Genomic DNA, 72,089 nt, shown 5'->3' on the forward strand with positions numbered 1-72,089 from the left:
ACTTTTCTAAGGAATGGCTTAACATATTATTACAAAAGAGTGCCTTAGAACAGAAAAATGTCCTCTCCTTGTTCTTAAAGCCAGAAAACTAAAATACAGATGCTGAAATGGCTGCACCTTCTCCAGAAGCTCTCTGGAGGCCCTGTGTCTGTTCTCTCTGCTTCTGGTGACTGTAGGCATTCCTTGGGGTGTGGTCACACCACTCTAATCTCTGCCCTCATGGTCCCATCGCCTTCTCCTCTTTCCTGCCTTGGCTCTATATTGGTCTCAATACTTTCTCTATCTCTCTCCTGTAAGAATACATTTGATTAAATATAGGACCCATGAGGATAATCCAGGATAAACTTCTCCTCTAAATGCCCTTAAGAAAAAGTACATCTTTTGCTACATAAAATAATATTCAAAGTTTCTGAAGATTAGGACATAAAATGTATTTTGGGGACCATTTTTTTTTACATACCATAGTCCACCCTTTTACTCCTCAAGATTCACATCTATTCTATGTGCAAAGATATATATGTATTCTCTAAGATGACAGAAGGTTTTTCTACCACATTCTTCACTTCCTTCTGAGCCCCAAATAATATACCATTAAATTAAAAATATATATATATTATATAATATATACATATATATGTATGTGTTGTATTATAATATATATACATATATATTATAATACAACACATACACATTATATTTAATATAAAACACACACACACACACACACACATTATTATAACATATAGTAACCTGGCCACTCAGTGTACTTCTCTTGAGTGCCTCATTTATTTGATATCAATGATACTATAAATAGTGCACCTGATCAGTTTTCCCCTTTGCACTGGCTGATAGAAAGCTCAGGTTAAATAGGTGGTTGATCTCCAGCAAAAGTCTAGAATACTTTTGGTACCATTCAGAGATCATAATAATTTGGCCATTCAGTGTACATATCCCATTTTAACATACCCCAAATTTTCAATCATTATAGCATCAATTCAAACCTAAAATATTACGTTAATTCTACAATTTAGAAGTTCCAAATCTTTTCATCTAAACCAGTGGTTGGCAAACTGTGGCTCAGGAACCATGGTTTGCTGCTCTGTTGACTAATGAGTTTACCGACCACTGGTAGACTAAACATTGCCGTGTAGTTGGAAGCTGTGAGAATTAGGCAATTGTGGCATATTGTGTGCAAAGAGGTAAAGGGTAATATATGACAGCAGTCGGCAAACTCATTAGTCAATAGAGCTGTGAGCCACAGTTTGCTGACCATTGATCTAAACCATATTAATTAGGTATTCATGAGATGCTAAATATTCTCCATCTTGAGGTAAAATTCCTCTCTTTTACTGGACCTGTAAAATTAGAAAACAAATTAAGTGTCCCCAAAATACAATGGGGTACAGGCCTACTGAGACAGTTTTAGACTTTCTTATTACAGAAGAGACAAAAGAAAGGCAGAAATAAGGGTACCAGGCCCAGCCAATTGTAAAATCCAGCAGGGCACATTCCACTAGGTTCAAAGCCTGGCTTGAGACTCTGCCCTCTGGTCCTATGACTTGTCTCTCTTGGCCTGTAGCCCACTCCTTTGTGCCTAATGCTTTCCCCTCAGAGTCATTTTTACTTTTTTCTTGAATAGTATTTCATGTTGCATGTAAGTAGCTTTATTAGCTTTTGCTTTGCCTGGAGGATGTGAGGAGACTAACAGACTTTTTGCTCCACAGTTCCTTCCTCAATTAATATATTTCTTCTTACATTTTGCTAAAAACAGGACAATAAACTAGGCTGCATCTTAAACCCTGTGGAATCTTCTCAGTTAGATATTCAATTTCATCACGTATAAGTTCTGCTCTTCACACAACTGACAGGACACCATTCAGCCAAGGTTTTTGTCTCTCTACCACAAGGATCACCTGTCTCCCAGTTTCCAAAAACATGTTTTACATTTCCTTCGGATCTCCCACCAAAACAGCATTTCTGTTCATATTACTAACATACTGTTTATGACCACATATGTATTCTCTAAGATGACAGAAGGTTTTTCTATCATATGCTTCCCTTTCATCTGAGTCCCAACTTATCCAATTTCAAAGCATCTTCCACTTGTTTAGATACTTGTTATTTAGCAGCAACCCATTGCTGGTGCCAAAATGCATCTTCGTTTCTCAGGGCCATCGTGAAACGTTACCACAATTATGCAGCTTGACATAAGATGCATTTTATCTCTCATAGTTATGAAGGCTGGAAGTACAAAATCAAGGTACTAGCAGGGCTGTACTCTCTCTAGAGGCAGTAAGAGGGATTCCATTCCTAATTTTCCCCCAGCTTCTGGTGACTATAGATGTTTCTTGGCTTATAGCTGCATCACTCCAATTTCTGTTCCCATGGTCACTTTAGCTCCTCCTTTTCTTTATGTCCTCACTTCTGTATGTCTGGCTCAATCTCCCTTTGCCACTCACTTATAAGGATACATGTAAATACACTGAGGACCCACCCAGAATGACCTCCCCTAAAGATGCTTAACTTAATCACATCTCTTATAAATGGTACTATTCATTTCAAAATATGGGGTTTCAATTAAATTGATCAATTTATCAGAAAGAAATATATTTTTTAAAATATATTTTATTGATATTTTACAGAGAGGAAGAGAGAGAGCTAGAGAGCTAGAAATGTCAATGAGAGAGAAACATCGACCAGCTGCCTCTTGCACACCCCCTACCGGGGATGTGCCCGCAACTAAGGTACATGCCCTTGACCGGAATCGAACCTGGGACCTTTTAGTCTGCAGAACAACGCTCTATCCACTGAGCCAAACTGGTTTTGGCAGAAAGAAATATTTTGTGATTAATTGTTCTCTTTTGAAATGAACATATCTTGTTTTTACCAATTCTCTTGGGCCAACATTTTAACCATGGAAACAACTAATTAATCACAAAAAAAAAAAATGAAAGAAAACAAAACATCTTGGCAATAGCTTTCTAAATTTCCATGTCTCAGATCCTATTTCCATTTGGAAGAGACAGAAAAATGAAGAAAGATTTCCAAGGCATTATTTGTTCATTTCTTCTTTCCCCAAATTGTCCCTTACCCCACAGCTCACTCATGTATGGCTTCTGGCTTACTTACTGCTTCTGTTTAACCAGGCATATGCAATCTAGACTGTAATATTATTTAAAACTTTTTTGTGTGTGTGTGGGGCGGTGAGGCAAATATGATTCCTCACAATAATAGATGAGCATATATGTACTGCTTTTTTATTGAGAGAATATTTGTCACTTTTCTTCCAGAGAATACTTTGAAACACAGTTGAATATCACATCATTTTTAGCAGAATAATACAATATAATCTCTATAGAGTATTGCAAGATAATATAATGAAATGTTGAAAGTAAAGAAGATAAGAATTGAAATGCCATGCCAATTATATGTCCAAAAATAATTCTACATTGTTTATTTTCAAGTCACACATCTCCACAAATCTGTACTGAAATTATTAAGTGCTATACTGAATGAAAATATCACTTTTCTTAGGCAATTGCTCATATATAAGGAAATAAATATTAAATAACAAATGATAACTAATTTTTGTTATATTGAGCCTTACTAAGTAATCTGAGAGATTGTTTTATTACCTGGGTGATTACAGTCATTTAGTTAACACGATCTTTCTGCTAGACCCATCATTTTCTTAGGCATTGTTTAAAATGACTCCAGGCATACAAAATATCTAAGAGAAAAATACTATTTTTTAAATTTCAAATGGAAAGCATGCTGTATAAAAATCCAAATTACCTTTATAATTTTTTAGTAATCTTCAAAGTATGATTTGAATCAAGACCTTACATTTGTATGCTTAATAATAACCTAGACTCATAATCATTTCTGACACAGCAGGTTTCTGATAGCTCTGTAAAAAACAGAACATCATTACTTCAGGCAAGGTGACAAGGATAATCATTGTCTATAATTCATGTTTAATACCTGAAGGCCAGGCAGGAATCATTATGTCCTTGGTCCAAAATTTTTAACCACACTACATCATCTGCCCTCCAGAAAATATTTGTGAGAATTACTAGAACGAATGGTTCAATGAGACAGTATTAGATTTTGTCAGCCTTTGAAAGTGTTGTAATTCAAAGTAATACTTGAACTACTAACGTGCAATACATTTTATAGCTTCCTACCAGGGCTAACTCTCTCTGGAGGTCTAAAAATCTGATGAAGGCCTTTTATCTGTACATTTTGCCAATGAAGTGGCATCTTATAAGAAAGAATTTTAAAGCATTCAGAATATAAAATGCTTAAAAACTTGATTTGAGAATATGTTGGTTTTTGTATGTTTGTTTTCCTTAAGTCTAATTGTTCCCTTTATAACTGGTGATACTTTGCCTCAAATGAAATAATTTAAATCAATGAACTTTATAAATAAAGTTAAAAATAAGGAAATCTCCATATATAATATGATCTTGGGATTGATTCTTTAACATGTAAATATGATGTATGTTGTTTATGTGTAGTTAATTATCTTTTGAATCTTATTAAAATATGATTCATTTTCTTGCCAAGTGATTTTGTCTCATTCCCTATTTAAAGAGGATAATTACTGAAAATACCACAAAGACCTGATTCTGAACCTGAGTCACACATAAACAACATTCTTAAAAAATGGTTCCCATAGACAGTATTGAACTGAGATGCAAATTGTTTCTCTAGGTAAGAATATATGCACCCCTATGTCCATAGCAGCACAATTCAGCATAGCTAAAATCTGGAAACAGCCTAATTGCCCATCAGCAGATGAGTAGATTAAAAAATTATGGTACATCTAGATAATTCTTATAAAAATCAATTCAGAAGAGAAATTTTCAAAATACCTCTATAGCCATGCTGTGTTATTACATTCATTTCAGCTAAGAATACAATGTATAACTACATATTTTTTTATGATTTAAAAACCCTTGATATATGTATTAATGTTGCTAAGATGATAAATATGGAAATAGTCCAAAATTTTCAGCATGAATGAAATGCTCTTTGTATTTTTTTAAATCAAAATAAACCAAAGAGTATCCTTATCCCCTCAAGATTAAAAATATTTTTCTATATTGTTGTACACAGTCTGAGTTAATATCTCTGAGAGTTTCTTAAAGTCCTAGCAGGAAAACATTATAATTTTAAAAACATGCTTAGTAATAAGGAAACATTTGTTGTAGATTGAAAAGTACCACAGCTTGCACATAGTAAGGAAGGCATAAGTCAATTGATATATGTAATAGAAAATAAACAAGGGGCCTCACTGCTTAAAAGTAGCACAGGTTATGGCAAATGTACATTACATTATAAAATTGCAGATAACTTATGAGACTTTATATTTTTACTGTGTACTTTTTAAGACAAATGCAATATGAGATTATTTAAGACTCTTAAACTTACAGGTGCAATGTATATTACCGTATTTGATGTAAAATGCAAATTTATTTGACTGAAATTTTAATTATGATAAGATGATTCTTTCTTCATATGCATTTAGAAAAAAATAAAATAAGTAAGCTAATATGGAATTGCTCAGCAGTAATCATATATGCCTTTTTAAAAATTAAAATAACTATTTTCTGATTACCAGTAACAGACTAAAAAATTATCTCAATAAAGAAAGAGGAAAGGATAAAATAAAAACAAGAAAAAAGCCCTTTCCCAGATTATACCACTGCCATAAGATCATATATATATCCAGATTTTATATTTACATATGCATGTTTTTATTTGCTAAAAAATAAAATATTTGCTTTCTTAAATGTATTCTATATTCAATATCAATATGGACATCTTTGTAGGTTACTACATATCTGAATCACTCTTTTGATTTCATAAATAATTTATAAATTATGTACCATAATTTATTAGTGTAGAACAAGTGAAAATTATAAACTACATTAAAAATATGCCAGGTTTTGGAGAAAAAAATACTTTTTTAATCATATAGCAAATGTGGTAATAATAACTATTGTTTAGTGAGTACATACCTTGCACAAAATTTCTTCTTAGATAACTTCTATGGATTATGGTTATGTGTTTATTATTGATCCTATTTTGAATATGAAGAAACTGAGGTACAAAATGTTAACTTTTTGTCTATTTTATTTATTTATTTATTTATTTATTTATTTATTTATTTATTGAGTTAATCTTCACCCAAGGATACTTTTCCGTTGATTTTCAGAGAGATTAGAAGGTAGAGTGAGAGACAGAGGAAGATGGATATGACAGAGACTCATTGATTGGTTGCCTCCTGTACATGTCCTGACCCTTAGGGGACTAATCCTGAAACTGAGGTAGATGCTCTTGACCGGAATTGAACCTGTAACCTTTCAGTCTGAGGGCCAATGCTCTATCCCCTGAGTCAGACCAGTTAGGGCAGATTACCTATATTGCATTGAGTTTCTACTGTAATGGCAAACTAATTTTCAATATTGAAGCTCTTACATTCTTTCCCACCAATAGCAATAGTAGAAATAATGCTTAGCTTCAGTCATAGCCCTGTTTGTGGCTACCCATGTTTAGTACTTTGATGGGAAGTCCTTAGAATAAGTCAACTTTCATAATGCTTTTGTGTCAAATAGTTCAATACTGATCTGCTTTAAAAAGGAGTGAATGAAGAGCACTGGAGTTTGTCTATAAGTTGGATCTCTGACCCATCATAGACTCTTGTGTTCAAGCCCTTGTGAGAGAGAAATGGTTTTAAGGATTAACTGAACACAGTACATGGACTAAAATAATGTATCTTCGGATGTACGAAAAGCAACAACCTTGCTTTGAGGCCCAAGAGACAAAGTAGAACCCACATTAAGGCACAGAAGCTGGTTGATCATCTTTATACCAACACTGCACTGTTGTCATTCAGGACCTCAACACCATAAAGCTGTTTTGATCAGGACATCAACATACCAGTATAGCTGAAAGTGTTGGGTACAGGGAAAGGGATAACTCAGCTGATACCCATCAGTAGAAGAAGTGGTCTTGTTCAAAACCTATTACCTGGATCCCCAAGGACCATATAAAATAGTTGGGAGAAGAAAAATAGTTAGATCACCTGAATTGGTCAACAAAACTTTATTAATAGGAATAGGAGTCAACATAAAATATTAGCCAATGGGGATTTTCAATATTTTCAGTACAATGAAATAATTAGCAGATTGTTCCTAGACAACCATAAAAGGAATTGACTTGCCGAAACTGGTTTGGCTCAGTGGATAGAGCATCGGTCTGGGGACTGAAGGGTCCCAGGTTCGATTCTGGTCAAGGGCATGTACATTGGTTGCGGGCACATTCCCAGTGGGGGTGTGCAGGAGGCAGCTGGTCGATAATTCTCTCTCATTGATGTTTCTAACTATCTGTCCCTCTCCCTTTCTCTCTGTGAAAAATCAATAAAATATATATTTTTTTAAAAAGGAATTGACTTTTGGTGGAAGAAATTATGCCACAGAGGACAAGTCAATTACATAAAATTACATTTTCTTTTAAAAATCTCAGCACACTCTTTTCTCAGTAAAAAATGCCCTGCTTATTGGCATATATATTTGATCTAGCTTATGTCAGAAGAATAAGTTTCCATCTAGGCCTCTATCATTTATTGTATGATCTTGTACTGAAATACATCATTCATTAACTGAAAAATGCTGAAAGAAGTTAAATATTGCTAATTTGGAGGACAGGTTATCCTCAAGAAAATAGTAATTCATGAGCCTAGTAAAAAGTTCTCGTAGACAAGCCAGTGAAAGTTAAAAACTGACTTTGGCATTATATTAATAATTACCACTTGCCTTAAATATAATGTACATTGTAATGATAACAATAATAATAATACCCTCCTAGCCGAAACCAGTTTACCATAAAATTGCATTTGGATAAATAAAAGTATTTCAAAGAAAAAAGTATATAACTTTCTCCTTTGAGGGGAAAACACATAATTTCCCACAGCATTCATGTAATCTATTATCATTTTACCTAAATTTCCAACTACTTTTCCTTGTCAAAATGCAATGTCTGTCCAACTTTTACCTAGACCTTCACATTTAGCTCTAATTTCTATTCTTAAGGTTAAAATTTGCCTAGATTAAAATAGCAGGACTGCTAACTAATTCTGTTAATAACCCTGCCCTTTTGAGATCATTGCATCAATTTATAATTACTATGGTAAGTGCTTTTCATAAAGCCATTTAGTAGTTAGAAGACAGCTGAGTTGGTAGATAGATAGGTAGAAAGATATAAGTTAACTCACATACATCTGAGTTTAGAAATCCATAATATAATATCGTCTGTAAAGACATGATAATAACATTACAGTAACACTAATTGATTGCTCCTTCATACCAAGAATGACTCCGAATGTTTAACTCTGAAAAATATATACACACTTACAAATTTTAATAAAACCAACTGGAACTATGCCTATTTGAAATATTCTTTTTTTATTATTAGCCATTGTATCACTTAAAATATTTATTTCTCAGAGAGCTTTTCCTATTGAAAACAATTGATGAATATTCAAGGACATATTTTGGTAAATCAACTCAAAGGAAAGCACTGGATATGGCTTTATCAAGTAAAGCAACATTTCTATTTGCAAAACTTAGGTGGTAGCTTGAAATTTTTCTACTCATCTTCAATGCATGGCCAACTCTAAGGTCTTTATTAAATTCAAAAGACTGAGCCTCTTCACAGAGAATTCCATAAGGCTGTTTGAATTGATAATTAGCTCCTTAAACACAGTCAGCTGTTACAATAATGAGAGGAAATTTTTTTCTTGGTATATGAGAAAAAAGCCTTTCCTAGGCTTGTATAATATGTAGTTAATACAGGTTTTATGTTTGTTTACTTTTCTTAAGCTTCTTTCTACTTTGCCTAAAGCCCTTCAGGGTCAATATATCAACTTCCATTAATATGATAATCCAATTACATAAAATTATATACCTTTAATCAAATGCTATCAGCCTACCTCTTCTAAAAGATCTCAGCATAAGTATTACTGGGTGTATGTGTTACAATTACAAGACTCCCTGAATATGATTTATGTAAATGAATTCAATAGTGAAGTCTCAGGTGCTTCTATGTTTGGATCATTTCTCAGAATTCTCTGAATAACTTACAATCTAACATTCTGAGTCAGAGTTGGCACTGTTTCATTAGCTAGAGTTAGAATCCCTGGCAAACTGCTCACTACCTTTCCTATAACCCATCTATTAAATTAAAAAGCTCTATCCTTCAAAGACCTTTTTATAACTGTATGTTTACATTCATTATGCACAGCATCTCTCTAAAACCCTTGGTATCAATAAGAAGCTTTCAGAACTACTAGATAAAGGCTATTGAAATATTTACCAGCTCAGTTCTGTCTGTGTGTTCTTCTGGAGACTCACATTTGAAGAAGCAGTATGAATGTAAGTTCTTTATTGGTACTGTCCTTGTTAAATCAACGATAGTTCAAAAGTCTCACTCTTTGAGTCATTTGGCCTCAGCATCCCATGTGAAGAATAATGACAATAATCCTTGTTGGTGATAGAATCATTGTTTTTTGATGTGATATAATTAACAGCTCTAGGCTGTATCTTCATACCTCTCAAAATACAATGTACTATTTATATAACTACAATTTCCCTACTTAGAAAATATTTATTTTTTAAAATAACTATCATTGTTTTTATGTGTCAAGGTAATATTGGTATTATTTAGCACAGGAGCAGACAGTGAAATAAATTATCTGGAAAAAGAGTGTTAAGTTGTACTTTAGCATAATCTGCTTCTTAATAACTAAAAGTCCTTAGAGTATAGTTCACAATCCTATGTAAGTTATTACCTTTTTTTCAGAATCAGAAGTATATGATTGTGTTTATTTAAAATGGGAATATATTGCCAAAGATGAGTATCCCTTTCAAATTTGCTTATATGTTATTGGAGATTAGAGACTTATCGTAATGTTAGTGTTTTTTACTGCCATATATAATATTTCCAATTAATGCTAATCTATTCTGATTTATATAATTTCTATAACTATAAACAAGGCTTAAATAGCTACAGATTTCTTCCTATTAAAGAAAAATTGAGTCAAAAACAAAGGGATGCTTATCATCACATATACTGTAAGTGTGAAAGAGCATAAACATTATGCTGTCAATAGTACATGTTTAACCTTCCTTACACATTCTTTCCCTCTCCTCTTACTCCATATAATACAATAAAAACAAAGAAATAAAGGATTTAAAAAAGCAAACTGGTTTTCAGAGGACATTGCAGATTTTAGTATCTTTCATGAAAAAATATTTTAATTTTGGTATGCCTTGATATTACATACTTGCAAGAAAAAGCATATTAAAACAAGTAAGCACATCATAAGAGGTTAAAATCTATTTTTATCACCAAATATGATAAATTTCTTTTATCCATATTCAAGGCTTATGGAGAAATTGGCCATGTTAACTTAAGAAACATTCAAACCTGTGAAAAATTTTTGTGAGTTTATTTGAGCCGTTTGAGCCAAATGCTGGGCTGGAAGCAGAATCTCAACAGATTGAGATAGTGCTCCAGAGAATGGCATTTTGCATCTTGTTTTACAAGTTAAGGTCAAAAGAAGAGACTTAAGTGGGTTACATGAAATCCACTGTTGATAGATTAGGGAGGTGGGAGAGAACAAAGAGGGGAGCAAGAGGACTTCTGAAACTGGATATAAAGTAAAATGATTTACACTTACTTATTTTACTTAGGTGGGCGCTGGATAGTTACCAGTCAACAATTAACTCAACAACATGAGGGAATTTGTGGTCTCCACAGAGTAGTGCCTGTGCTTTTAGGGGTCCAGAAAAAAAGAAAATCACTTTGATACTATTTAGCAATGATATGTTATCTTAAATGCAAAAAAAAAACAACCCACAAAAACAAAAACAAACAAAACAAAAACAAAACCAACAACAAGAAAATAGGATCAGTTAAGGTGAAGATTGACCTTTGTCAGGAAAGATACTGGCCTAGGTCATGACTACCCACCATAAACTGCTTCTTATTCTTAAACTAGAGGCCTAGTGCACAAAATTTGTGCATGGGGTGGAGGGTGTCCTCAGCCCAGCCTGCACCCTCTCCAATCTGGGACCTCTCAAGAGATGTTAAACTGCCCGTTTAGAACTGATCCCACCAGGGTCGAGTCTAAACAGGCAGTCAGACATCCTTCTCACAATCCAGGACTGCTGGCTCCCAACTGCTCCCCTGCCTGCCTTCCTGATTCCCCCCTATCCACTTTTCCCTGTTAGCCTGATCACCCCCTAACCACTCCATGCCAGCCTGATTGATATCTAACTGCTTCCCTGCCAGCCTGTTTGCCCCCAACTTTCCTCCTCTGATGGCCTGGTCACCCCTAACTGCCCTCCCCTGCAGGGTTGATTGCCTCCAACTGCCCTCCCTTGCAAGCCTGGTGCCTCCCCTGCTGGCCATTTTGTAGTGGCCATCTTGTGTCCACATGGGAGCAGGATCTTTGACCACATGTGGACAGCCATCTTGTGTGTTGGAGTGATGCTCAATATGCATACTACTCTTTTATTAGATAGGAGGATAGAGGTCTGGTGCATGGGTGGGGGCCAACTGGTTTGCCCTGAAGGGTGTCTTGGATCAGGGTGGGTGTTCCTTTGGCATGTGGGTGGCCTGAGCTAGGGGCCTGTGGTGGTTTGCAGACTGGCCACGGCCCCTGGCGACCCAAATAGAGGCCCTGGTATCTGTAGTTTATTTATCTTCTACAATTGAAACTTTGTAGCCTGGAGTGGAGCCAAGCCCCCTGCTCACTCAGTGGCTGCTGCCATTCCTGTTTGGTTTTATGTTTCTTCTGTAATTGAAACTTTGTAGCCTTGAGTGTAGTCCTGGGCCAGCTCGAGTGTGTGGAAAGCTTGGCTTCCTCTATTGCCAGGGAAACCCAAGCCTCTCAACTGCTCTCTGTGGCTGCAGCCATCTTGGTTGGGCTTAATTTGCATATTTGCTCTAATTGCCTGGTGGGCGTGACTGACGGGTATGGCTTGAGTGGAGTGATGGTTAATTTGCATATTAATCTTTTATAAGGTAGGATGTTTTAATTTCAGACCATCCTTTGTCGGTATATTAGGTCTCTGAGTTTGCAAGGCCCCCACACATGCCTTCCCTGAGCTTTCAGGTTAGCATGTGGCTGTTTTTGTTCTTAGTCATTAAAAATAGTACCTCAATTTGGTGTTATTTCTTAGGCTGATTCCAAAACTATACAATAGAGCTTGAGAACATATATATATATATTCCTTTACAGATCTTTGTTTTAACTTACTACAAAAGCAAACCTTGCCAAAGCTTTCAGTTTGGCATCTCAAGTGGGTCCTTGACTCATTAAAATGGTTCCTACAATTTTTATTCTTGTCTTTCCACCAGAAAAAATTGCTTAACTTGTTATTTCTATAAGAAAAGTATCTGACAGTCAGCAAGCTATAAAGCAAGCTGTATTTTTTTTTTTTTTGTCTTCATTCTGCATAGACATCACTAAGGCATCCAGGTTCCCAATTCGATGAGGAGTCAGGCAGCATTCAAAGTCTTTCATGTTGAGTTATTATAATAACATGTAGTAGATATTTACTATTTCAGATGTTACTTTTACTGATTTAAAATGATCTTACTGATGAAAAGAAATAGAAACCTTGGCCTATTCAAGGATTTTAATTAAAGTGATCTAGGAGATATATATATACATATATATATATATATATATATATATATATATATAGTAACATTATATATATATATATATATATATATATATATATATATATATAGTAACTATATATATATATATATATATATAGTAACATTATTACTGTCCAGTCTAGCTTTCTTGATCAAATCCATTGTAAAATGATTCTATTTTTTAATGAGACAATCTCAAACATATTCTTCAAGTACATTTTACAGAAAATATATAGATATATTAAAATAAATGTTTACTCATTTGGTATTAATTATGGTAATTATTTAAAAATAAATGCAGTATATCTTAGTTGGTAATACATATTTATCCATTTTGATACATTTAGAGATAAACTAATATTTTGAAGTAATTCTATTGTTTATGTATTTCTGACTATAAAGATCTTGGCACCACAATGTTCAATATTATAAGTTCAAATCTTCTAAAGCATAAATCCAAATCCACTGTCTCTTAAACTATTCATGATTATTTCTTATTTACTGTTCATTATATGATTATATTAAGGCAATCAAATTATATACAACAAAGGTCCCAATGCATGAATTCATGCACCTTGAAAGGAACTGATGGTGCAGAATGATTGGGGCCAGCAATGCAGTTGGTGTGAGAGGGGCCATCACAGACAGCAGGTGCAAGAAGCCACTGCCAGCCCCAATTGCCCCTCAGAAGCAAGGGGATGTGGAAAATCCCTTCAGGGTGATTGGGGTCAGCAGCCATCACTTGCATCTGCTGACAGTGCCAAGTGATCAGAGCTGGTGACAGGCACTGGGGCAGGTGCAAGCGGGGTTGGAGCAGGCAACAGGTGCAAGAGCCTGGCAAAACTGCAGCATGCAGGTGCAAAGAATTTTCAGTAATCACCAGAGGCTTGCCCTGATGACAGCGACTGATGCCCCACCTTAGTCTGGTGTCCCTGCTCACCTGCTCCACCATCCCACCCCAGCCGATGCCTGCCACATGCCCTCTGGTGGTCAATGCATGTTGTAGTGACCAGCTGTTGGGTTATTCTGCTGAATGGTCTATTTGCATATCAGGGTTTTAGATAGATAGATAGATAGATAGATAGATAGATAGATAGAGAGATAGATAGATAGATAGATAGATAATGCACAGAAGTAAGAAATCAGTCTTGAGAAATACTACAAATACATCAAATTTGGAGCTTTCCAGTGGCTATTAATTACTGTATTTTTTATTAAATTGGATTTAACATTTTGGGGATACTTGATATTTGTTTGTTAGAAACTGAAGTTTCAAGGATGAAAATTTTAACAATCGAGATGTATCATGCTTAGCCATAAGTGGCTTACCAAATTCTTGACCAGAGTTGATAATATTTATTGGGCTTAAGTTCTTTTAACATTCAAAACCTGGGGCAAGTTCATATATTAATTGAATTGAATGATTTTATGAAATCTATGTGAGTCATATATATATAAATAAAATCATATATATATATTAAATATATATAATCATATACATATGTATCAACATGCAAATATATTCACACAAGATGCAGTATGCTGAGGGGATGTATTTTAATGAGAGGAAATGTCCAAGGAAGCATAACTTAAAATAGCAGCCTATGACTACCAAAGCTTTTGGTTTATCAAGGACAGAGGAACATGATAAATTAAATGTGAAAAACTGTTTACTCTTAGGCACTAGCTGAACCTTACCTGCATATAGATGACTTTTGGTAAAAGAACAAAGTTCAGTCCTTCATATCACTACTACCAATTAAGTGGTATAAAGATTAGAATGAATTTCTAAAATTAACATTTCTAATTGTACAATCTACTATTCAGTGAGGCATATATATCTTGATGCACTTTCTTAAAATTACAAGGTTAAGTCCTGATATTTTTTTAAATACGTTTTTATTGATTTTTTTAGAGAGAGAGATATAAAGAGATAGAAACGTTAATATTAAAGAAACATCAATTGGCTGCCTCCTACAACCTGGGCATGTGCCCTGACCTGGAATTGAACCAGTGACCTCTTGGTTCATGGGTTGGTACTCAACCACTGAGCCACACCAGCTGGGTGAGTCCTGATATTTTAACTTATTTTTTTTTTACTTTTTAATAAGTTGCTCTTTGATTAAAATTTAGAAAGACTTATTTTGAATTTAAGGATAAACAAACTATGAGCCTGTGTTTCTGTGTGCCCCCGCCCTGCGCCACCCACCCCGCCCCAATAAATTTGACATTAGATGCAGCCAGCCTTGCATGGCCTCTCCCAGATGACTCTAAGCCTAGCAGATGCAGCTACCAATTTCAGATAACTCTGTAGCTCCTACCTGGTGGCCCTGGGCCAGGTATAGGCAGTGGCTGAACTTGGCCTGCACTGAACCCCTCTCTAGAGACCCCAGAAACAACATGCCCAGTGGTCAGCTTCATACCACAACAGAGAGCCACCCAATTAGCTCCACAAAGGACATATCCAATCAATGGACTCTGCAGGTACCAGAGCCCAGCTAAAGTAAACCCTGTTCTGTGGGATCAGCCCCTGCATAGCAGCTCATCTGCAGCCATCACAGCCAGTCCTCGTGGAAGGGCCAATTCAACCTCTGACATGTCAATAGCCATCGAGGCTCAAGTACAGTGAGAAGGCACACAACTTACACAAGGGACACCCATGGAAAACCTGGCTCACGTGACCAGAGAGACTGTGCCACTGAGCCCCACAGGAAGCCTACTACACAGAAACAGACACAGGGAGGCAGCCAAAATGAGGAGACAAAGATACATGTCCCAAAATGAAAGCACAGGACAAAACTCCAGAAAAAGAAGCCAAAAAAAGACCTGGTCAGAGTGGCTCAGTGGTTAAGCATCAACCTATGATCCAGAGATCATGGCTTGCTTCTTGGTCAGGGCACATGCATAGGGGCATGCAGGAGGCAGCCAATAAATGATTCTCCCTCATCATTGATCTCTCTCTCTCTCTCTGTCTCTCTCTCTCTCTCTCTCTCTCTTATTCTCTCTCTTCCCCACCCCTTCCTTCTTCTCTCTGAAATTAAAAAAAAATACATATATATATATATATATATATATATATATATATATATATATAATTTTTTTTTTAACTTTTATTTTTTTTTTTAAGAAATGGTGCTGGAAACACTGGACAGATACATGTACATGTAATAAAGGGGGTAAGGATATGGTGCTGGGGAAATTGGAAAATATATGCAAATAAGTGAAACTATACCACTTTCTTACACCATATAAAATAATAAAGTAAAAATGGATTCAAGACTTAAGTGAGGGGGGGGAAAAACAAAAACAAAAACAGAAAAAAGATTTCCCCTTCCAGCTACTTGGCTTTGAGTAGATCATAAGTTTTAATGGTCTTGGACATAATTGTAATAAGTATTTAGGAAATGCTAGAAAATATTGAGGTGACATCAAATTTTATTCTAACATGAATTACATCAAAATTGTAGATGACTTTGTAAATATTTCCTTAAACTCCTCAGAATTCCTTAAAAGTAAATAAGAGACTCTCAAAAGCATATAGAACAAACAAAATTAAGAAAATAATTGAAAAGTTTAGTTTGGATTACCTTAGTTGTACTTTGTATAACAATTATAAAACTTGCAAATTAACTTGGTAGTGTAAGAAATAGCTATTCTAGAGTATGGGCAAGTATAATTTACATGTTATTAAGTAGTGTGGGATTTCATGTACTAGTTAAAATATATGTGAGTAGATGTTATTAAAAATCTTCTGGTGCTCAGGGAAATACTTATAATATACACTCAATAAATAACCATTGGAGAAATGAATGAATGAATGAATGAATGAACAAACCAATCAATCAATCAATGAGAAGACTGGAAAAGTTGTAGGCTGAACACATCAATTATTAACCCTTCTGCCTATTTTTTTAAATATATTTTTTATAGATTTTTTACAGAGAGGAAGAGAGAGAGAGAGCTATAATAGAAACATTGATGAGAGAGAAACATCGACCAGCTGCCTCTTGCACACCCCCTACCGTGGATGTGCCCGCAACCAATGTACATGCCTTTGACCAGAATCGAAAACCTGGGACCTTTCAGTCCGCAGACGGACACTCTACCACTGAGCCAAACCGGTTTCGGCTACCCTTCCGCCTATTTTAACAACTTCATTTCATGCTAACTTGTGATATGCATTATATATCCTAGCCAACCATTTCACTTACATAACTTATGTCTTACTCCTGAATGAGTTATGTCTTACTTCTTACCTAATACAGGTGTTGGCAATAGTAGGTTTACAGTTGTGAGTACATGAAAGTTTATTCTTATATTATCATTTATTATTGCATTGATTTCCATATGAACTTTCAAACCTACTTTTTCCTACCCTGTATAGTTGACAATCTGAGAAAATCATTTTAACAGCTTTCTCTTCTATATGATAAAATAAAATTTAATAAAATCCATGTAATAATGATTTTACTTACTTAATAAATTAATCAACGTACACCTACGTAAACAAATATTTTTGTAAATCAATTGTCCACTGAGAGTCATCAAAATTTTTTATAGGTAAAATGAAAACATTAATAAAAGTATAAATAATAAAATTTGCTAATTTTCCATTAATATATATATTGAAGTCATCGAAGTATCTGCAGTAATTGTTTATAATTACGTAGACCAAGGGAATTGTTTTTCAGTAGGAGCATTCTATAACTGACATAGTTTAGAGTTGCCCACACATGGTTTTAATTAAAATAAAGCTGACTTTTAATAGCTTTATCATTGTGGGTTTTTTTTTTCCGTTTCTATGGAAAATGAACCCCTATCCAGAGTAAATCAATATTATTTCCATCTTGTGCACCTGGTGATAAACTATCTGTAAGATTTACCTAAAAGCTAATTCCCTTATAAAGTCTTTGTTCACCATAAATGTTTTTAAAGTGAATTTTTCATTTGACTTTCATTCTTTTTTTCCCTTCTTTTTTTTTCTTTTTTCTTTCTACATCTGACCACCCCATTATACTGTTGTGTGCAACATGGTAGATACTATGTATGCATTTGAAGAAAGGATGACACAGCAGTTTGAAATATGTGATTTTTCAGCAAAATATATTCTAATGAAATAACCAGCTACCAATGTAAGGACACTTATCATAAAATAATAATATCTCAAAAATTTTTAAACTGCATGCACAGTATGATTTAATCATTTTATGACTTTGTAAAATATAAAATTCCATTACTCACATGGTTCTTTTACATTAAATAAACCAAGTAGGAATTTACTAACAAAAATAAGTGTACTAAACTTCCTTGACCTCTTAAGAAGCAAGGTGCTTTTCCAATCTTCCACTTTCAAGATTCTTAGAAATCATGTTCCATTTAATTATGGAAAGGAGATAAGAAGCATTAGGGTTGGAAGTTGCATTGAAGAGGTTCTTTGAAAAAAAAATCCAGATTAATGTGAAAATAATTCACCGATTCAATTACCTGAGAAAATGAAGATGGGAGTTTCTAGTGTTATTGATGACAATAATGGAAAGGAGAAAGGGAACAAAGAGTTTAATTGAGTGTATGTGAGGAGACAAAGATGGCTTAAATGAAAGCAAAGGTCAAGCTAGGTCTTCTACAGAAACACAAAGATTTTTGAAAATATGTATTGAAAGAGGAATTCACCCCAGAATGATAAACTAACATCTTTCAAGAAAAGAATCAACTATTAATCCAAGGTTATACACCTCCATAAAACACATTACAATAGTCCATAAAACAGTACATTTGTTTGTCATTTGTGAGTTAATAAACTGTAAAAGCTTCTCTTCACCACATTTTATTGTCATTTATCAAGTTACTCTTTTACTCAGGGGACTAATGTCTATAGGTGACATCTACCATTGTGGGTGGAGGTTTGCTTCTGAAGCTAGTATTTATACAGTAATAATTCTTTTAAAAAATTATTAGCAATTCTACTTAATGGGAAGCAAATCTTTATAGCTTGTATTTTTAAAAGTCCATTCCAGGAGAATATATTAACCTAATTAAAATTATAGTGCACTTATATCAGAAGTAGTGCATGTTTAATGAGAAAAATTTTAAATGTGAAATATTTTAAAAAGTTAAAAAGAAAATCATAGTTAAAAAAATACAAAGCTAAAAAAATACAACCACAAAGGTAATATCATTGTAAATATTTTAATGCTTATTCTTTTAGTTTCATCTCTAAGGATATATAAACTATAAATACTTGAAAGCGCTATCATGTACTGCATAATATACTCTAATTTAATATAACTAGAGGCCTGGTTCACAAAATATGTGCATGGTGGGTCCCGTCAACCCAGCCTTCACCCTCTCACACTCTGGGACTGCTGGTTCCCAACTGCTCACCTGCCTGCCTTCCTGATCACCCCACTGCCACTGCTACCAGTCTGATCACCCCTAACTGCCTCCCCTGCTGTCCTGGTTGCCGCCAACTGCCTCCCCCACTCCCCACTGGCCTGGTCACCCCCAACTGTCCCCCCTGCTAACGTGGTCACCCCATGAAGCCTGCTGTTGAGTTGTTTGGTTGTCCCTCACTAGCCCCCCTGCTGGCCTGGTCATCCCAGGTAGCCTGCTGGTCATTACTGTTACTGTGACAGTGTCACAGACAATTTACATATTCCTCTATTATTAGATAGATATGCATGTTATTCTACAATGTACATTTTTCATTTGTAAATGCCATAGATATATTGCATTATAATCAGATATGCTGTTAAATTAATTTAATAGTTTTATATAAGAACAAGACTATAATTTATTTAGCATTCTTGTATTTTGATTCACTTAGTTTTTAAAAAATCTAAATTAAAATAATAAAATCTAGTCCTGGCCCAGTGGTTAAATTGGTTGGAGTACCATCTATACACCAAAAAATGGTTGCAGGTTTGATTCTCGGTCAGGGCACATACCTAGGTTGAGGGTTCAATCCCTGGTTGGGGTGCAAATGGGAGGCAACCTATAGATGTTTCTCTCCACATCAATGTTTTTCTCTTCCTCCCTGCTTCTGTCTAAAATCAATAAACATATACTCAGATGAGGATTAAAAAATTTTTTTAAATACAGTAAAACCTACTATCAGCAATCAGTAGACAATGTCTAGGGAGAAAGCCATAGCAATCAATTATATGTATACAGTAGGAGTTCGAGTGCCAGTGGAACAGTATGCCTTCATAGCATGTAGGTTTGTGGAGTCTTGTTTAGGACAACTGGGCAGCTTCATGCAGGTTCTAAGTTTTTCTTTTGTCAGAGCACAGAAGGAGCATTGCTCAGCACTGCTGCTTTGAGTTGTTCCGAGTCATATATTCTTCTAAATTCTTCACTACTAAGCCAGGGCAGGTCCTTCTCGAGTCCTGCCCACTAATTAATTATTGGGAACTTAGTCCAAGCTCGTCCTTTATCCTCTATTTAAAGAGACACTGGTAAATTCTCAGCAAGAGGGCCATGAGAAGTTGTGGTTATATAAGAATGACTCTTCATTGCATGGCTTTACAGCCATCAGATAAGACAGCTCTCCACAGCAATGCCCCAAATACAGACAGGCAGCCGGACACTGGCTGGCGAATATATATCTTTCTTACAAAGCAGCATTAATCTCTGTACCCACAATTAATATCTGAGCAGCCACCTGCTGACTCTACATTATAGCGGTACCTGAGTTCTCTCTTAGAGCCACATCCTCAGTAGTCTTCTGAGCTTCTCTGGCTTCTCTTTGGCAGCAACATTCTCTGTGCTTTCTGCCTCTGCTTCTTTGAGCTCTCTCTGCCCAGCTGCTCTCTCTAGCAGACTTCTAGCAGACACTCTTGTTCTGTAACAGACGTTTACACTATTTAGATAAAGGGGCTTCATGCCAATAGTTACATCAATCATATAGATGGGCACAGTGTACCCTGTGTCCTTGGACCTACTTAGTATCTTGGCCTGATTATGATTCCCAGGCTCAGAGTCCGTGGACATCCCAATTAGGCTCATGCTCAGAGTGGCCTTTGGCCTTCTGGAGCATTGATAACCAGGCCTCTCTGCTCCCATTGGCCTTGACTATCCGGGGGCCTGGCCTGGCTCCCACAGCTTTTTAGAGACTTGAGAAACATTATCACTAATCCAAGTCTGTAAGGTCACAGAGGAACCACATCTTACACCCTTTCAATATCCTCGCTATGTCTGTAAGGTATCCATGCGTACGAATCTCTAATTCACACAGGGGAAGCTACAGGGTACTGAGGCTCTTTTCTAGCTGCAACTGTAGCTAATTCACAGTCATGTAAGCCAGACAACTTCAATCACAGTAACTAGCACACATCTCAAATTCAGAAAGATGAAACTTACGGAAACTCCTTGAGGATTCCATTTGCTGGTGTTTGTGGCAGAGGATGTCCACATTTGAACATTTTAATGGTTACAAAGTTGAGTTTCAGACACAGAGGAGTCATTTTTAGTAGCTGAAGCAGTACACTCAAGTCCTGACAAGACAACTGTAGCATTTTGAAATTCCAGAGCCAATTCCATAGACTAACATTGATAGCCATTTCCCTGGAAGCTTAGCTTTGAGCCTGGCTCTTCAGCTTCTAAAACTATCTATGTCTTGCTCTATATCTTTTATATAAAAATTTTTACCAGCTTAATATTCTAGTTTCAGCTTTTTCAGCATACAACTAAAAACCATAATCAAGACAGAATTTTGTTCTAGAACAGGCTGTCAAACAACAAACTTTATTGAAACTAAAAGTCTCTAAAATCGATTATATGATCTATTTGAAGATGATGGGTATGAAATCTGGGATAGTAATAACAGATAGGACTCTTATTAACTCATGACACCGTGGGGAGTGGTTAAATTTTCTTATGTGATCAAGAAAGTAGCCATGCATAAGTCTTCAGGAAATTAAAACTATTGACAGGGAACAAAGTGAATAACATGCTGTAGTCAAGGATTTTTGAGCCAAGCTGATTGATTTTGACTTCACTGGGCATGAAAGAAAAACAGAAAAACAAAGAAACAAAGAAATGCAACAAAAATCAACCAGAAAACCTAATTACTCACAGAGGCAAAGAAAGATAAAAAACAAAAACCTATAAACATGCTTAAAGAGTATCATGTGCAATGACTGTGATAGAAAAGATGAGCTCCAAACTAAAAAACTTATTTTATTGATTACAGCTCTTAAAATACTGTAGGGTTTTGACCGAGTCAATTTCTTTGCAAGAATTTTAACTTCTCCCCACATTGTACCTAAAAGTCTCCAGATATAAAACTAGAATAAAATTCTAGCACATCTTAGAACTTCCTATCACATGAACTAACTGGAAGAAACTGTTCATTTATGTAAGACCTGAAAAAATTTGTGGAAATGATTTGTGGATGCTATCCCCCCATCCCCTCCATAAAAACAAAGAAAAGTGAAACATGTTAGATGGGCTAAATTTCCCAGTAAAGTATGCTTATCAAAAATTCTGGATTGCCTATGCAAGTTTTGTTGTTGTTCAGTTATATATCCGAGGAACCTAAAACCGCGGCTGATGCTTAATCTGCACTCGATAATTCTGAATAAGGGTGCTTTCCTAGCAGTTATGAAGTAGATATAATAATTGACCATATGAATTAGGTGCAATGCATACTATGGTGTCACACCCAGGATAAAGTCACATGAACATGAAAGTCACCTGAAGCACTGTTTAAAATTTAATGTTGCCCAGGCTCCACATCCTAGAAGCTATTTAAGTTGTGTAGTGGAACACCAAGACTGTCATTTTGGAAGAGCTCTTCAGGTGATCTAGAATAGGGAAGCCTAAGAACTATTAAGGAAGTGACTTTTGAATATATGTATCACATTCACCTGCTTATCCATCCCAAACTACATTCCTGAAGAGCTTTCAGAATACATTCATTTCTCCAAGGTTCTGGAAGCCATCACAAAGGAAAGTGTGATCATCAAACAAGTGCCAATTTCTAATACCTATCAGCCAAGGATACTCAGAGCAGCTGTTGCTGCAGTAGAAATTAGTGGTTTCTTTTCTTTTCTTTTTGTAAATGATGGAGGCAGATCTAAGGTGAGCACAGCTGCATTAACAGGAAACAAGATCAGAGTGGTAATGGAAATGGTGTGGCCTAAAGGACTCCCTAACGGTTACTGATTTACCTTGGAATTGCACAGACCACAAGAGATGGCCATCTTACTAAATTCAGACTTGATTTATAAAATTGATAAATGGCCAGGTTTGGGGAGTAGAGCTCTCATTGTGCTATTTTGACAGAGAAAAATCCCTGTTCATGTTCATAGACAGAGCCCCTTGAGGCAAGTGGAGGCTTGACCGGTAACACTTGATAATGTCACAACTAAAGAGCACACCTCTGTCCTTCACTCTTTTGCCTGGAACATGAGCCTTCTGCTTGGGTGCGTGATGTCTTTTGTGATGATCTTAACACCATAAAACACAAAGCTATGTGCAAAAGGTGATGTCACCTAAGAACGCTGGGTCCTGGAGCCTCAATGACCTTGTTAACTAAAGCACAGCTATACTGTGGCTGTTAAGAGTGTAACTTCTAGCCGAAACTGGTTTTGCTCAGTGGTAGAGAGTCGGTCTCTGGACTGAAAGGTCCCGGGTTCGATTCCGGTCAAGGGCATGTACCTTGGTTGCGGGCACATCCCCGGTAGGCGGTGTGCAAGAGGTAGCTGGTCAATGTTTCTCTCTTATCGACATTTCTAGCTCTCTCTCTCTCCCTCCCTTCCTCTCTGTAAAAAATCAATAAAATATATTTAAAAAAAAAAAAAGTGTAACTTCTAGCACATGGATGCCAGAGCTCCAATCCAAGCCCTAGCTGTGTGAATTTAAGTAAGAAACTGACATTCTCTTTGCATGTGTGTTGTCATCAATAAAATAGAAATAATGGTAGTGAAGTATATATTTTTTCATTAGTGATGTTTATTAACTAATACATTTTGAGTTGTTGTTATATAAATACATGCTCAACTCTTTGTGTAAGTCACCGAGATTTTCTTTTATTAGCAGATGATGCTCAATCCTGAATAACACAATATAAAAAATATTAATATACAAATTACCAAAGAAAAAGAGAACTACACCTGTACATTATGTGCAGATATATACTGTATAGGTTTTGAACTGTCTGAAAAAGGCTTACTCTTAAATATTCAATTAAAGGATCTTTTTACAAATAAAACTGTAAAACCTACTTCTCTTGAAACCGCACCTTTGAACTCTATAAATATTTGTGCAAATTGACAAAAGCATTGATAAAATAGGTCACTTGAAATTATGTTTAAAGAAGCTATGACCTTCCCTAAATTACAAAGAGAATATGAGATTCAAGTTGATTTAATATTCAAGATTTAGCTTAGGGAAATATAAGACAAATATGTGTCAGGAAATTTTGAAACGACATGGGAAACTTTTATGGAGTTGCTTAAAATGAATTTGTTAGCTCTATGCTGAGAGGAACCAGGCCAAGTAAAATTAAAAAGCAAAAATTTATAAATTATTTTTACATCTATGAACAGAAGGGCTGAGACCAAAGTGGTGTCAGCCATCAAGAGTAGGGAGAGCGGATATTTATATGTTTTTTATCTGGGTCAAGGCTCACAGTTAAGCCGGGTGCTGGTACAAGCATTTGCAGGGAGCTGGGGCTAGAGCTGCTCTTCTTGGCTGCTGAGCTGTCTCTTGTGACACCTGAAACAGAAAAAACCAGAGGCTGGGGGGCAGGTGGGGCACAGTGGAAAAGCACTGAGCACAGGGGAGACAGTGAGCTCAGGGGAGAGGTACAGAACAGGCCTAACAAATAGATTTGGAATAAAAACATGTATTAGGTATATTTTTTGTCCAAAATAGAAATGAGTCAGGTGTTCTTTTAAATAGTAAATCTAAAAGACTTTTAAAAAGGCTCACGAAAAGGAGTAAAAGATCTATAAATAATAATAAAATAATAATAATAGTAATAATAATAATAGTAATAGTAGTAGTAGTAGTAGCAATGTTTAGTATTAAAGTAAGGAAAATCTCTTGTAACAAAATTGGAATTGTAGCAACGTCTCCTCTGAGGTACTCAATAAGAAAAACACCTTAGTCCCTTATATCTGATTGTATGGAAAGAACAACCAAGTGACTAATACTGGTGTTTGAAAGGGCACAAAACTTTCCCAACAATCTGCTTATTTAGTGTCTAGAGAACAAATTGACTTAGATAGAAACAGTCATTTAGAGGAAGCTGTGTGGGGATGGCATGAGATAATTTAAATTATAGCCTAAGAAGGGATGTAAATCACTACCACTAACTCTACCCATATCTGTATCTAACTAGCACTGCTGACAATCTGATAATAGATGACAATTACAATCATATTGGAAACATTAAATACATACCCAATTTTATATCTTTTTTTTAAGTCAAAGGAGTGAACTTAGCAAATGGTCATTTTATGCCTCTTATTTTCTATATCTAATGTTAATTATGTATTTGTGCTATAATATAATGGCATTTTAATTTCAGTTTATAATTGAAGTTTTAAAAGTTATTAAATTATGTTTTCTCTTCCAGTGTGTGTTAATATGTAGCTGAACTAAGTCTCAGCGTAATACTGCATTTAAAATAACTGATCAGGTTTTATAATACAATTTAGAAGTTACCAAGTTATCTAAGTCAATCAGGATTTTTATTAGAAAATTCCAACCATTTTTCCCCTCAGGCATTTCATTTCTAATAGTTCTGATAGGGAAATTAAAAGAATAAACATGTATTTATGTAGATAGGTACAACATGAAATCATCTAGGTTGCACATGTTTAAAAGGGCTCCTAAATATCAATCATGTGGGCCATACCAGGCAGGGAACTCAATTGATTTCTGCCTTAAGTATGGTGGCGAATACATAAGAAATTACAGGAATCCCAAAGAGGTGCATGGATTTCCATTACTATGGGAGCTGAATTATGATTTGAACACTGGACTTGAATAACTCATGTTCCCCCTTTTCCAAAATACAGCACCAAATACCCGTTTTTTTCTACTGCCTGTTTTCAACCGACTGATTACATTGGAGGCAAATTGCCAAGAAAGATAACTTATATCAAAATTTTCTAGGCTACCCATTATACACACATTATTTTTGAAAATTCATTGTTATCTTTCAAAAATGTAGAATCTCAAGTAGTGACGATATTATTTCAAGGTAAGTAATAAGCACCATAAAGAAAATATGACACACTTTATACCCCTCATAATTTATTAGGATCTTAAAAAAAATGAACACTTGGTGCCTTTTTGCTAAAACCACCTACAAGATAAAACTTCATGTTTGCAAATTTATTATTTTTAGCAGTTCATTTAGTGAAGATAAATATGATACTGCATTTTTTCCTAAGAAATAAAAATTCATACCAAAATTCCAATAATCATTTAACTTCATCATTTTAATATTTTATTTATGTATTATGGACTGCTACACTGATAAAGAAAATAACAACTAAATGTTCTATTCAGAAATATGCTTAGTAAATTTTTAAAAATAGAATAAGTAGTATTTTTGCTACTTGCTGAATTTATCAAAGGGACACATTAGACCTTAGTCACAGGAATGCCCAGAAAGAACACAGAGAAGTCATATAGAAGATGCCCATGTTGCTGTTTTGTTACAGGTTCTCTAAGTTTGGGCATATTTATGGCAAATGTTGATGGCTGGACACTGCCAATATTCCTGTTTATAAGGTTGACATAGTTTTTTAACCTGGTTAAAGAAGGAATTTGTTCTCCCTGTGTGATTTACAATAATAATTTGCTTCGTGTTGATATTTACTGCTGTGCCGCTGGCATTTACCTGAAAGAGAAGTTAAGGTGGTGCTTCACTGGAAAAAGCTTACCTACATCAGAAAGCAGGTCTAATTAAGTGAGTTTATTCTATATCCATAAAAGGCTAAGTTGACTCGTGCATGCACAATACATATAAAGCTTTTGCTGGTACCAGTCGCATGTGTGTGTTTTGCTCTGTCATTGTCACTCATGAATTTGGTTGGCACTTCTATTATAGAGAAAGGGTGAACAGTGATATTAAAATATTTCTTCTAATTAATTTCCTTTCAATGTGCACACATCAGTATGTGCTCTGGGACACTAATAAGAATATAAAATGGCCTTTGAGTACTGTAGAAGAAAAGAAACCTTATAAAGTATTAAATCTATAAATAATGGTGTAAAAATCTACATTGGTGACCAGTTGTTATAGAAAAATTATGTCATATTTCTTGGGGTTTCCTTTTTAATATTATACTTAATATAAAATTTAATAAAGGCATCCATAAAATATAGAATTCACTAATATTGTGTTCAAATAAACTATTTGTTTTGCGTTGGGGTAGGAGGACTGCATAGTTAAGAATTAGCTAGGTAGTTAAGAACTAGTGGAAAAATCCCTTAGAAAAACATAACCTTTCTTTTACCATAACTTATGTCCATCCCATCATTCTACCAACTCATACTCAGATGATGCATCTTATGTCAAGAATGTGTGAATATCTTCACCAAGAGTCCACTTTGGGGATTATCAAGAGAAAGTCTATCTCTGGGTTTGGGGATGGATGATTTCCATACCAAGTAGTTTGAGACCTGCTATCCCAGACCAAGAAAGCACTCACTACATTTCCCAACCAACCTACCTGTTGTCTAGTCCACAATTCAAGATAAAGGCCAAATTTCACATCTGAACTTTGAAACATTGTTAAATTAAGTGTTTGTTTTTTAAGATAATTTTTGATGTTATAACCAGAATGGGAAAGAAAGTCTAATATCTATGTTTTGTATTATTCATCTCTCATTACTATTATGTATGTGCTTCTTGCCATTCACATAGCAGTTGAGATAATAATAGTAATAGCAATAGCAATAGAAATAGCAACAATAATATATGTTTTTGTTACTGTTCTCATTGTCATGTTTGTGATGACTGAGTCTGTGATGACTGAGTTAATTCTACCTTATCACCTGCTATTCAGATAGCTCATCTTTTCCAATAAAGTATACTTCTTTTACTATTTGACTTTGTGTCTATTCATGAGAATTTGACCTAAGAAATGTGGGCAAAAGCTATGATTGTGCCAATTCAGAGCATAGGTCTTAGAAAACATTCTGTGTTTATGCTTGCTTTCTCATTCCCAGCAATTGTAACGATAAAAATATGTCCCAGTGACCCCACTGAACGAATGAACATAAAAGACTCACAGTGTAGAATTGTTCCGCAGCTAAATTTGGGAGCAAAGACCAGCCGAGCCCAACTAAGGCTAGCCTACATCTGCTAGTGTCCTTTGATCTGCAGATCTATGAGAAAAATGATTGCTGTTTTAACCAGTGTGTTTGGAAATAATTTGTAATACAGAAACAGCTAACTTGTACTCTCTCTCTTATTTCTTAGTCAGTTTCATCACTGAAGGATATATTTCAGTAAAATGTTGTGTTATAGCAATCCTTCTGGTACTTAAGACACTTTTGATTCTGATAATCAAGTCCCACCAGCAGATGGGAGTAAAAGTAGAATATAGTAGCTAAAAGGAAAATAGCTTTTCCACAGATGGTGTGATCACTTTAACAATCTTTTAGGTATTTTACTATCTGAGGTTGAAGATTTCTAAGAAAAGCCCTTAAACCTACTATGTGACAAAAGGAAACAATTTAAAGAAATTGTATTAAAAACAAAAACAAAAAACAATAACACAACAACTATTACTATGTGTACATTCAGAATATTATTGGACTTTGAATATTTCCTGCTCACTAAATTTCCAAGCATTTTGCATTAGGGACAGAAAGCATATCCTTGGATTTTCTAAAGCTCAAATCAGCTACAATATTTTATATGACACTTTTATGTGACAATCAAGAATCTCTAAATAACACTGTTCTAGTCTTATTTTATTGATCAGAAAAGATAAGCACAAAAAATGTTAAACAATTTTTTCCAAAAACAAGGAAGCATCCAGGAATTATGATGCCTTAAAATTTAAGTTTCTATTCAATTTCCACTAAAAATAATGTTTGGTGATATTGAATATTAATACTTTCTGTCTGTAAAACATTTAAAATATTTTGTAGGCCTTTATAAAACCTTTTAGTTCCCTATGAGGTTAGAAAATCAAAACGTTTTATATATAGCACAATGAATCACAGTGATTTGTATTACATTTGCAAAATGCTTACACATCAAAACCATCCCCATGAATTTCTATTAACCTTCAGCATTTGCAAGCCAACAGCATTTCTAGCTAAAAAGGTTTCAGTATTAAGTCAACATTCAAATTCAACTTTTTATGTCTACATTTCTTTCTCTTTTTCTTATTAAATGGCAGTGCATTTTTAAAAAGTAATTATTATACTTTTATTTAGAGGCTTATTAACTTCAATGATTTTAGAATCAACTCAACATGTATTTTTAATAGCCAGCGTCTTTAAATATGTATAGCTGTTTTGAATGTTCTACAGATATAAATATCATAGTCAACAAAAAGAAAAAAGAAAATACACACTTAGTCACATCAATTCAACACACAATTCTTAATCATAAAAATGCTATAGTGCCTTCTAGTAGTTACTTCACTTATAATAACTTGAGAAGTGTTATATTCTATACTTACAAAGTATCTTTCTCATTATAAGAATCCACATTTCACATAATTTTTTGTTAAAATTTTGCAAAATGTTAAATATAACAAGTATTGAGGGTAGTCATGACTAATGTGCAAAGCAGACCTAAGGGATCCTTTTAGATTCTTTTTCACTTATTACTTCCTTCAGTGTTTTTCTATGCATGTTGATGATCGTACAGTGTATCCTATAAGATCTTCTGGGAGTGAGGAACAATAAATACCAGAGAAGATTCGAGGAAAGTGGCAAATCTCCAAACATTCTGCAGAGAATAGGCAAAGAAGCAAACGTAAAACCTACAAGTTTGTGAAGCACTTAGAAAATACAGGAGAACATGAATTTACATTGATACAAATCATATAAGTAAACAAGTGATTTTTCTCTAAAAGGCAAATTACCTGGGTATTGTACTTGATTAACCCAGGATTATTCCCTTGCTAGATGTGTTTCCTGGAAAGCATGAAAGTTGGAAATTGTGTCAATAGACCTGAAGTAAAGAATTATGGGAACTTGTTGGAAAATACAGTAGGATGGAGCTAATAGAGTTATGGAAAAGAGAGTCTAAATACTTCTGGGCCACCATGAAGTCAAAGAATAGAAGTAGAAGGACATGAGAAAGCCCCAAAATAAAAGGTTTTTCTTGGAAAATGGGAATTTAATATCTTTTAATGGAGATGTTTTGTGGACCTGAAGTGAATAATATTAAAATTGAGCAAGAAAATACTATGAATATTTATAGTAATAAGAATAATGTCATGGCTTTTCTTTTTTAGTTTATAGTATTGATCTCATAGCATCCTGCTCAAAACATATGTACCAAAGAGTACAGGATTCAAACTAAACAATCCATGGCATATTAAAAATGTTTTTTATATTTTCCTTATTACTTGGCTGAAATGTATACTGGTACTCTGAAAATGTGTAGTTTTCTTTTTAGAGGTATTTGTGACCTGAATAATTATATCACTATAACTTGCTTTCTTTTCCTCCATTCTTATCTTCTTTCCTTCCCTTACTCTTAGTAATATTACTCATAGTTCTCCATCACCACCAAACTTTCTCACATGAGGGTAGGCACTGCATAACCTGGGATCATCTGTGGATTGCCCCCAACTTCCCACCCCTACCAGCAAGAGTTCCCCTAACTGCCTTTCCCTGCCAGCCTGTTCACCCCTAACTGATCTCCCCTGCAGGCCTGGTAACCCTTAATTGTCCTCCCCTGCAGGCCTTATAGCCCCCAACTTCTCTCCTTTGCAGGCCTGGTCCCTCCCAATTGCCCTCTCCTGCTAGTCTGATTGCCCACAACTGCCCTCCCCTGCTGACCATCTTGTGGCAGCCATCTTGTGTCCACATGGGGGCAGCCATCTTTGACCACATGGGGGAGGCCACCTTGCATGTTGGAGTGATGGTCAATTTGCATATTACCTCTTTATTATTTAGGATAGGGGTGTCGAACTCAATCAGAGAAGGGGCCAAAATCTAAAATCCAGCCTAAATCGCGGGCCAAATGGTTTACTGAATAGTCATAAACTGTCATTGTGATGGAAACGCAGGGGAGTGCAGTGATGACAGCGTGGTGCGGGCCACATCGCAAGGCCTGGCGGGACGGATTTGGCCCGCAGGCCTTGTGTTTGACACATGTGATTTAGGAGGATACCATACAGGTAGTGGATTTTGACAGTGAAGGAGGCTATCCATATGTGGGGGGCAGGTGAAATATCTGTATCTTCTCCTAAGTTTTGATATGAATCAAAAAATAAATTCTATTAAAATATAGAGTTTAAGATTATATAAAATTTCTTCTTTTGTATTAAAACATATATATTTAATATGTCACCAAAAATTAACTTTGCATAACTATGTATTGAGATTTCTGTACACTCATTTTCAAGAATACATGTGACTTATATTACATCTATTCCATTGACATATAATGTAGTGGCAGAAGAAAAATACTGACTCTAAGTTATTATGGAACTAATTAGATACTACCAAATCAGAGGCTTTGCAATTGAAATTAAGGATTTGTTTCTTTTAAAAGCAACTGGTTGTTAAACGTATATTGTCTGATTGTATTGTCATTTTTAAAATCTAATGTCTACTTGTTATTATTTATGAATTTGATTAAAAATGAACCGTAGTCTGGCCAGTGTACCTAAGTGGTTGAGCATCAATCCAGGAACCAAGAAGTCAAGGTATGATTCCTGGTCAGGGTACATGCCTTGATTGTGGGCTCCATCACCCGTAGGGGGCATGCAAAATACAGCCTATCTATGACGTTTCTCTCATGGATGTTTCTATAAATCCCTCTCCCTTCCTCTCTCTCTAAAAATCAATAAAACTTTTTTTTTGTAAAGAACTGTAGATTGACTATTAACAGCTTTCCTAAACCTTGTAAATAGTTTCAGATTGAATCTGAAGTTTTATGTTTTGTTGGTAGTATACTACAAAATAGGATTTAAACACATTTAGTTATACATAAAAAACAATTCTTGATTAGAAATGTCCATGTTGTAGATAAAAAAAATAAGACAATATTTACTCATTGATTATTTAATTGTGGAACAATTTTTAGTGATGTAGAAGAAAAAAAGTTAATTTGTTTTAATTAAAATAATGTTATTGAAAATAGTAAGCTATTTCTTCTAAGCTACATCTTCTATTCTTATGCATATCTTCTACAATCATGATAAGTGTACTTATTTCTATTTTATTGTATTCATTTTCTATAAATTCTCTTAAATAAGCAACAGATGAAGTCACGATGTGAATGAAAGATAAGCACGTAAACCAGTTTAGTCCTCAGGTTTTACTTGTTCCAGTTCTGTAATAACACAATCTGGTTTTCCATTAATCATAATAACTTAATTTTAGAATGACTGTTTTAATAGATTATGCCACACATGTCCTTACTCTCAGTTCAGTATCATTTTTTTTAAGATGGCTTTTGAGCTCCAACTCTGTGCCTAGAACTTTGAAAGACACTGGGATCCAAAAATACATACAGTTTGAGCCTAGATCAGTGGTCGGCAAACTCACTAGTCAACAGAGCCAAATAAACAGTACAATGATTGAAATTTCTTTTGAGAGCCAAAAACCGATTTCTGTACATGGGCCATGAAGTTTCAGTCGCACTGTATATGCATGCCCGCACGTGGTTTTTTGTGGAAGAGCCACACTCAAGGGGCCAAAGAGCCGCATATGGCACGCGAGCCGCAGTTTGCTGACCACTGGCTTAGATTGTTCTACGGCAACTAATGCCACTCTTTAAGAAACAAATCAGTTATTTTGCTCTTTAAAATGTATTTATTACTTCCCAATTTCCTACATATAGCTTTCATTGATTGCTTTCTCTGACAGAACTTCTCATTACTTTCACAAAACACTGATTGAAAATGCAACTTTTTTCTGTTATCATCTTGCTTTTTCTATACCTTTTAAGGAAAAGAGATGATGATGTTCTTCTAAACTTCTCCACAACTCTCCAGCCAAGGACATTTAAAAAAGAAACAATTTTTATTTTATTGATTACTAATGGCAATCATTTTAGAATAAATTAGGTATGCTGTTCTTAATCAAAGAGAGTATGTTGCTGTTGATATCTTAAGCTATGAAACATATGAATTTTTATAAATTTTCAAGAAATTATTTCTCATCAAGATGAGTATAATTTTACTGAAGGAAACAACCATTAACATAAATAGAGGTCAAGATATGTGCCAGTAGCTATCCCTATGCCATTTTAGAGTATACTGTTGTAGACGGTAATAACTATATAATGAATATTAAAATTCTTAATTTATATTTTTATTTTTAATACCTAATAGTGGTATAATTGGTGTGATTGTCCTTCCAATATTACCATGATTCTTATAGTACCCAGGGTAATAAATTGTCCTTTTTCCTCACCTAAACAAGAAAAAGCTGTGTATACAAGAGTATACTCAATAACTAAATGGCATTATAAGAAGAGCATCTCCTCTGAACCTATCTTCTGAGGTAAGAAGATACTTCATGAACCCGACCCAGATAAAGTCTCTTCTAATCTTTGTGTCCTTTCTTCTCTGAATTCTAACAACATTATTATTCTGTATTTACCTCCTCGTCAAACACTATTCAATTACTTACAGTCTGGTTTCAAACACCAATAGCTTTATGTAAGTAATTTTCCCCCAGTAACTTTATAATACATTTAAGGAAATGAAATAATAGTTTTACTTCCCTCAATATGATGACAGTGCTTTGCACAAAATAAAAACTAATTGATAAATGCAAAATAGATCCTTATTTGGTTGATATTCACATCCAGGAATTGAGCAAATATTAATGCCATGAAGGATATTAATAGCCCTTAGTGACCAATCATAAAATTATGACATAATTTATATGTAACTATGATAAAATATATAATAAATATTCTGTGGATAAAATATAGCCTGCTTATCTCTAAGGAATTTAGAAATACTAAGATAATAGTTATTGAAAGTAGCTCCCATTTTCTTTAGGTATCTGGGCATTACTTTATCTTTGATCTTCTAGTTTAGACTATAATATAGGTACAGTTAAAAAATCATCTATTATTTTGTTTTGTTTTCTTTTTGTAAGGTGTAAAACTAAAAATACCCACAGATAATAAAACATTAAAAGAAGTAATGAAATAAGCTACTCATGTATCATGAAATTTATTCAGTAGGCTAGTGGGTTAAACTTTAAGTGAAAAAGATGCACAAATTGGGTAAAAAATTACAGTTTTATGTTATTGAACATATTGGATATATTTTATACCACCACTAAAAGAGCAAACTATCAAGTGGGAAAACTATTTGTGACATATACATCTAATATTGCTCTCATATCCAACATTAAGCAGAAGCTATTAACCTGAAGGCCCTGTGAACAAAGCAGGCTTAAACAAGACGAAGTCAGAGAGACCAAACATTTCACTCTATTACACATAATTATATTATTTACACATACAAAATATGCTCACCCTGCCTGAGAACCCTAAAAATCTCCTGCAAGTTTAGTATCATACCCAAAGTCCAGGATCTTGGTGTAATACAAGTTGGTGTGTGTGTGTGTGTGTGTGTGTGTGTTTGGGGGAGCACCTCTGAAAAGGCAGTTCCTCCTAATTTATAGATCCTTGGACTCAAACTACAATTAGTCTTTCCTGTCACTTTCAATATGTAATGGAGAATAAAGAAAGCATAACTCCAACAAATGCTCCCATTCAAAAAAAAAAAAGGGAGGACAGAAGATACAAAGCAATTATTGCTCCTTAAAATTCTGAAAAAACTGTCAGATATAATATATCTCTAAAATCCTGAAACAGTAGATAATCTTAATCTTAGTGGGTTTGGCCCTCTGGAACTGTAGTCTCAGTTCTGTCTTCTCTACTTCTGACTGGGTATAGTTTCACAGTCCACTGTTCTCCAGGGATGGGTTTTTCTGTGCTTCCCTTGGCATTTTGTTCTGATCACTGGGCTCTGGGCTCTCACCTCTGCTATTGCCATCCTATCGCATATTAAAGAGACCCAGGTAAACATCTGAATACCTCTCTCAACCTACTTCTTTCCTGTAAAAAGTTGGAGACTCAGAGGCCTTTATAGTATTTGAACAGTTTCATTTACTCTAGAATGGTGGTGCTTTTGCTGGTACAACTCCCTTAAGCCTACTTTCAGACCTTCTAGATTAATTATTTCTGAGTCATAGATACTTTCGTTATGTTACAACATCAAAGTCACATTGAAAAGGATCCAGGGTGGGGAATGATTGTAGCCATTATTGTAAACAATCAACCACATGATTCATGTTAGCCTCAAAGGGGAAGTGTTTGTTGATCTTCATCCCTTTTCTCTTAGGATATTGCTTTGATTCTCTGCCAAATTATCCACTCTCTGGAAAGAACAGCTTGCACATTCTAAATGAAAGATTTCCTCATTAGACAAATAAAATAACAATGATGTAGGGACATGAAAATTAAAAGAAACAATTCCATAGAACTGGAGCAGAAAGCAGAAGGTGGGCTTTAAGACAAGATCATATGGCCAAAACCGGTTTGGCTCAGTGGTAGAGTGTCGGTCTGCAGACTGATAGGTCCCAGGTTCGATTCCGGTCAAGGGCATGTACTATGGTTGTGGGCACATCCCCGGTAGGGGGTGTGCAAGAGGCAGCTGATCGATGTTTCTCTCTCATCGACGTTTCTGGCTCTCTATCTCTCTCTCTTCCTCTCTGTAAAAAATCAATAAAATATATTTTTTTAAAAAGTTAAAAAAAAAAGACAAGATCATATGAACACAAATGATATAATTGTACTAACCATATAGCACACTTATAATATTGAACTAGAGGCCCAGTGCATGAAATTCCTGCACAGGGGGAGGGGTGTCCTTCAGTCCAGCTTGCACCATCTCCAATCTCAGACTTCCCTCTCACAATCCAGGACTGCTGGCTCACAACTGCTCCCCTGCCTATCTTCCTGATTGCCCCTAACCCCTTCTGCCTGCCAACCTGATCACCCCCTAACCACTCCCATACCAGCCTGATTGATGTCTGTCTAACTGCTCCTCTGCAAGCCTGGTCACCCCTAACTGCCCTCCCTTGCAGGCCTGATCCCTCTCAACTACTCTCTCCTGCAGGCCTGGTGCCTCCCAACTGCCCTCCCCTACTTGCCTGATCACCCACAACTTCCCTCCCTTGCAGGCCGGTGTCTCCCAACTGCCCTCCCCTGTTGGCTATCTTGTGTCCACATGGGGCAGGATCTTTGTCCACATGAGGGCATCCATCTTGTGTGTTGGAGTGATGGTTAATCTGCATATTACTCTTTTATTAGAAAGGTTAGAGGCCTGGTGCATGGGTGGGGCCAGCTGGTTTTCCCTGAAGAGTGGCTCAGATCAGGGTGGGGGTTCCCTTGGGGATTGGGGTGGCCTGGGGAAGGAGCCTGTGGTGGTTTGCAGGCCCGCCACACCCTCAGGGACCCAAGTGGAGGCCCTGGTATCTGGAGTTTATTTATCTTCTACAATTGAAACTTTGCAGCCTGGAGCAGAGCCAAGCCTCCTGCTTGCTCTGTGGCAGCAGCCATTTCTGTTGGAATTTATGTATCTTATATAATTGAAATTTTGTGTCCTGGAGTGAAGGCCTGAGCTGGCCAGGGCTGCAAAAGCTTCACTTCTTCCATTGCCCAGGGAAACCCTAGCCTCCTGCTCTTCCAGCTCTGCCATTTCGGTGGGAATTTATTTACCTTCTATAATTGAAACTTTGTACCCTTGAATGGAGGCTTCTTGGGCCCTCCAGAATGTGTGGGAAGTTTGGCTTCCTCCATTGCCAAGGAAACCCAAGCCTCCCTCCTAATCTCTGTGGCTGCAGCCATCTTGGTTGAGGTTAATTTGCATATTTGCTCTGATTGGCTGGTGGGTTTGGCTTGTGGGTGTAGCAGAGTGATGGTTAATTGCATATTACTCTTTTATTAGATAGGATGTTAGCATTATGAATGTAGAGAAAGACATCATCTGATTTTTTCCCCTTTTTAAAAAGTTAAGCCCAGATAACAGGCGAAAGTCATCAAGGAGAAACCTTAAAACTTATGATTATTGTAGGAAAGGAATGATTTCTGAACTTTAAGATCCCACACAGAGAGGCATACAGTTTGGAATGAGAAGTATTATAATCATGGGTATCTCTTTCTATGCAATAAACACATTATTTTAGGTTATTTTATTACCACATAATAGGCCAGTGTCTTCATATATTTGTTTTCTAAGGAAAAATAATAACGCTTAGTTATTATATACCTGTTAAACTTTGCTGGTTATTCCTTAATTATTAACATAGCAAATAAATCATTAGAATATATTTCTAATATGCTAGATCATAAACAGGACATTTATTTGTGATTATTAGATAATAATCTAATATCTATAGCACTGGTGCCAATAAGAGAATCATAAAGTATTCCACATTTTATACTTTCAGATTAAAAAAAATGTTTTGCTTACCTTAGTGTTTTGCTTAAGTTATTGTTTGTAGTTAATAAAAGCATTCTTTTATTTCTGAAGCAATTTTATGTCTTACTCATATTTCTCACCAGGTAGAAGTTCAGTCAAGAATTTGATATGATGATGCATATAATTAAATAAAAAACATATCATATGAAACTAAAATTTAGCAAATGAAATTAATTTAGAAATAGATTATTTATTATTTCCCAAAGTAAATTAAAATTTTAAACTATGTATTCATATTCTTGTGGTGTCACATCTATTTTTTTTTATTTAAACATGATATAGATTAAGGTGGATACTTCTATAAATTTATTAAATTATTATAGCTTCATAACATTGGTAATGTATTCAAGTGATTGCCTCCCCCTGCCCTAGACCTTCACCACCTATTGTCAGTGTCCTTGGGTTATGCATATGTGCATACAAGTTTTTTTATTGATCTCTTCCTATACACCCACCCTCCCCTGTCTTCCCTTTGAGGTTCCACGGTATGTTCTGTGCTTCTATATCTCTAAATATATTTTTTTAAATATTTTATATTGATTCAAGACAGGAAAAGAGAGGAAGAGAGATATAGAAACATCAATGATAAGAGAGAATCATTAATCGGCTGCCTCCTGCACACCCCACACTGGGGATGGAGCCTGCAACCCGGGCATGTGTGCCCTGACTAGGAATCCAATCCAAACCTCCTGGTTCATAGGCCAACGCTCAACCACTGAGCCACACAGGCCTGCCTGAATGTATTTTGTTCATCAGCTTATTTTGTTTATTAGATTCCACATATGAGTGAGATCATGTGAAAGCCCAAACTATTCCATGGAAAGTTCATTCAGAGGTGCGTGTGCACGTGCATGAGTGCGTACACACACACACACACACACACACACACACACACACACACAGAGACACACAGAGAGAGAGCGAGAGCGAGAGCGAGAGAGCGAGAGAGCGAGAGCGAGAGCGAGAGCGAGAGCGAGAGAGAGAGAGAGAGAGAGAGAGAGAGAGAGAGATCCAGTCCTCAGGTATTCCATCCCTGCCCCAGCTCTAATCACATCTTAATTCAACCACTTGAGAGATGATTCTGAGCCAGAATTACCCAGCTGTTACTATCTAGAAATAATGTCGCACAAAACTATAAGAAAATTAAATAACTTTTGATTTAAATCTAAATTTAGGCCTAAATTTTGGAGTGGTTTGTTTTAGAGAAATGTATAACGAGAACACCTAGTTTCCAGTCTGTGATGTTGGCTTCATAAGATGGTCAAAATATCTGCTGTTTCTTCATTCCCCTGTAAAACCTATCTACTAGGGCCAACAGAAACACAGTTTGTGCCAATATCTGGCAAATTCCCAGAGGCAATAAAATAGCTGGCACAATCATTAGTTCCTTTCAAAGGGCTTTTCTCTCTCTGGAATTTTAATGGATCTGGTCCTTGTTGCTTTCATTGGTCTCTTCTGTCTTTAAAATGCACTTTTTGTTGTTGCATTTATTCTTTTATTTTCTAGTAAACAATAATGTTCTTGGCCTGCCAATATGTAATTCAACCTGCTTTCATTTCCAGCTTAGTTTTCCATTATATCTGTCAGTATTTAGAATAAAACATACATACACCCATACTTATTTTGTTCAGTGTGCTCTAATACTTAGAATACTGATCAGTACAGAACCTAAGATTTTTATGACTTCAAAATAAAGTTTTAAACTTTCTATTTCTGGTCTTGAATAATGGATATTTTATGTGTCTTTTTAAAAAAAAATTCTATTGGTAAATTATTTTACCATTCAGAATGTTATAAAACTAGGTAGCAAAATCAGATGTCTTTAGAAAGATATGTCTCATTCTCTCAGACTGGACTACATACCTATACACTGCCAACAACCATAGTACCGTATTTTTCGGACCATAAGACGCTCCCGACCATAAGACGCACCAGTTTTTAGAGAAGGGAAATGAAGAAAAAAAGATTCTGAAACAAATAGTGTCCTAAAATATTTTATGTGCATTAAAACCCAACATCACAGTCATAAACACATGTAATCAACCCTGTAAAGCACATGTGTCAAACACAAGGCCCGCGGGCCAAATCCATCCCGCCAGGCCTTGCAATGTGGCCCGCAACGCGCTGTCATCACTGCACTCCGCTGCGTTTCCATCACAATGACAGTTTATGACTGTTCAGTAAACCATTCAGCCCGTGATTTAGGCTGGATTTTAGATTTTGGCCCCTTCTCTGATTGAGTTCGACACCCCTACTGTAAAGTAAACAGCAGCATTTAGAACCATTTTAGAGCCGGGCAAGCACACAGAGACCACACAGAGCCGGGCAAGTAAAAAAACTTTTTTTTTAAAGTATATGTGTAGGCTATATTTGGACCATAAGACGCAGGGACTTTTCCCCCCCACTTCTGGGGGGAAAAAAAGTGCGTCTTATGGTCTGAAAAATACGGTATGTCCTAGACATAGTAATTGACATAAACCAGTTAAGGCCCATTCCTGAATTTGGGGGCAGGACAGTCATTAAAAATTTTTGAGTTCTGTTCAGATAGGAGAGGGAGGATATGTGCCAATTAATATTCTTAATATCAAACAGTATAAAATAATTTCTACTGAAATAGTACTAGACTGCTGTGTGAGGGCCATCAGATACTATATTATCTGTTCAACCAGTCATAGCAACAGAATAGGGCACAAGCTAAAGAAACACCAGTTAAGTCTAAAATTTTCTTATGGATGATTTCACCAACTAGAAATTTGCTGCCATATGGCATATGCAACCTGATCTAGACATCCAAAAATTGCTTATTCTCATAGTGCTTCCTGGGTTCCTTTTCATTCCAAAATGCTGATTCTTAGAAGAGGTGTGTTATCCTCCTTCAGGGTTTTATACCTTAAAGCTGGGACCCATATTCAACTTTTCCTGGACTTATCCAGACTATTCAGATGCTGCATGGTAAAAGAATAAAGAACATCTGTCCATGACGACTTCCCCTTTTCCGTGCAATGTTAGTCATACACCTTTACTTTCCACAGATAAAGTACAGCTCAGTGTTTATCTCCTACTTCCATTGCATTCAATGTCAAACTCAATTGTGCTCCAGCGCCTAATCACCATGGGTAAATTATACCTGCTGTTGCTGTGATAAATTTCCACACATTTAGCAGTTTTGAATAACTAAAATTTATAGCTACCAGTTCTAAATGGCCAAAGAATGACATGGTTTCACCAAGCTAACATCCAGGTGTTGCCAGGGCTGCATTCCTCTCTGGAGGCTCTGGGGGAGAACCTTTCAAAGCCAGAAGCCAACATTTCTCTCGCTGACCACAACCAAGAACAGTTTGTCCATTTTTAATAGATTGTACCCATTTTAACAATACAGGATAATCTCCCCATTTCAAGAATCTTAACCTTCATTACACGTTTAAAGTCCCTCTTGCCATGCAACATATTCACAGGATTTGTGGCCATTTGTGGGGAGGGGCATTATTATTATTTGAGATGAGTACCTGGTGTATTTCTGGCGCAGGTGAATCTCACTCAGAGTGGCAGATTCTGGGACTTTGGGTGGGTGTCAGGCAAAGAACTCCACCTTTCAAGTGGGTGCGGCCTCGTCTTGCAAACTTCCAGCAGCAGGTCCCTCCCCTGTTCCTGGGCTTGAGGCTCCCCCTACCACTTGGGCGTGGCCTAAGGAGGAGGTCAGGTTCACCTGGAGGAGATCAGGGTCACCTGGAGGTCACGTACTCCAAGCAACTGCAACTTACAAGCCTCCTGCAGGAAGCTGATGAGGCAGCAGAAAGCATGCACCTCTGGAAGAATTACTTATCCACCAGCCAACTCCACCCCTCCCTTCGCAAGTAGGCCAGGTGTGTGTGTGCGCGCGGGAGTGGAGAGGAGGCGGAGGGGGGGGGTGGGGAGGAATAGTGGAGAGAGGGAGGCGGTGGCCATGGGCTTCCAGGGGCCTGAGGACTTTCTGGACAGAGGTGGCTGGCTGCCCTTTGTCACTGGGCTGGCTAAGGGGGTGGAGTGAGTGGCCACAGGTCCCCATCAGCCAGCCCCATCATTTTGACAGAGGTCACTGGAGTGGCTTTGAGAGTGGCAGTCCAGGGGATGGGGAGTGCCCCGGACTGTAGGGTGCAGCCAAGACTTGTCGGTGTGGCCTTCCCCTTGACGCAGAATCTCGGGGCCCACCCGCCTGTGCTGGGCGGGGGCGCACAGGCTGGAGGGAGTTGGGGAGGGCAGGCAGTGTGTCGCAGTAAAGGCGCCAAAAGTCTTTGGAGTCCTGGCCCGAGTCCATGGTGCTGGAGGCAGTCAAACAGGGTGGACAGGGGTTCGGATCCGCCAGTGGATGGACGTGGACCGTGACTCCTTGGGTCCCAAAGCGCCCGCCGTTTCCTGGGACCTGGGGCCGCTGTCTGGGGCGGCTCGGGGAGTGGGTGTCAGCCCCATGGGCACAGCCTGGAGGTGTCCCTGCTCGCTGGGTAACACCTGGCACAGGGTCATGTCCTTGCGGGGAAGCTCATCCTACTGCTGCTTGTGGTGATGGGCTGCAGTGGATGCAGAGGCACCTGCTAGAGTGACGGAAAGGGACCTGTCCACCTTGGTGGAGTGCAGGATCCCACCTCGACTGGCAGCCAGAGAGTGGTCACTATGGTCCCTGTGGTCACCGTGGGCGAGGTGTCCAGCCCAACCTGACCTCCTGACCCACAGCAGATTCAGCCACAGCTGTCCCCCTTGACTGGGTCCAGTGGGCTGGACGCTGTCCACTGCCCTTGACTGGGTCTGCTGGGCTGGACGCTGCCAGGAGCTGCTGGTGGCCGGCAGCATCTCCAGAGCTTTCTTCTCCAAGCTTCTGGGTCTTCCTGGGTGGCCTCGACCCCAGCGTGGGGCTGCTTTTCAGGCGGCATGTGGTGGGGAGCTGGCCCCTCCACTCTAGAAGCTGGGGGGAGGGTCTGCGGGACCATTTGTAAGGGGAACACCCTAGATGGGGCGTGTTGAGCACTTTGGGGGGCTTGGGGCGACCGGGGCACCTACCTTCTTGGCACCATCCACAGCGGAGCCCACCTGGCTCACCTCCTAGGGCACGGTCTGAGGGCCATCAGGATTTACCTAATGGGACTTGTCTTCTTTCTCAGCCCTACAAGGGGTCTATAGCTCTTGGCAACGCCTTGTATGCTGCCCCGGTCTGGAGAGCACCTTTCTCCTTGAACTTCCCTGGGAGCTGATGCTTTCCTTTCTCCCAGCTTCCCGAGGTCTCTAGGTTGTAGGATTACTGCAGGCTCTCACAGTAATCTCAGTGCTGCAGGCGAACTGGTCATCCTTGGGGCAGCAGGTGGTGGGGAATAACATGCATGCCATCTTCTTACTGGGGCCTGTGGGTATCATACCAGCAGGGCAGACAGGAGGACCATCGTGCAGTTGGTACAGACAAGTACAGCATGCACAGATCCATTTTCTGGAAGAGCATGGTGGGTTTAGGTGGCAGCAGCCCACAGCTGAGGGGCAGGGATGTGATGCTCAGTCTTTCCAGAGGGCTCAGGTCAGCTCCGCCTGGTCCTCACTTCTCACCAGTCACAAGGCAGCTGCTCCCATGGCCACTGGGGAAAACCACACTCAAGATGGGTGAGATGGGCTTGGGGAGCCTCTATTCCCTAGAGCCCCTACTTATGGGGCACCTCATCCTACTCGACAGCCTGTGTGCACTGCAGCAGACTATGGAGGCTGGGAACACTGTCCGTGGCCGTTTGAGGCACTAGCACTGCGTCCAAATGCCCCACCAGCTTCCAGAAACTCAAGCTGGGTTTGAGCTGCCTTTGTCCCGCTCTGTGACATGCTGAAGGGGCTGCCTGGGAAGATGTAGCGGCTGGGCCAGGTGGCCCTGAGGAAGCCCACGGAGGCCAGGGGCTCCAGTTGCTGGGAGGAGGACGGCTACTCCAGCAGCTGTGCCACAGGCATTATCTAGCACAGGCCCTCCGAGGCTGGCAGCCGCTCGCTTCCTGCCCAGGGAGTGGAGAACCAGTGAGGAGTGGGTGGGTGGCTGGTTGTTTTCTGCACCAGGCGAGGCAAAAGGATAGGGTGAGGTGAGCACTTCTTTTTCTTAGAATAGGTTTTAGCACAATTTCCTACTTCTCACTTCTACCCCATCCCGCCACCTCCTGACCTGTCTTCCATCCTCCCCACCTACCATCATGAGGGACAGTGTCCCCAGATTACATGGAGGTGCTTTTTGGAATCAGTACACCATAGCCAAGCTGGGCTTGCATGAGGAGCAGCTGATCCTGTTGATATGGAAAATCGTGGACTTGGCCATCACTAAGGTGGGACAGTTGCACAACATACTAGTATGATGGAATCATTTGGAACCGACACAGGGTTGTAAAGAAAAAAAAATAAAAAAATAACTAAGACAAGGTCAATGCCTGCACTTGACATCACAGCTAGACCGAGCCTGGGACAGCTGAAGAAGGAGAAGGCCTCTACCCTTCGGTTCAGTACGTCGGCAATGTACTTTTCATATTTCTGTACCGATGTACTTCATGTCAGGTAAATCCTGCGTCCTGGCGCTTCTGAGAATAATTGCTTGTATGCTTCTATTACTCTTCTGATCTTCAAAAATAATTCAACAAGCGTTGTCCTGGTGTACCTGATGCTGATGAACTGGATGCTACAAGCAATGAGAGTGTTTAAATTTTGAGAATAATTCAGCCTTCTGTGTGGAGCCTCTCAAGTTGCAAATATGGGGATACAATTTTAGCAGTGATTTCACAGCTTAACAATCACACATGTTCAGATTCAGAGAGAAAAAATTACGAATTTCAAAGTGGCACTTGCATCAAAAATGGAACTCATTGATGACAACACTGTAATCAGGATTCCAGGTTTATCGTGGCAGGATGCGGATCAAGATACTGAAGAATTCTTCAAAGGACTCAGATTGCCAAAGGAGTTTCAGCACTGCATTCAGTATGCCCGTCTCTGAAGGAATGGGGAAGCTCTGCTTAGGTTTGTAAGTGAGAAGCACAGATACCTAGCACTACAGAGGCACAGACACTGCATGAAAAGCCAGTACATTGAGGTTAACAAGGCAACAGGCAAAGATTGTCTTAAAGTTGCAGGTAGTACCTCCAATGAGGCATCCTGATTTCCAAGGAAAACCAAGTCCTTGTCCGCATGCGGGGCTGTCTTTCATGGCCACTGCAGATAAAACGGTGGCTTTCTTTGGACAACATTGCTCTCAAATAGGGGAAGGGAGGCATCTGTGTCCTTTCCCATACAATGCTTTTGTGGCTTCACAGAAGAGTCATAAAAAAAAAAAAAAAAAGTCAAGAAGGAGAGATATGTTGAAGCTTTTCACTGTTCAGCTGAGGAGATGAACTATATTAATGGGGGAATTTTTTGTTTACATTCACCAGATGATCGGGACCTGCTGATGAAGAAGGGGAGGAGGGGGTGGCGTGGAGGGACTGGGAGTTTGGCTGGCAGGCCCCATCAACAATTGGGCCTTCAGTCTGGGGACAATTCCTGTGTTGAGCATCTTCCTTCTGCTGGTCAGGGGACGTCATAGTGACCGGACTTTCCACAGGTAGTTCTGCTGTTTTGTTGATTTGCATATCAGGGTTTTATTATATAGGATATATCTTATTCTTTCACACCAGGGTAATCTGAGTCCATTTCAGTACTTTCTATACCTCACCTTCACTCTCTCTCCTACCACATAATTTATCCAATCAAACCAAAATCCTAGGCTATTGAGGTTTCCTTAGGTGAAGCTACAGCGTTCCAAGAGGCAGTGCCAGATGTCTGTATTGGTTTTCAATTGCTGCCTAACAAATTGCCATCAATTTAGTTCTTAAAGAGAACCCATTTGTTAGTTCACGGCTCTATGGGTCAGAAGCCAGGCAGGCTTGACTGTGTTATCTGTGAAGGGTCTCGTGGGGTCATAATCAAATTGTCAGCCAGGCTGGACACTCTCATCTGGAGATTCTGGATAGAATAATTCCAGGCTTATTCAGGTTGTTGGCAGAATTTAGTTGTGTGTGGTTGTATGGCTGAGGTCCTCAATTTCTTGCTGGCTACCAGTGAAGATCACTCAGTTCCCAAAGACCATTCTCTGGTCCTTTCCCGTGGCCTCCTCTGTCTTCCAGCCAGAAATAGCATGTGGGGATCCACGCATGTCTCTCCATGGGCACCAGCTTCTAAGCATCACATCCAAAGTCAGGAGAGGTGGACCTTGATCTCAGCCTTTTTTTTCCCAAAAATGCCAAAGCTACAGAGTTCACCAAGCTCTCTGGGGAAGCCTCAGAGCCCACTGACTGCAGTGCCCTGGGAAAGAGTGCAGTTTACCAGCTCAAGCAGCCTTTGGCTCACCCAGATGAGGACAAATTCAGTATTAATAAGTACAATACCATGGCTGATTTTAAAATTACTGGCCACACAAGGACCAGTTTATTTCTCATAACAATAAAAACTTAGGCCAAAACCGGTTTGGCTCAGTGGATGGAGCATCGGCCTGCAGACTGAAAGGTCATAGGTTCAATTCTGGTTGGGGGCATGTACCGTGGTTGCAGACACATCCCCAGTGGGGGGTGTACAGGAGGCAGCTGATCGATGATTCTCTCTCATCGATGTTTCTAACTCTATCTCTCTCTCTTCCTCTCTGTAAAAAAAAAAAAAAATTTCAATAAAATATATTAAAAAAATAAAAAAAGGAAAACTTAGGTTTCTACCTTACTCTTAAAAAACAGAACACTTAATAAAATCTTTAAAAATGTAAGTAACTACTTATTGCATGCACTTCCTTTTTCCCTCTGCTGGGGAACAGGCTAAAAGCCGGTTTTGCCAGGTCTTAAGGCCCTCCACACATCTTGGCACCCCTTCTCCCCAGTTACAGCCCAGGAACTTTAAACCTGAGGCCATCCTTTATTACTCTAGCCAGAAAGTAGGCCGGATAACTCAGACTGAATTTTCTTCTACCTCCAGAGAAATCTAAGGACCTCTTACTTTTCTATGAGCTTGGTTTACTTAAGTACATATGAATTTTTCTCTTTTTCAATAGCATGTTTGGTAGTAAGGGAAATAAAACTATTCAAGTTAGCTTGAAAAAAAATCATTTTAACAATGAATCAAACAGATGAACTTAAGGGCACCCACATATAAGAAATGAAGTATAACATGAGGAATAACTCAGTCTTAGAGTGACTGGAACTGGTGGTTTGTCATTCACATTTAAATTGTTTTAGGTTTCTACATTTCTGTGGATACTTTTTTTTTTTTTTTTTTTTTTTTTTTTTTTTTTTTTAATCTTAGTATCTGCTGCCCATAATTATGATTTGTACCTGACCCTGGCTTCTCAAAATTCCTATTGTGTAACAATTTTTCTGTAGCTCTTAACCTCCTGTGTCCAACAATGTCTCCCTTTCACAGACTCAGAATTTTTTTTTTTTTTTTTATTAAAAGTAAAGGGAATTTTGTTGATTACTGCTGTTTCTCAATATTAGTTCAGGGATAAAAAGATTCCTTTATTCCTAAGAAAGAAAACATGAGTTATATCTTAATTAATTTCCTTCAGTTCGAATTTTGTTTTATTACCAAACATGCTATTGAAAATGACAAAAATTCATATGTATTTAAATAAAGTATTAAGAATCTTCCAACTAGCACCCAAGGGAATGTAAGTACTTAGTAGTAGTTTTATGAAATCAAACTCTATCAGTATTTATTAAAAATTGTCATTATATTGACAAGTTTTATACCAGGTGATTAATTTTGTGGAGTATAGTGGTAGAAGGATTCTAAGACTTAATCTGGGTTCAGTAGTCAAAGGTTCCATGTTAGTGATGCAGCCTATTGGTATGATATGATAGTGTGATAGATAGATTTAAATGCCACATTTGCCATCACATACACACGATGAGCAGGTAACAGGAGAATGGCAGCCCTCCATAATAACATTTTTCAATATTTAATGGCACTAAAAATCATCTTGTCACCTCATAAGTAAATTAAGATCTCTGATATCTACTCTGGAGATTATTATTTAGTAGGTCTAATCAGCATTTTTTTCCAAAAACCCACATAAATCTGATGACAGTGGAATATCTATACTTGGAAAATAAACTTCTTTTTAACAAACGGTCTGTTCTCCGTAGAGCCCCCAAAATGCCAATTAATTAGATAGCTATCAGAACTAGTGAAAATGTGAGGGGTTAACCCAACATCTAATCTTTTCTGTGAATTCTTGCTATAAACAAATTAATAAATAAATATATTTTGAACAGATATTTATTCAGACTGTTTATGAAAACCAAGGCTTGGGGTTTCTATAATGTTTTAGATGACCTTTGATGACTTTTATTGGTCAAGTGAATTTATCTAAAAATATCACCAACTTCTGTACTTTAAGATAATCTCCAGTAATTCTAATCATTTTTTTCCACAAGTAGTCCTATATTTCATTTGTCCAGTAACCTCCTTTTTTTTTTAATATGCTCATAGGGTTTAAGTCACTTTTCTATCTGAATCATTCAGAAATTTGCTAATGACATTCCTAGTGAACTTTACTCAGATTTAAACATAGTTTTCCATGTGTTTTGAGGGGTGAATAGTGCAGTTTGACCTCTTTTATCATCTACTTTCTATTAATGTAAGACTTCAGCAAAATCCTAGAGAGAATGCAATATATTGGGTAAATACATGAGACAGAAATGGGTTTGAATTCTGGCTCTGTCACTTAGATGTCTGAAATTGTGCAAGATTCTCACATTTGAATGGGTGGTAAACTGCTGAGGGAATGTGTTTTATGTATTTTCATAATGTTCAAATTATTAATAGAAAATTAGTCAATGTAACACTTGGATGAAAAGGTCAGTTTTTTTATATTTTATGTAATTTCCATGGAGGGAAACTTTAAAGGAAAAAATAGTTAGAAATATATTTCACACTGGTGAGTTACTGTCTGTTCAGGGAGTCCACTACCAGATCCTCATTATTACAAATTGAACTATTCACAAATAGCACTTCAGACATGATGTTTTCTAGAGTCAATATTCCCTCTGCCAAAATGTCCTGTTTGCTTGGATCATATCAACACACTGGCAGATCTGGCCAGTCAATGCCATTGCCTGCCTGCATGCCTCCTGGCATTCAAAGGTCTGAGCTCCAGGCCAAGTGGCCCAATGATTCTTTTTTTTTTTTTTAAATATATTTTATTGATTTTTTTACAGAGAGGAAGGGAGAGAGATAGAGAGCTAGAAACATCGATGAGAGAGAAACATCAACCAGCTGCCTCCTGCACACCCCCCACCGGGGATGTGCCTGCAACCAATGTATTGTACATGCCCTTGACCGGAATTGAACCTGGGACCTTTCAGTCTGCAGACCGACGCTCTACCACTGAGCTAAACCAGCTTCGGCTGGCCCAATGATTCTTACTCTATCCCACAAGTTTCATTTTCCTTATTGACTCCTCAAAATTATCTAATTATTGACCTAATTCTTGTGACAGAAACTGCAACTTGCCTATTCTCTATTGATTTTCATCTTCTTCCTCACCAACATAAAGCCGATTTTGTTGTGAATGGAATGTGCCTAGCAAAGAAAAGTGCCTTTTCTAGTCTCTTATACAGATAGGGCTGGCCTGTACCTAAGTCCTGGCCAATGAGCTCTAACGGTAGTTTTTATTCATGAAAACCAGGTCCTCAAAAGCAGAAGGGGTTTAAATCAGCTGGCATATGTCATTTTGTTTTTCCTCTTTCTTAATGCCTGAAAAGGAAACTAGACGGTGAGAAACCTAGTGGCTTTTTTCAAAGCATGAGGATGGAAATCTAAGGATGGCAAAGCAAGCAGGAAGTCAATTATGTCATTTGAGTTGACTAAAAGCCCAACAATATACATTTCATTTTTTGAGAGAAACACGAGTCTCTTTATTATTTTAAGCATTATTTTCTTGTTTCTGTTACTCAGAGTCTGACATATTGATACATCACTCTGACAGAGGTGGCTCAGATAAAAAATGGTTCTAATTAGTATTTCATAGAATCCTGTAATACTCCAATGGAACCCTTTCTGGTTTATAAACTCATTCATTCATTCATTCATTCATTCTGTCTTTCTTTCTTACCTTCGTTCATACTATAGGGGTTATTAGGAAAGAAGGATTGCTAGTTATCTTAGTTACCAAAAACTTAGAGGATATTAAATCCTAAACCATATGTTCTATACTTGCTTATGAAAAGTATTAGTGAATGATAAAGAACTATAAAAATGTCAAGGAATGCAATAATAAGCATGTATTATAAAATACTTTCTATAGAATATTTAACCCTTTCAGACCTGAGGCCCTGAACCTAACTTTCCCCTAAACCTGGGATCCTGAGCATTAAAGAGAAAAAAATCAACAGTGGTTGGCAAACTCATTAGTCAACAGAGTGGCAAACTGTGGCTCATGAGCCACAGTTTGCCAACCACTGCTATATAATAAAATGGTAATAGTCAAATAGACCGAATGGCAGAACAACCAAACAACCAGTCAAAGTATAATATGCTAATGATATGCTAAGGCTGCTTAACTGCTTGCTATGATGTGCACTGACCACCAGAGGGCAGACAGTCAACTGGTTGACCAGTAGCTATGACGTGCACTGACCACTATATGTTCCATAGCAGATTCTCCAACTGGTAGGTTAGCTAGCTGCTGGTGTCTGACCAATCAGGATTGAGCGATATGGGCCAGGACATACTCTGGAGCCCTCCTGTGGCCCTTCCCTGGCCCGATCGTGCACTGGTGGGGTCCCTCAGCCTGGCCTGCACCTTCTCACAATTCAGGACCCTCAGGGTGATGTTGGAGAGCCAGTTTCAGCCCGATCCTGCAGGTCACTCCCTTTGGGAGGGCACCAGATGAAGGGCTCATGGATATCCAGTGCTGCTATGGCAGCAGAAGCCTCTCCCAATCAGGACTGATTAGGCATGAGTCTGCAGTAGGCACAGTGAGGCCAGGATGAGTGGGAGCTGCAGGTTGGAGCTGCAGGCAGTATTGAACTGTGGGTTTTGGCCTGATCCCTGCAGGCCACCCAGAGGGATCCACCCATGCACGAATTTATGCACTGGGCCTCTAGTTTTTTTGTAATTTAATATCTTCATAATAATGAACACTTATATCACTGAATATTTTTTGGTTTCTAGTAATATATTTTGTTTTAAAGGCCATTTTTATGGAATTAATTTAGTTATTTTCAGCTTTTTTACTTTTTTTTTTTTTTTTTTTTTTTTTTTTTGCATGATATATATTTTACCATCCTTATTTTCAGCCTCTTTCTGTTGGAATTGGAATTTTGGATTATAGTTTTATAGTCCTCAACTTTCTCACTATTTACTGATATCACACTCAATTATTGTCTTTCAAAATTTAAATTAGAAGACTTTTGTAAGTGTTTTTAAATTTTTTCTTTATGTATAATGTCTCATTAGCTTCCTTCAATATTTTTTTCTTTATCATTTGCTTGTAAGATTTGATAATGATATATCTAGGTAATGTTTGTGATTTTTTTTTAGGGTGCAGGCATTTATTCTTAGTTTTCTCTGAGATTTTTGGATTTGTTGTTTGCTTTTTATCATTAATTTTGGGAAATCCTTATCCATCATGTCTTCACATATTAATTTTCTCTTTCTGAGATTCAACTACATATCTATTATAATATTTGATATTGATTTATAGCTCTTGATGATTACATAGTTTTGTCTGTTCCTCTTTTTTACTCACTGTGATTCAGTACGCATAATTTTTAATGACTCATCTTCAAGTTCCTTTTTTGGATATGCTGAGTTTACTGAAATGCCTGTCAAAAATACTTTTCTATATGTTTCTAAATGTTTTTATTTAATTTTTGTTTCATTTATTTAAATTAGCACCATTTATACTTTAATTATAGTTATTTTACATTTGTCAGATAGTGTAGTGTCACCATCATGCCTATGTGTGGTTCCAATTTTTTTTTTTACCTTTTTTCCACATTTATGTCTCTGTTGTTAAAAGCCAGACATCTTGAATACAACAGTAGAGACTGAGTAAATAGTTTTATGCCTGAAAATAGACACTCTTTTCCTTCTATTGAGCCTTTAATCCAGGGTATTAAGTTTATATAGTGAATAGGATACAATTTGAATATTTCCTATTTTCTTGGTTACTATGGCTACCTTCAATGAACCACTGGTTTCAAATTTCTGTAGATATTTCTTGTGTTTAAAATACAATTGATTTTTCAAAGTAATCTTGTTGAAGGATGGAATTTAGGTTTTTCCCTTTGTGTTATGTCTCATGGAAGTTGTTAGCATTTTTCTGGATCCTTACCTGTTCTTTCATGAGTGATCTGCTATTGCTTGTTATTCAGAATTTGTTAGCTTGACAGTGAGGAGGATAATTGGTTAATTTAATTCTCTGTTGTTATCATTAAACCTCACTCTTAAATATGTACTGAATTCCTGGGTCTCAAGAATGTGTCTTTATACCATATTTCTTCACTCTGCATTGAATATATTGTGTTTATTTTTTATCACCTTTCTGTTTTCCAGACATGTAATGAGTTTTCACCAATGCCCCAAGGGCAGCAAAGCTTTGCGTCCTTAAACTCACAGATTAAGGCTTTCTTTTCCAGCGGAGGTAGGTGGAAAAGATACCATACAATTTATTGTACTTTCTGCACAGCTACAATTCTCCCACCCCTCTGTTCCACCTCAATGAAGACTTCTAAGAGCTCTTTCTGATCTTTTCTATTAGTCCCAGTGGAGTTTGTAGAGAAACAGCCTTTAAGAGGGTCTAGACATGCTCAATATCTGTAGCCCGAGGTCACATTTGTATACTCTGTGTACAAATGCTTAAAGGTCACATTCAGCATTTCCCAACTTTTTTTTGTAACTCTCCTTCCTGATGTCTACTTGCTTCCACTCATATGAGCACATACTCACATCTCCACTCCCAACACAAATCATCAAGTTTTAGATTTGGCCAGTTTGTTTTCTATAACCTTAGCTATGCAATGAATTTGGGGGAAAAAATCATGAATTTGAAGTTAATTGTATTCCTTTTTCATTATAAAGTGAGAGTGACACTCCTTTCAGTTATATGACATCTAGGAATAAAATTACACTTAATTTTTAGTTGGTAAGTAATTATTCTTAGCTTTCTATTTTTTCCATATAGAATTAACAATGCAAGCATAGCAATAGACACCTTTATAGCTATTGTTTCTCCTCTGTTATTCTATTTATACTTCTTCTACCTTAAATGACAGGATTCTCATTGCTATCAAGGCAACAAGTGCTTCAATTCTAAAATTTGATCTTTATTTTTGTTTGTATTTGACCATTTCTGTCCCTAACACAATCAAGTTGGGTTCCACAGGTAACAGAATATAAGCGATAGCTAACTGTGAACGACATATATGGGACTTACACTTGGAATCAACATTTTTGGAAGAGAAGGAAAGAAAGATAAGGCTTCAGCTAATTCCAAGGGGGATTTCTAGAATTAAGATAGCCTGAGAGAGAGCTATTCTGAGGTGGGAGGAGGGGCTTTATACTCCGGTGTAAAACGTCATTAGAGGGGTCATCCCACAAAAGTAGCATCATAGTGTGAAAAGTAGATATCTTCAGCGAAGGGTTATAATCAAGACTTGTCAATTGGCAATACACTCTGTAGGTGTACACTAGGGAATAACACCTCCATTCAAACACAGAGATTTAAGTGGCGTATTACACAGTCCATCATATATACTTTTTTGCCTTTCAAATAAAAAGTATCTCAAAACTAATAGCCATAATTATTAGGGATCTATATATTAAAATATTTATACTTCTGATTGCAGAGTCCACTGACTAGAAAGAAAATTAGGCAGGCAATAAAAAGCTCTGTAAGGTGACATCTGTAATATCATTTGGATGCCTTTTCTTCTGAAAATCACTGCTACCTCTTCCTACCTTACAAACGGAAGCACCTTTGTCAATATAAGTTCCCTTCTTCCTTCAGGAAGTTGTTGCCACAAAAGTATCTGAGAAAACAGTTTGCTCATCTGAACAGATGGCTGTCAGATAACATTTTTCACACATGGAAAAACAGCTCACTTATCATGACAGCAGCTCCATCAAAACTTACCTCAAAATCCTCACCCCATTTTGTCTACTGATTCTGTATTATTCAATGATTCTCTCTCAGCATTGATGTTTCTCTCTCTTCCTCTGAAATCAATAAAAACATACTAAAAACAATAATTTTCAAGCTATGGCCTGCAGGCTATAATTGTTCATCATGTCTACATCTTCTTCCCTGCTGCAACAGCAGAGTTGGATAGTTGAGACTGAGACAATATGGTCACCATTGCTGAAAATATCTACATTTTTAGAGAACAAGGTTATTGACCTTTTGTCTAGATCTTAAATGCTGAATTTATCTCCTGAGAATAGAAATGCCTCTTTTACAAATAATTTCATTATGTGCTTACTTCTAGAACTGCAATCATATTAATTTTATTCTCTAAACTTTAGAGTCTAAAGGCTTGACAAAACAATTTATTTTTTCATATTATTTACCGTTTAAAAGTTGGTACTTTTATGTTCTCTGAGTGTTGCCTAAGAATATGCAACTTTTATTGGCAAAAACCCAGTACAGGTATGACATGGTTAATCAATAAACTTAATGCCATTGCTGGTTTGACTCAGTGGATAGAGTGCTGGCACATTCTTGGTTGAAGGTTACTCGGCCCTGGGTGGGGTGCTAGTAGGAGGCAACCAATGGGTGTGTCTCTCTCCTATCAATGTTTACCTCTATCTTTCCCTCTCCCTTCTACTCTCTCTAAAAATCAGTGGAAAAGTATCCTCAGGTGAGGATTAACAAAAACAAAAATATGAAAATAAATAAATGTCATATAACTTTTACTCCATTTTGTTCCAGACATTTTTAAAACAGCTGTAATAATGAATTTCAATGAGATTCTTAGCCCATTTGCTGTGTGAGAAGCAGAGTAATATTAGTTAGAAGTCTGCAAAGGCAACTAAAAGTAGAACTAAGAGTGGTCAATAGATCAGTGGTAGGATTGGGATTAAGAGCATAGAATGAAATAAATTGTGAAAACAAACAGGGCAGTATTTTGAATTAAATGGCTGTGGCAAGAAAAGGAGAGTGATGAGTTACAGGTGAACCTGAGAATTCCAGTAGCAGATGGAATGACCGTGCCGCCATGTGAAAGGTTTGTTATTGAAAGTAAAGTAGTTTCAGGAGAACTGATTATATACTTTTTGAATATGTTGTGCTTGCAGAGAATTATGGTGAGGAGAAGATTTTGCAAACTCTCAGTGGTTAAGAGTTAATTGTTGAATGAAGAAGCCATACTGAATAGGAAAGGTTAGAAAATTATGAGGAGATTTAAAGAGCAAAGATCTCATGCAAGCCAAAGGAATGTTTCAAATAGGAGTGCATGATCAATGATGTCACATGTGGCAGAAATGTCCCATAACAAAAAGTCTGCCAAGATAATGAAGCAATCTAGTAAAATATTAATCTAATGAGACCCTTAGGTACAGTTTATAAGGATTTGGTGAATGTTTTTCTTTGAGTTAAAAAGAAAAAAGCCTTGATTTATATTCATTACAATGCACTGCAAGGATAAGATGCTCTATTTATTATAATAAATCGTCTCCAGAGCACATTGAACTTCCCAGTTAATTAAATAATGCCATAATTTATTTCTATTTATGTTTTGTTATTTTTCCCTGGTGGAATCTAAAACATCTAATATCTTGAACCAGAATGTATAGTGCATTTTTTGGAGCTACGTTAACTCTCCCCCCTTCATTCAGTGCATTGAAGACAATAATATACTTGGCATACTCATACAAATGTAGGGAAATTGGCTTCATTCATCTGAGTGATCAGGGACAGTTTCACATTAATCCTAGAAATTATCTCCTAATGTAGTCAGTTCTCTTATTGTGTAAATTACTTCCTGTGAGAATTGAGTCATTTTTGAGTCAACACTAATTTTGCAGGTCATGATTAGTTACTGACAAAGGCCAAGTTTTCGTAACAGCCACAAAAGGAATATTTAGAAGAAAAGAACTATGGGCCTTTAATTTATATAGGTACCAAAACAGGTGTAAATGCACACACACAGTCAGAGACAAATATAATCAGAATACAAGGTAAAGTAACATTCTTCTAATTTATCCTATTTTTTCCCCTGAACAATTCCCTTTGCTCATTAACTGATTGAATAGTAGGTAAATGACTTAACGCATATTCACTGATTGTGTATACTGAGCCAACACTATTCTAATATCTAGGGATATAGCAGTGAAGATAGCATATCTCTCTGATTGCCATGAGGCTTATAATTAGTAGGGGGAAAAATAATAAGTGAATAGAAATCTTTAGTGATATTAAGAGCTTAAAGAATTTTTATAGAAAGTGGTAGGTTGAAAGTATCTAACATAAGTTGCATATTTTTTGGTTGCTTATCCATTGTTCTCTTACTCCCATTTCAACATAACCATAGTTATTATGTATCTATCTGCCTGAGATCATGCAAAAAACTGGTTAGAGGGGAACATGATTCCACTGAGAGCTGGATGCACTTAACCATAGTTGATGAGAGCACATATAACTGGTGACTCTATAGGGCCCACAGTGGTCACAAGAACCAAGTTTGTCCAATCAGATGAAAAATAAAGAGACTTCATTTTGTGGAGGAGTGAAATGAATTCAAAATGTTAGGGTGCCAATGTGGATGGAGTTCATAGGGAAACAGCGTTTCAAAGCTGTTGTAGAAGTAGATGGCGCCAGATCCTGTAGAGCCTTCTCTGGATAGTTCCTCATGCATGAAGTCATGGATCTATGCACAGTGTGTGTTAAGGATGCTATATCTTGTATAAAACTCCGGGAAGAGAGATAAAGCATCAAACATTCAGTGAGACTTTGTGGCATTTCCCATTTAAATAGGAAAGCATTTCATAAAGAATTGAGGTCAGTTTCAGATCACTAATGAAACCATTGATATATTTGCAATAGCTAAAAATGATATGAAATATTGGTAAGAGTCCAGAGTGTGTCAGTTTGACTATTCATGGTGAATAGGTTCATAAACATGTAATAGGAAATCAAGAACCATTTCCTACTTATTGCATATCTCTCTGATAGTATGCTATGCAAGACCTTATTTTTGTAATATATGGGAGAATTTTATTTTATTATGTTTTCTTTTTATTCCCACTGTCAATATCAAATTACTTATTACTAATGATAATGTTTATTTTGACTATCATTTAATTTAATTTTAATAATTTATCAGGTAGCTGCTAAGCTTCATCTTGAGATTTACTTATTTATTTTCTGTAAGCAATGTTATACAACATAAGCTGATGTCAGCTTTTTTTTTTTTATGTCAGCTTTGAGCTATTTACACTAAGTAAATATAGTATTTATTTCTTGTATTTTTCCAAAGTTATATTGGTACTTTTTTGTTCATCCCACACTATTCTTTCCCCTTACAGTTCTATTTAGAGGTTAATTTCCTTGTGTTATGCCTTCATTAATATTTTGTCTACATTTTTATGAATATTATTGAGAAAATATTTACTGACTGCCTACTGTTTGTGACAAAAAGAAATAATGATGGGCAGTTTATTAAAATTCATTCTACTGTATTATGAAAACCCATCCCCAGTTTAAAAAACTAAATCTAATAGTGATTGAGGAATGTGTCATTTTCCCCTTCTTTTTGACAAGACAGCTTTCTACCTGTTCTCTTATTTGTTCATCTGTATTCTCCACAAGGTCTCTAGTAGAAGAGGTTATACCACTTCTCCTTGTAGTTTCAGTTAGCTTGATAGATATATAAACCCTATGGAACTTTCTGGGTGACACTTTTCAATGGTCTCTCTGCAGCAGATTATGTGTTTGCGGTTTACTCATTTCCAGTACCACAGAGTAAGTACACTCTAAGGTCTAAAAGAAAGAAGTGGTAACTTGAGAATTAGGTGACTGTGAACCTCTGTCCATGCCAACAGTGAAAATGCTTCTCTTCTTTAAAGATTCCACGTGCATGTTCTTAAATCTGCCTGCAAAAGTAGACATACACTGAGTGGCCAGATTATTATGATTTCTGAATGCATAATAATCTGGCCACACTCAGTGAATATCCTATATAATAAAAGGCTAATATGCAAATTGTGCCCTATAACAGGAGTTTGACCAGCAGGCACTCCAGCCAACCAGCCATGTCCCCTCCCCCTGACCAGGCTGGCTGGACCCCACCCATGCAAGAATTCAAGCACTGGGCCTCTAATATGCATTCAGAGATCATAAAAATTTGGCCACTCAGTATAATCTTTTATGGTTATATAGATAGTCTGGTATATGGTCCCGTTAGTACTAACTTCACAAGCTCCCCTTTCTTCTGTCTTATGATAACAGACTTTATTCCCAAAACCACTGGGGTGAGAATGAATCTTAGTTGAGACATGTATTGTTCTCTGCAATTGATGGCACTACAGGCTCCAATTTTTCACTCCTCCTTGATTTGTACTATTTGCCATGTGATCTATCATCCTTCTGCAAAAGGGATCTTAAAGAAGTGCTGTATTTGTAATCCTCTGTCCCTTAACGTTGAACTTAGCCATGTGAAGTGCTTTGGGTAATAAAATTAGACAGAGGATAGATTGCTAGAGTGAAACCTAGGCCCAAAAAAGACTTGCATGTTTTCTGTTGTACCTAGTGTCTGTCAGCACCATGAAAAGAGCATCCTGGGCTAGGAGAGGGAGGAGAGAGAGGTGGAATAGAGTTGACCTCACCAGGCCACATGAGCTGCCCTTCAGTCTTGCAAGCTAAATTAAAGGTTATTGTTTACTGAGATTTTCTGATCTTATTTTTATGCAGCATTATTTGGGATACAGTTACATTTTATATTTATAAAATTTATATCCATCCCATAGATCAGGTCTCAATGATAAAGTACTGATAGTGGAGCTGAATGAGGCAAATCTGAGTGCTTCTCGGGCATTTTATATGCTAAAACATGGGAAAATAATTCATTAGCATCTAGGATAACCACAATGTATGAATAAAATCCAGAACTTATATTTTATTTTTGTTGGCATAAATGGAAAGCCATTCACAGTAGGAGAAAATGATGCTGACACAAAGAGATAAGCAGACATAAGGAAAAGGAGGAAAAAAGAACTCTAACACCTCAGTCTCTCAAGTACGTTGTTCTAAATAAATCTCCCATTCCTGCTCCAGTGGTGCAAAAGCCAGAGCAATGTTGTAAGAGAAAGACTCCAAAATGCGAAATCGGTTGATTTGAGGCACTGAGAGAGGCACAATCCTGAGTTAGAATGGTAGACTCCTCGCTATGCAAGGAGTTTTTTTTATCAATTGTTTTTGTTTTTATTTTTTAAGGAGCTCAAACCAGTGTCTACACAGGCTTGACATTTGCTCTTATTTATACTATTCTCACAATATTTGTAGCTCTTTAAAGTAACTACAGTGATATTTATTTATGTATAAAATGGAACCCAATTTTTTTTATGTAGATAATTGCCCTAATAGTATTTGTTAAATAGTTGTCCTATGTCTTTGAAATGTCATATATAATTTTGTTATAAAGTATATATGCTTATATCTGATTTTCAATCATTTGTGTCATTTTTCTCCTTGCCTTCAATTGATACCAATTGTTTTAATTATCACATATTTTAATTTGATATGTATGTGCACATGTTATATAAATATTTACATCTAGCATGACTATTTCTCCACCATTTTTATTGTTCATGATTTTTTTTTATTCTTAACATCTTATTTTCCAGGTAAATGTTAGAACCAGTTTGACAATTTCTTTAAAATATGTTGTTTGTTGGATTTATAAATTATGGAGAAAATAGAAGCCTTTATTTAACATGAAATATTATCATCAGGGAATATGGCTTTTTTCTCCATGTCTTCAGTTCCTCTCTTCTTCCATTGGTGGAGTTCTATAAAAGTATTTGTATTATTATTACACATCATTTTATAAAATGATGAATTTTAGAAAATTTGGTAGAAAAGTGTCCAAATTTAGAAAATTTGGTAGAAATGTTTCTTACTACTCTTTAAGAGATGCAGTAATATAATATAATAGTATAACAAACTTCAATTTCAGGAGGCCACCTGAAAGCAAAATATGAGAGAATTAAAGGCCTGGTACACAAAAATTTGTGCATGGTGGGTAGTCCCCTCAGCCCAGCCTGCAACCTCTCCAATCTAGGACATCTTGGGGGACATTCCTCTCACAGTCGGACATCCCTCTCACAATCCTGGACCACTGGCTCTTAATTCTCACCTGCCTGCCTGCCTGGTTGCCCCTAACTGCCCCCTGCTGCTGGCCAAGTCACCCCCACTGCCCCTCCCTGCCTGCCTGGTTGCTCCTAACGTCCCCCCACCCTCCACCAGCCTGGTTACCCCTTACTGCCCCTCCCTGCTGGCCTGGTCACCCCTAACTGCTCCCGTATGCTGGCCTGGTTGCCCTCAATTGCCCCCCCCCCCACCGGCCTGGTCACCCCTTACTGCCCCCCTGCCTGCCTAATCATCCCCAACTGTCCTCCTTGCCAGCCTGGTCACCCCTCACAACACCCCACCCCTTTGGTGGCCTGGTTGTCCAACACAGCCTACTATTCAGCCATTTGATTGTCCCTCACTAACCACCCTGCCAGCCTCATTGCCCCATGCAGCCTTCTTGTTCAGTATTTTCTTCATCCCTCACTCACCACCTTGCCAGTCTGTGGCCCCACACAACTTTCTTGTCCAGTTGTTTGGTTGCCCCTCACTAATCCCCTTGCCAGCCTGGTCATAGTCAGCCACCTTGTGAGGGTTAATTTGCATATTACCTCTTTATTATATAGGATTATGTAAGTTTTATAATAAAGGTTCTTTAAATCTCCAGTCAATACTTCTAGACAGCTGATAGGTGGAAAGACTAGAAATCCTGATATTTGAGAAAGTCAGAAGGATGGAGGGAAACTTAGTTATTCCACACTTACTCTTAAATCTTCCCCTTTGAATTCTTCTCCAATAAAGAAATCATGTAGGAGTGCCCTGCCAGGAAAGCTATCAGCATTGCATCTCAAGGGAGTGTGTTGTTTTATGTTGGTCTAAGTAGAGATCAAAGCACAGGCCATTGATCTGAGGGCTGCATGTTTGCTTGGAAAGAAGGAAACCACAAATTCAGCATTGTCAATAGCACTGCATTTATAAGAAGTCTAATACTGACCATGAGGCAGTGGAGTTCTTCAGCTTGAAAATGATTTATGACCACCTAGGGTGTTAAGGGACCAATATTGAAAACCCTAAATTCTGGCAAAAATAAGTCTAATATTTCACAACATTTAAAGCATCCCTTAGGCTTATAACTAGAACAACAGAAATTAGGCATCTAAAGGGCACCACATTCAAAATAAGAATCTGCTGCTCTATTTACTGCCATTTGACAATGCACAAAAGAACAGCCTCACTAGTAAAACAGAATATCAATATAGGGGCTCTCTCCACTTCCAGGAACATGATTTAAAAAATGGATATACCTCACATTTTGACTGCTAGTGTATGGAATATGCTTTTTGCTGGCAACCACTGTGTATTGCTTCCTAATCCTACATTTTATATTTAGAACTTTTATAGTGATTATGATTGCACTTGGTTCTGAGGTAGATAATTTTGTCATTTATTGAATAGTTTGTCATATCAAAAGAAAACAAAGATTGTGAGTTTGAAGATACAGTGATGAGGAGAAGCATTATTGTCAAGCAGAAAACCCAGGTTAGGCTATGTAAGATAAGTGTGAGGGATGGAAAAGGTTTTTTTGTTTGTTTGGGTTGAGTTTTTTAAAGCAGAAAACAATTTGGTTCATGCTTGGAAAGCAAAGTCCCTGAGTGATGTTGATTAGCTGATAATAGGTGAACCAAATGCTAAGCACTGATTAAGATTTACTTGACTGTGATTTTTCCAAGAAATGGGCTTTACTGATTGCATGAAGTGACCAATCCAGGTGGATGGAACTGCACTTGTTGTTTTTGCAGAAGTCAGGTCTTCACTGTTATTAGTAGATTAGGCAGCAAGTCAATATTCACTGAATCTATCACAAGGCAACCCATTAAATCTGACTGAATTGAAGGCTCTTCATCTCCTGCATTCAGAGTGTGCAGTGTAGCTAGACATAGCTATATCTTTGGGGGAGGGTAGGAAAATATTTGCAGTTTTAAGTGGGGCTGTTATTTTATGTGACATTGGATTTTTTGGAAATATATACAATTTTTATTTATGAAATTAAATTCCAAATAGACATCAAGAGAGATACCCTGCTTTGTTCGTTGTTTGTTTGCTTGCTTGTTTTTATGGCTTTTACTTTAGGTATCACCTCCACATTTGTTTATTCAGTTAGTGGCACCTGCCTTCTTTTTTATCATAGGGTCAGGTGAATAAGTTAGCTAGACATAATAATTTTTCTGATTCTTTGACCATAATGATAAGGACTAACAATAGCCTGTGTCAAATCACTCTGTAGATTTTATAGAGAATTCATTCATTTATTTCATATAAATATTTTGAGTGTCAATGATATAATAGTGCTTTTGCTATGGAACAACAGTAACTAAAAGAACTTTAAAAAATATCTACTCTCACAGAAGTTTTATTGGTGAGAAAAATGAAGATAAAAATAAAATGAATCTTTACATATTTATATATTATTATAGTATGTCTATATATCTATAAATCTATGTATCTATATATTTGCATATCATATTTGACTTTCCATGATTTTAAGGTGTGAAACAATTCAGTCTCCTCAAGTTTAATTGACTTAAACTTGCTGAAACCATTTGCCTTACACTTTTAAATGAATAGCCCAGACTAATATATGCATGCATACAAAATTATGTATGTGTGTGGGGGTATGTGTTTTGACTCTTTTTAAGTGTAGCTTCTGATGTATCATTTTTTATGAAATATTAATAGAAATCTCTCTATCACTCTAAAAATGTCCAGTTAGATAATTATGTGAACTGTTACTAGTGTTACCATTGCACGAATGTTTTCTATAAGTCAGAACAGAGGTTGGCATATAGAAATAATGCAGTTAGTTTTAGTTATAGTTCTCATATCTTATCTCATTTCCTTGGATCACATGCATACATCTATAAGATGGCTGGCTACAGTTATAATGAACTTATGGATGGCTTTCTCTGGGCAGAGCTTAAGTAGCTCATATGGAAATAAAAGACACCATTCACTTTATTTGAACCAGGCTAAAACCAGATGAGCAAATTAGACTATATACAGAGTTGGCTGCAGTGTGTAAGTCATAAAATAAGGAAATTCATTTGGAAACTATAGTCTCATCTGTTACTGAACTCAAAGCAAACACATAAGTACTGCTCTGTGTCCCTGTTTAATATCAGGTATTTCTATGTGGAATTATTAGTATTTCAGAGAGCTTCCCCCCCCCTTTTTTTGTGTGTGAGAACAGATTTATTTGTGTTTCAAGGATAATAGGCCTGCAACGGGAAGGATAGTGTAGATCTGCATTGAAGGCATAATTCTGTGATTCTTGTGGCTTGTTAAGATCAGTGGAGGCACAGAGACAATAGCACTGAGGAAATGATGAGATAATTATTATGTGTTTTAAACCACAGTTAATTACACAAATTACATGCATTAACTGAAAGAGAATTAATTATTCCCTTTGTAGGTGTCTATTTGTAACTTGAAGTAGCCTGATTAATATAAAAAATAAGAATTTAAAAGGATACCTATTCTATCAAAAATATCATAAGAAGCATATCAATATTGTTTAGTCCCTATTACTGTTAGGTATACTCCCTTTTCTAGTTTCTTTAAAAAATGATAAAAATGTGGGTGACTATAAAACATAACAAATTAAAAGTTAGATAACATAAAAATGTAGAACACACACACACAGACACACACACACACACAGTCCCTCTCCTTCAAGTCTTCTAAGACCCAGAACTTAATGTTGATTGGATCATTATTCCACATGTATAAATGTCCTAAAACATTTCTAGAATTAAATTCTGGACTGAAAAATTTATGTAATCACATGGATTCAAAAAGAAGTATTGTAAAATAATCAGAAGTTTCTAAATTTGAGTAAGAATATGTGGGGACATAAGAGTGACAATGTTTGGATTCTCAGCCAGGTAAGAAAAAGCAGGATTTAGTAATATATTTCAACTATTTTCCACACATGTTTTCTATGCTTAATGGACTCAGTTTTAAGATATTAAGTTACATACTATTCTTGGTTATTACTTAAAAAAAAAAAAACACCTGGAACCAGTATGTAGAAATCTTCAGATATCACATAAGGGCAAGGTAGCTAACCTTATGATAGATATTGTGCTGCTATCCTAAAACTTTCAAGTGTTTCGGAATCAGGAAACTTTGTCTCATGGATTCTGAATGTAAGACCCGGGACTCAGGAAAGCTTTACGTTTTAGACAAATGAGTGTCATGGAGGGTGAATCTGCATTAAGTAATTTGCTCATTTTTTTAAATCTAATTTTATCTGTGTCATATGACATGATAGTATTTTCAGGTTGGTTTTTTGTTTGTTTTTGTTTTTGTTTTTGTTTTTCATGTGTTTTTCCCCCCTGAGGGGCTGAGTTTTTCCCCCTTTGGGTTGAGCAGGGTTCTACGCCTTTTCCACAGCCGTGCCACTCACTCCTCTCTCCCAACCTTACAGCATTCAGGAAAGAGTTATCCTGAATAAATCATGTCTCCCTGTGACTCTACTCAAAACCATCCCAAGTCAATCATCCAAACTCTTCTCCTTTCAGTTAGTGAAAACTTCAAATCTTTAAATTGTCTGGAAGAGCTACATAGTCGGGCTCCATTGTATTCCCAAACTCATCCTGCAGTCACCTTGTGGCTCCTCTCTCTAGCCACTGGTCTTTTCATGGTTCCTAAAACAAGCCAAGCATGTTCCAGCCTTCAGGCATGCCTTCCTCATACCTAGAATGTTCTTCCCTCTCAAATCCACATAATTCATTTCCTTTCTTCTTTCAGTTCCTGCTCTGTGCCTCTCATCAGTGAGAACTTCATAAACTGGCCTCCATACATATTGGGAAGCCATCCTCTCTGCGTGTTTTGTACTTTGAACTGTTTGTTGTATGTTTCTCTGTAGAACTTACCATCATTTGAGTTATTGTTTGTTTATTTTGTTTCCTTCTGCTAAACATAAATTGCATGAAGGTAGGTATTGTGCATGTTTGTTCACCACTGTATTCCCAGCACTTAGTATAATGCTGGGCAGAGAGTGAGTCTTCAATATTTATCTGTTAAATTAATGAAAAACTTACTAAGAGCTTGAGTAAATAGGACTGTCACTATTTATGCAAGTGCCCTATTTCCCTAACTAACATTTTACGCTAAGCGGGCCATTCCTCTTGTAGTTAGTTTTATTAGATAATCACAGAACAAGAAGTAACTGACTAATGTGCATTTGTTTATAGTTGAATAGTTAACAGAAAATGATGACAATTTACTGGAACAGCATGAAAAAAATGATTTGATTGTATTCTAAGATGTTTCAAATAAGAACAGCTGTATTCCTAATAGATGAGTATGGTTTATTACACAATAATAGATAATGGAAGCAATAGTTTTATTCACTGCTCAGTTGGGAAAACATTAAGGCCTTTCCCACATAGTATTTATTAATTTACTTATATTTATTGTCTTTATTACTTAGTCCCCTACATTACTTTTTTGGGATAACTTCCAAAATAAGCTTCTTGCATGTAAATTATTGTTCCAGGTTCTGCTTTTGGAAAAATCTAAGGTAATGCAAAGAGAATTATTGACACACTACTTTGGGACATAATCACAAGTTGATATTTTATACACATCACTCTCATATTTGGAGAAGGTTTGAAAGAGATGCATAGAAGAGGAGACCAAATAAAGAGCTATTGTAGTAATCTTAATGAGAAAGGAAATATATATTGTATTAAAATAAAATAATGAGATTGTGAGAAGAGGCAAGTAGTTGAATATGAATGCTAAGTCAGAGATGGGACCAAAAGGAATTACAGTTGTTTTGGATGTTGATGTTAAGTGGAATTTAAGCATCAAAGGGATCACTCTGCCTTAGGTGACTGGATTGATGCATAGAGCATACAGGAGGGAGGTCAGTTTAAGGGAGGGATTTCATAAACAATTGCATTTGTTCAGAATTGAGTATGCAATGTTGATGCGTGTTGCCCATTAGGCAGTTACACATATGTAATATATTGGGACTAGGTTACAGAGTTTGATCTGAGTGGATTGGAAATAATAAATTAAAAATGACCAGAATTCAAATGTTAATTGGATATTGATTTTGTATTTGGCATTTCAAATGTAATAATAATGATTAATGTTATATAAATAACATATGGCTTTTATAGTACTTTCTCATATAAATTTGGTTGTAAATCGCTGAAGATAACACATAAAAATGAAATTAGAACTCCTTTTACATTAATAGAATTTCAACAGATAACTACAAATTTTAAAAAATCATAAGAAAATAACAGAACAGTAATTTCAGATATCCTTGAGATACCCCAGGGTTACACATTTGAAGATTAAAGCTATACATGTTAGACTTACAGCAGTTTGATGACTTGGTGTAGGCATGCTATTCCATCCCGGAGGTGAACTATAACCACCTAAGGAAAGGCACCTTCTTTTGGAAGAATGATTAGGGCCCATGTTATGCCATTTCCAACAAAGAATTTCTCTGAAAGAATCCTCTACTGAGGATGAAAGTCACCAATGGAAGTAGAGATCCCCGAACTGCCATCCTCTATCCCTGTCTTTCAAATCAGCGAATTAGGATACTTCCCTTGAGCAGGTCGAGCCAGCTCAAATCAGTTCAGACACAGACTGATTCTGTAGATCACGACCCTAATTTTTATAGTCACTTGGGAAAGAATGGACTCTCCCTGAATTTGACTGAACAACTTTTTTTTTTTCCATTGAGCTGCTTTGAAAGCTACTTCTGTGAATAGCACATTTCCACAATAGAAATTCAAGGATCTTTTCTATCTCAATGCTGTCAGCCCAAATGACTTCAAGCAGTTTCAGTTCTGCCATCTGTAAGAGATGAATTTGCTCAATCAAGTTAAATCACTGTACAAGCTCAGTCACTGCACCAGAAAACACTCTGGTTTTATCTAACTGTTCTTATTCCAAGGTCAAATTAATGTCTGAAGTTCCACATTTTGCCCCAAACTAATCACATATACTTGTAATAATATATTTGTAAAAAAATAATGTAGCTAATTAAAAAAGTCACATAGAATGAAATCTGTTTGGACTTGTACTAAAAATTGCTTCAAGATTTAGTGTTTTTTTAAATATATTTTATTGATTTTTTTTATCGAGAGGGAGAGGGATAGATGGTTAGAAATATTGATTAGCTGCCTCCTGCATGCCCCCTACTAGGGATAGAGCTCAAAACCAAGGTACAGGCCCTCCACTGGAATGGAACTCTGAACCTTTCAGCCCATGGGTTCTGAGCCAAACTGGTCAGGGCAAGATTTAGTTTTAACTGAAAGAAGTAATATTTTCTGCATTTCATTAGATGAAGTTTAATCTGCACACTTCATATCTTTAGATACAGTGTATTCTACCTTCCTACACTGTACACACACACACACACACACACACACACACACACAGAGGCATACATAGAGACTCATACAAAAGCCTGAAATTTAGCTCACCTTTTAAAATACCCTGAACTTCTATGCCCTATTCGCCTTACCCTGTCTTTTTTTTATACATTTAGCTTTCTATATTTTCTTTTCTCACCTACAACTGCTATCACCCATCTTGAATCTAAATCTAAAGATAAGAGCTCACTTCTATTTTTCTTGTTTTATCTTTCTAAACACTTATCTGAGAAAGTTAGTTATAATTATTTCTCAAAGCACAGAAAATACAAAGGAAGGCTTGTTTTAAAATCACAAAACAGGGTGTTTAATGTAGCTATTAGGGAATAATGTTCCACACCGAGGAGCATGCTCTATGCTGACATGGTCATCTTGCATTTGTGAGGCTTGCATGTATGGCCCAGCTGATCCTGGCACTCTCATGTCTGCACACTCCTCTGCAGTGCTAGTCCCTCCAGCTGCAGGAAGGCTTCTTTCTTCTCCCTCCATTGCCTTGGTTTATTCCTAAGTAACTTTTTGTTCTCCGTTTAGAAATGGCCTCATTCTGTTTAGAATCCCCATATGAGTTAAGTGTTAATATTATCTGATTTCATAGCATCCTTATCACAGAACTAGGAATAAGTGAGAGGAATAGCTTTTTCTCATTCTTCTTCTTGAATATTTTGCCATTTATTTTTATCATTTTCTTTCATTATTTTTGAAATATTAATTTTAATTACATTATTTTTATTGAAGAAGTAATACACATCCATTGTGCAAACTAGAAAATTATGAAAAAAAAATAACTCATCAATTAAAAAACAAAACAAAACACTTGTAACCAGCATGCACAGGGATAAATACAAATAATATAAAAATTAAATATTTTTACCATTTTGAAATTACAAAATACATTGTCATGTATTCAGTGATTGGAACTTTGGCACACTCCAATGAGGTGGCCAGGGTAGGTAGTATCACCTAAACTGAGATACAGTTGTCACATTGCTTTATAGGAATTTTTTTGCCAAACTCAATAACTGTTCCCTATGTTTTCCACCTAAAGCTGCTCATATAAGAAAGGATGACATGAGTCTCACTGGTTGGTGGATAAGAGTTTTATTCCAATTTTACACATGAGGACATTATGATGTAAAAAAAATGCATAGCTAATGAAAGAGCCAGTAAATAATACAACTCCAACTTTCACATTCAAATTCCTGAATGATTTATATTAACTGGTAAGAAATATAATAAATGAAAAACATGTAGTACCTTGCCTAGAAAGTAGCAAATGTTCATTTACTGTTAGCAATTACAAGTATCATTAGTTTTCCTTATTTTAAAAAGTGAAAAAGACTTCAAGCAATTCTTAACATTTCTTGTTAAATAAAGCTGCCCAAAATATTCTTATGTTTATAGATAAAACAGAAATATGTATAAGCACAAAGATAAGTAAAGTGAAAGGATGCCTGGATTTGCTTTAAAAGACTCCATCAAAATAAGGCAATAACTGAGGAGGTTAGATACAACAAAGAATTGCACAATATGAACGAGTGTTGATTTGGAGGTCTGATATACGTTCTTTCTAATTTGTGTATGTTTGAAATTTTCTAAAATAAAAAATATATAATAAATTTAAATGTACATGTGTACACTAGAGCCACCTATGTGTATTGTCAAGGTAATGAATATAGATATATGTGTAAACATTTGAGTATGGAAGGAAAACGAAATTATAAAATTTTGCATGCAAATGCATAGACTATGTCTTACCCAACTGCCAGACACAAATAAGGTGAGCTGCCTCCTGAGAAGAGAAGTGGATGGCTGGGGATTTGACATGAGTGGGAGGCCATTCAATGTGCCAGATAAAATATTTGGAACCATTACCTGCTTAAAAAGTTAAAACCATAGTTTCTAATGAAACTACTGTAGAGAATTATTTGTTTGAGTGAGGTGCTCGTGAAAGTTTGTTCCTTAAGGTAAGGGGGATCGCGAACTTATGTAGAAAGCTTAGGCATAAACTAATAGACTGGGCTGATAACTTTATCTTGATTACAGTTATGCAATATGGAACACTTGAAAACTGATGCTCAGTTATTCAATAGATTTTTTCCCCCTAGAATATGTTCTACATATATGGCATTCAATTAATTAAATATTATCCCTGTCCACATTTGGTTTATAACCTATGGTGGGGTTATTTAATGAAAACAGATAAAATAAAATTCATAGTTATTACAAATTAGTGCTACCTTAAAAATGAGGTTCTCGGAGAAAGTTTTAATAAAGGGAGAGGGATATTGAAGATTTTACAGAGCAAATTACATTTGGTTTCATAAGAATTAGGCAAGAAAGGAGAATAGAGCATTCAATAACTAATGAAAGGGGCAAGTTTAGAAATGCATCTTGAAAGAAAATATTGCAGAACCTTGTAAACTGGACCATGTATGGATTATCTGTTTTCTTAAATGTAGAATGCATGTCAAAGGGGTTTTGGAAGTCCTGATATTGCCAGGTCTGCAATAAACTACTCTCTGGAGTAGTAAGAAGAGAAGCTCAGCTCTGCTTGAGATGTATTAAGGCAATAGTCTAAGAGATATATTAGGGTGCTGGGAAGGAAAGAGAACTAGGTTTGAAATATATTGGGAGGTAAAATCAGTAAGATCTAGTGATGGATTGCCAGAATCGAGGGATGCATTGCCAGAGTTAAACACTTAGAGGTAGGTGGCTATGACAGTGACTCTTTTGTGGCTTGACAGTTGAGTAGAAGGAGGTGGGCAGTTATTAGACGTAAGGAGGACTAGAAGAGGAACATCTCGGGGCAGTGGTCCTAGAGTGTATTTTTTTCGCATTCCTGCAGGAGTAGGTCTTTGTTTGATTACTGTCTGGCACAGATCTCTCTCTTCATTCAGTTATCTGATATAAAAATCAGCTCAGTGCACAAAAGGAGAGATTCAGAATAGGAACATTGTCTCCCATATGGCAAGGTGGTGAATACTGTTAAGGGGAAAAAAATGAGGAATATTATCACCTTCATCAGAAAATGACACACATAATGTCTCAAATTCCCAACGTCAATTAACCTGTTTGTTCAGTGTCATTAGCAATGATCATTTACTAAGCAATTGTCATTGTTCATTTGGAACATTTCTTTATTTAGCCTTTTAGAAGTCAATTTTGAATTGGTATGTCACTTTGCCTCAGTAGACACCATGGAAACGAGCATAGGCAGGCTGAAAGAAGATGATTTTAAAATTATGTCTAAACATATTTCTTTAAAAAAAAAAAAAAATATATATATATATATATATATATATATATATATATTCTTTTTAAACTGAGACAGAACTGTGGGCTGTTTTTGAAATTATTCTGTAAAAATAGCTTTTTCATTTCAAATGGCTTTAACATTTAAAAAGGTCATGTAAAGATGTGTGGTAATGATCTAACATTAATATTTAGATTGGCTCTAGACTCAGATCAATTTTTTTTAATTAATTTATTTATTTATTTACATATTTTAATGATATTTCCCCCCCCCTCCCTCCCTCCCACACATCCCCTCCCTCCCCAGAGTTTTATGTCCATAGGTTGTACTTATATGCATGTATACAAGTCCTTCGGTTGATCTATTATCTCCCCCAGATCCTCCTCCCCTCCCCGCTGTAATTTACACCACATGACCCCACTCATTTGTGGATAATAAAGATCATTATAAACTGATGAACCAAAAGATAGATATAGAGACAGTAAAGCAACAAGCAGATTGTCAGATCAATTTTTGACTATATTTTAATTTTTAAATGATAGAAATTTTATCTTACTCTCATACTTCTTGTTACAATGTATCCTCACATTTTTCTTTGCTAAAATCCACTCAGAAGAAGAAAAGATAGAGAAGTTCCAGAGTCACCGAGTCCTGAGCTGAATGGCAGGACTTTGATGTCAGTGTTTTACTTTCTCAGACCTCAAGGAACGAACTGTTCAGGACTTAGTTGCAAGTCCTATGTTCAAAACAATGTAATTTACCTATTGTTAGATGGCTATAGTTAGGACACAAGCCACTATCTAAAAAGTTCTAATTTTGTAAATGCTAGGTTTAATGGTGAGGTTACACTTGTGAATAAATATTTTTGTGAATTATGAAAGGAAGTTGTTCTTCAGTTTGGAAAATATATGTTTTAGGAATAATAAGCTATTCAGGATGAAAACTCTGTGCCAGCCAATTTGAAAATACTGAAATTGTACAGTGATTTCTATGTATACAAACAAAAGTTCTTGTACTTTTATTGTGAGATTTATACTGTCTGATATAAGTGTCTCCTTATCTATAAGTGGGTGAAAATAGTGGATATCTAGGCCAGGTATTCCTGGAAAATTGCATGTAATACTACAACAAAGAAATGTGTGGTTAATTTAGGTTAATCTTCCATTCTGCTTTCCTTGGCTAGTATCTGAAGATCATGTGTGTCTTATCTTTGTTTCTCCCCTTTTAAGAATATACATTTAAGCATGTACTGAGTAGAGTTACATACTTTCTGTGACTATAGCTTTTACATAACATTTTATTCTGGATTATAATTGCCTGTTATTTTTTTACTCTTTGCTCACTAAGACTATTATAATTTTGAAGATAAGATGTATATTTCCTCCTATTCAAAATATGGGGGAATCTATTGAGACAAGAACATTCATTAATTTAAGTTCCTTAAGTAAACATATAGAACTAGAGATCCAGTGCATGAAATTTGTGCATGGGGGTCCCCGGGGCCCAGCCTCATCCTTTCCAATCTAGGATCCCTTGCGGAATGTCCGACTGCTGGTTTAGGCCCTATCTGAGGATTGGGCCTAAACCAGTAGTCAGACAGTCCTCTCACAATCTGGGACCACTGGCTCCTAACTGCTCACCTGCCTGCCTGATCACTCCTAATCACC

This window comes from Pipistrellus kuhlii, unplaced genomic scaffold (assembly GCF_014108245.1).
Source record: "Pipistrellus kuhlii isolate mPipKuh1 unplaced genomic scaffold, mPipKuh1.p scaffold_m20_p_5, whole genome shotgun sequence".
Lineage (NCBI taxonomy): Eukaryota > Metazoa > Chordata > Mammalia > Chiroptera > Vespertilionidae > Pipistrellus > Pipistrellus kuhlii.